Source organism: Coregonus lavaretus, assembly GCF_964263955.1.
Source record: "Coregonus lavaretus genome assembly, chromosome: 6".
In the NCBI taxonomy this organism is placed as follows: Eukaryota; Metazoa; Chordata; class Actinopteri; order Salmoniformes; family Salmonidae; genus Coregonus; species Coregonus lavaretus.
In genome coordinates, this window is record NC_139993.1 from 7,978,011 (window position 1) to 8,050,099 (window position 72,089).

General features: G+C 43.5%; 3 protein-coding genes across 4 annotated transcripts; all 3 read left to right on the top strand.

Annotated features, from left to right (window-relative positions):
* Positions 1 to 4,963: 4,963 nt before the first annotated feature.
* Positions 4,964 to 21,621, top strand: commd1 (copper metabolism (Murr1) domain containing 1). The gene is made up of 3 exons (XM_084163463.1): positions 4,964 to 5,166; positions 5,700 to 5,987; positions 20,637 to 21,621. Exons 1-3 carry the CDS (start codon positions 4,993 to 4,995, stop codon positions 20,742 to 20,744), a joined length of 570 nt encoding a protein of 189 aa, XP_084019589.1. The 5' UTR covers positions 4,964 to 4,992; the 3' UTR covers positions 20,745 to 21,621.
* A 3,757-nt stretch (positions 21,622 to 25,378) lies between these two features.
* On the top strand, positions 25,379 to 38,662 carry LOC311131277 (N-acetyllactosaminide beta-1,3-N-acetylglucosaminyltransferase 2-like). Of its 2 annotated transcripts, XM_084164164.1 has the most exons (3): positions 25,379 to 25,800; positions 32,637 to 32,762; positions 35,204 to 38,662. In XM_084164164.1, the coding sequence occupies exon 3, from the start codon at positions 35,228 to 35,230 to the stop codon at positions 36,431 to 36,433; it is 1,206 nt and encodes a 401-aa protein (XP_084020290.1). In that variant the 5' UTR covers positions 25,379 to 25,800; positions 32,637 to 32,762; positions 35,204 to 35,227; the 3' UTR covers positions 36,434 to 38,662. The 2 variants fall into 2 exon arrangements, with proteins under 2 accessions (XP_084020290.1, XP_084020289.1); XM_084164163.1 differs by lacking the exon at positions 32,637 to 32,762 and having other exon boundaries at positions 25,389 to 25,800.
* Positions 38,663 to 39,316: 654 nt separating this feature from the next.
* On the top strand, positions 39,317 to 46,511 carry LOC311130358 (uncharacterized protein; the record flags this gene model as incomplete). The annotated part of the gene is made up of 8 exons (XM_084163083.1): positions 39,317 to 39,326; positions 39,478 to 40,710; positions 40,784 to 40,825; positions 40,970 to 41,070; positions 44,670 to 44,731; positions 44,939 to 45,105; positions 45,400 to 45,627; positions 45,884 to 46,511. The coding sequence occupies 8 exons, from the start codon at positions 39,317 to 39,319 to the stop codon at positions 46,267 to 46,269; spliced, it is 2,229 nt and encodes a 742-aa protein (XP_084019209.1). The 3' UTR covers positions 46,270 to 46,511.
* Positions 46,512 to 72,089: the final 25,578 nt, after the last annotated feature.

Genomic DNA, 72,089 nt, shown 5'->3' on the forward strand with positions numbered 1-72,089 from the left:
AATATTCTATTTAATGTAAAATAGTAATTAAAAAATACCTTGAGACATAAACTTGAATACATCACATTAAGCCTATATAACATATGGAACTAATTTATTTATTTTACACATTTTTCTCATCCATGGGCATCCTAAAGGTCTAGCTGGGGGAGGGGGAGGGGGGGGGGGGAGACAAGGCAGGCCCCTTAGGATTTACATAAATAATACTTTTAAATACAATAATATTTTAATGGGCATACTAAGGCCTACAAAAAAAGATTTAGGCAAGGATAACCCAAAGTGACAAAAAAGGTTGTGCAGACATTTCACTGAACTAGTAACATATAATTTACCAGAGTATATCATTTGACATGGATACACCTATCGAAGAGCGTCATCTATAATGTAAGGTTGTATTACTCCATGCTTCTATATTTTTATGTCATTTGAGTCTTTGTAAACAAACCATGTATACCTTCAACATATCACAGTGATTTCGAGAAGAGTTTTGGACCTATTGGTCTAGCCCAACTGTTCGGGTGTTGGACCGACAGTCTACGGACCCGGGTTGGAGTCCTGGTTGGAACACACTATCATGTCAATCTCCTGGGCTGTCAGTCTTTGCAAGCTCCATCTATGAATTTGTGAGTTATTACATTTATATCCGATGTAGCTTACTCTGTTCCAAACCTGTTCCAAACCAGGAACAGGTTCTGTATTCTGTTCCAAATCAGGAACAGGTTCTGTATTCTGTTCCAAACCTGTTCCAAACCAGGAACAAGTACTCTATTCTGTTCCAAACCATGAACAGGTTCTGTATTCTGTTCCAAACCAGGTAACTGGTTGGGCTTTATTGTGGTTTCCTCTAGACTAGAAGTATAGAGGTTGATTATAACCTATAAGAAATCTGCACATATTAAGAAGTGATTGTATGTTGAAATAAATCATTTTAAATTAAAAAATAACTTTATTTTAAATAATTGTTTAAAAGGTCACTGCTGTAGGTACAGTGTAACAATAATGAATAATTACAATAGTTTTGCAATGTAGACCTACTTACAGGAGCACTGTAATAAATTATGTCCACGGTTATTTTCCCCATTCGTCCTGTGAGAGGAAGTAGTACAATTCTTTTGACTCTCTTTGGCCCAGTCTACAGAATGACACAGCATCGCCTCTCCCGCCGAGGCTTATGGGAGTCTCTGCTCTCGGGGATACTGACAGACACATGACTCTGTGTCCGCATGTTTCCTTTGCTCTCATGTGGCATGTCAATCACAGACTCCCTTGATGGTGTTGGCCTGGGACTCATGGCAGAGGGCCTCTTGATGTTGACCCGGTCAGGTTGGCTGACAGCTGGTTGATAAACGATGGTGTGGCTTTGAGCTGGAGTCTCTTGCCGCTTGACTGCACTGACAAACATAATGTGCCTGGGCACCAGGTACCCAGCTTGCCTTAGCAGCTCCTCCAGCTCCAGATTACGGACGAGCCTGACCAAACCCCTACTGATCCGATATGTTTTCTGGCGATCAAAGGTCCTCACATCCTCGTGTTGGGTCACATAGACTTTATCCAACACCGAGTCAGGGTGAAGACTGATGATGATACGGTCCATATTGCTGTTATCATGGTGTCCTTTGTAGTTCTGCCTAACGTTTGCAGGCAGGTCATCTGCCCCTGGGGTATTCAGGTTGCCCACCTCATAGTACGGAAAGTTCTGGTTGGGGAGCAGTTGGTCACAGTTACCGTGACACTCGGGTCGGTTATCGAAGCGATGGAAGCCAAACTTCTTCCTTTTGGGGTTGCACAGCGCCAGTAGGTCACCGTTGTTGTTGAATGTGACGTAGTTATGGGAGAACCAGTGGAGCAGGTAAAGCCCATGCCTGGGCCAAGGCCTACCAAAGCCAGACGAGTTGAGGTGTCCCATTTCATTTAATGTTTTAATGTTAGCCATCGTTACACCTGAAATGATAGGAGGGAGGAGAGAGAGGAAGGAGGAGAGAGAGGAAAACAACATGTTTAGCATACTACTACTATAAACATTGTAAATAAGAATTTGTTCTTAACTGACTTGCCTAGTTAAATAAAGGTTAAATAAAAAAAAATACTACAGAGCCGGCTGCCTGGCCAAACTAAGCAATCGGGGGAGAAGGGCCTTGGTCAGGGAGGTGACCAAGAATGCGATGGTCACTCTGACAGAGCTCCAGAGTTCCTCTGTGGAGATGGGAGAACCTTCCAGATGGACAACAATCTCTGCAGCACTACACCAATCAGGCCTTTATGGTAGAGTGGCCAGACGGAAGCCACTCCTCAGTAAAAGGCACATGACAACCCACTTGGAGTTTGCCAAAAGGCACCTAAAGGACTCTCAGACCATGAGAAACAAGTTTCTCTGGTCTGATGAAACCAATATTGAACTCTTTGGCCTGAATGCCAAGCGTCACGTCTGGAGGAAACGTGGCACCATCCCTACGGTGAAGCATGGTGGTGGCAGCATCAAGCTGTGGGGATGTTTTTCAGCGGCAGGGACTGGGATACTAGTCAGGATCGAGGGAAAGATGAACGGAGCAAAGTACAGAGAGATCCTTGATGAAAACCTGCTCCAGAGCGCTCAGGACCTCAGACTGGGGCGAAGGTTCACCTTCCAACAGGACAACAACCCTAAGCATACAGCCAAGACAACGCATGAGTGGCTTCGGGACAAGTCTCTGAATGTCCTTGAGTGGCCCAGCCAGAGCCCGGACTTGAACCCGATCGAACATCTCTGGAGAGACCTGAAAATAGCTGTGCAGTGACGCTCCCCATCCAACCTGACAGAGCTTGAGAGGATCTGCAGAGAAGAATGGGAGAAACTCCCCAAATACAGGTGTGCCAAGCTTGTAGCGTCATAGAATAAGGCTGTAACGTAACAAAACTGGGAAAAAGTCAAGGGGTCTGAATACTTTCCGAACATCTCATTCCAAATTCATGGGTATTAATATGGAGTTGGTCCCCCCTGTGCTGCTATAACAGCCTCCACACTCTAGGTTACTGTGCGGCTGCTCGGCCATGGAAAAAAAAATTATGAAGCTCCCGACGAACAGTTCTTGTGCTGACGTTGCTTCCAGAGGTAGTTTGGAACTCGGTAGTGAGTGTTGCAACCGAGGACAGACGACTTTTACGCGCTACGCTCTTCATCACTTGGCGGTCTCGTTCTGTGAGCTTGTGTGGCCTACCACTTCTCAGCTGAGCCGTTGTTGCTCCTAGACGTTTCCACTTCACAATAACAGCACTTACAGTTGACCGGGGCAGCTCTAGTAGGGCAGAAATGTGACAAACTGACTTGTTGGAAAGGTGGCATCCTATGACGGTGCCACGTTGAAAGTCAATGAGCTCTTCAGTAAGGCCATTCTACTGCCAATATTTGTCTATGGAGAATGCATGGCTGTGTGCTCGATACACCTGTCAGAAACGTGTGTGGCTGAAATAGCCGAATCCACTTATTTGAAGGGGTGTCCACATGCTTTTGTATCTATAGTGTATTTCTATTTGAGAGTTCCACAACGTTGTACCCTACTGGATTGAATGGACTGAAGCCAAATACCTTTCTTTCCTGATCCTGCCACAATCTATAACGACCTAATACAACCGAACCACTCTACCGTCCACAAAGCTCAACCTATTCTAACCTCATTCTGCATCACAGGAGGCTGCTCAGGGGAGGACGGCTCATAATAATGGCCAGAACGGAGCGAATGGAATGGCATCAAATACCTGGAAACCATTTGTTTAAGGTATTTGATACCATTCCATTAATTCCGCTCCAGCCATTACCACGAGCCTGTCCTCCTCAATTAAGGTGCCATCAACCTCCTGTGTTCTGCATGTAATGCTGCTCTCAAACTTCATAGTAGTTTATGATCTGAGTTGAAGAAGTTGAGGTCAGTAGCTTGTGAACCTCTGTTTATATTCAAACACAAAAAAATATTTTGTCATTTGTTAAGATTATTGTTAGTACTGGCTGATATTGTAATTCACAAACTGTACAATAATAGGTGTTTGATGTTACAGATGCGATGCCAAATGGAGAAAACCACCTGCGGTGCCTGTTACCATGAATACACACGCGCGCACATACACAGACACACACACACACACACACACACACACACATACATACATACATACTTCCACAGTACCTTATTTATGAAATACTGTAGATCTGTTGTTGCAGCTTTCTTGTTGTGCCTATTCTGTGTCCTAGTGAGTGTTTTCCGGGTATTATCCTGGTAGGGCATAAGGCTGGGAGGCTGAAGATTGAAGAAATGAAACCAAAAGTAGCCAATTTATTGCATGGAATATTAGTGTGTGTATTGAACTAAAACTCATGAGGCATTTATAACTTATATTCTTCAAGAATAAATTACTATATATCATTCATTTAAATGGGTTAGTTCTGGATGGGAGATGCAGGTAAAGCTGCCATATATTAATTGTGTAATAGTACAGTAGTGTATACTTAGGACTAGCCTAATGCAATTGTCTTAAGCCTAATTTATACCGTACGTACACAATGCAAGAATGCATTTAGCTACACAAAATGTAGCAAACACGTGCAGTGACACAATTTGTAACGTGATGCTACTATGTTTTTCGTTCTCTCATTTCAGGACTTCCCCACTTTACTATTGATGTGAATAAATAAACATATAAGACTGATTTTGAGACTGTACAACAATTAACATACTTCCATTAGGCTATTGTAGTTATTTTGTTTCTGTTCTGTTTAGTTTGTCAAAGGTTTACAAAGAAATACTGTTTTCAACTATGGTATATTTTGAATTATATAAGACTACTTATTTTCAACCTCACGTCGCTTTCAACGATGATTTGTTTTTGTGTGTGTGTGTGTGTGTGTGTGTGTGTGTGTGTGTTGGGGGGGGGGGGGGGGGGGGGTTCTTGGATATGTAGGCCAATCAAACCAATGAGCGGATATACACATGACAGGAGTAACGTGACTTGTGGGGCTGGAACATGGCGGATGTCGAAACAACGAAATCTTTGAACGGTTTGCTGATTGGAATAGCACAAATAGTGTATTATAATAATGCTGAAATAACAGAGGAACTTTTGAAAAATGAACTTTATCCAGACTTAACACAGGAGGAGTTTCGCGCGATGCATGAAAAGATGAAAGGTCTTTTAAAGGTACTGTCAACTTCTGCATTTTGACATCATTCTCAGCTGAGTCCTCTTGTGTTGATTGATTTGAGAAATGTAACTAGCTACATGACTATAGGGATAGGCTGTAGGTAGCAAACAGTTGCATGTTTCAAATGCTCAACCTAGTCCTGCAGCCCATATGCTTGATACCTGTTTCTCTATTGTCTTTATTTGCTGTCTGTAAAATCTTACTAAAACAAACTTTTCAGCTCAATCAGTTAATTTAATTTGTACTATACAAAAGGCCTTGTAAATAAATAGCTAGGATAGGGTGTTTGGATTCATTCATGTTGACAACAGTGGTTTTCAATGAGTTTGTCTGCCCTACAGGCTGAGATTTACCTTTCACTAGATGGCAGCACTAGAACACTTGTGTAAACACATATTTCCCTCCAATGTCCTTGGTGTGGAGGTGACATTGTTTCTACATTTCTATCTTGACCAGAACAAGATAATACAACTGGAAAAACGTCAACCTCTTTGTTAGACTAACAAATCTTTGATTCTCCCCCTCTCAGTCCATCGCCACTGCTAACATGGACCAGGCCCAGCTGGAAGCCTACCTGACTGCCCAGACCAGGAAGCAGGGCACGGGGGGTGTGAGCGCCGAGCAGGCGGCCGCCCTCTCCCGGTTCTGGAAAAGCCACCGGGCCCGGGTGATGGAGAGCCTGCTGGGCCAGAGCCGCTGGGAGCCTGGCCTGAAGGGCCTCACCTGGAGGGTGGACCTCCAGACCTCAGCCAGCAGAGGGGGGGCCGCCAGCAGTCCCGTGGCCCTGGTGGAGCTGGAACTGGGCAGGGCTGGAGAGGTGACAAGGGAAAGGGGGGGAAGAGGCCCACACTCTAAAATACCAGTCACACTGACTGTACAAGCACATTACATGGCTACCTGCAATTAGACCAAAGTTATATGTTTTGATTCCCCAATTGTGCTTTCAGACATAGTAACTTATGGAAATCAACAGGATTTCTCCTCCGGACTTGTTCCTTAATGGGCCCCAGGTGGGCGGAGTTTGCACATTTTGAATTTAAACTATCTAATTAGTCCTAAATTGAAATCTCCACCTACCCGGGCCACCGAGTCATGCATAGTTGAACCTCTAGGAAATGTAATGTCAATATAATGTAGGACTATGCAAACTATATGGAAGCTGTAGAGCACGTCGTTCAGAACACATCAGTGACTTTCTTCTCACCTTCCTCTTTCCTGCTTTAGCAGTATATTTATTACTTTGTCATAGTTCCACATTTTTGTGTCTGTACCAGTGCTACATATACTAGTCTGCCTCTCACCTGTTCGTCCTCAACCTAACACATAGCTGTGTCCCAAATGACACCCCATTCCCTATGTATTCCCTATATAGTGCACTATTTTTGACCCTATGAGCCCTGGTCAAAGTAGTGCACTATATAGGAAATAGAGTGGCTTTTGGGACGCATCCATAATTGAGGGTTGGGACTATACTGGAATTTCAATAGTATCACCCTTTTATCACAATACATCAAAGCATCCTGGTATGGCTTTTTAATGGCACACATTTTTTGTTGTTGTTGCAAAAGTGGTGTTCATTTGGTCAGGCCAAAAGCCTAGCCCTGTGTGTGCCTTTTTTTGTTTTTCCCCGGCCTCTATCATGTTATCGGCCAGCGTTGTTGTGGAGAGTTGGCATCTCTGTGGCTCTGCTGAGATGGCGACTTGGCTCTAGCTTCAATCCCTTTAGTCTGGTATTAGCTGGTGACACTACAGTGTCTTCTCTTCTAGGTATTAGTAGCAGGGAGAGTTCCAGGGAAAAAAAACATTTCACAATTATGGGTGATAAAAGCATTGTCTTACGCCAGATACACAATGCAACAATATCGCCTGCTGGTCAGTTGACAGACAAGCGTTGCGTAGGAGTGTCAGAAGACAATGGTCCAAAACATGGTAATGGGCAATTCCCTGGTAACAGTGATGCTGAGACTCAGATTTTTCACACACAAACCGTCATTCTAGTAGCCCTTGTGCACAGAGTTTTATGGTTTGTTTAACTTAGCAATCATTGGTTTTTGTTTGACATACATTTTAAAGTCAAACATCTATGTCAAACAAAAACCAATGATTGCTAAGTTAAACAAACCATAAAACTCTGTGCACAAGGGCTACTAGAATGATGGTTTGTGTGTGAAAAATCTGAGTCTCAGCATCACTGTTACTGTGGAATTGCCCTAATGTAAGGTAAAACATTGTTAGAATGTGAAGACGAGTAGAGCTAGTACTACAGTCAGTGAGACTACATTGCAGTGTCCAGTAGGCAGATCAGTCCCAGGGAAAATGATTATTGTATCAATTTGTAAAAGAAAATTACATTGTAAGTGTAGAGCTTTTTCTGCCCCTACTACAGCTTTTTCTTTCAACCACCACACTATATTTAGTTGATTATTATATCCATGATTGATTCTCATACTTTTTATAGTGCACTGTGTTGTAATCTACATCATCCATGTCAATGAATCCATATATTTTTGTCCCTACCATTAATAGTCCTTTATAGCCAGTAAAGGTAACCGGTCTATAGGCTCATACTCCCATATCAAGATCATTCTAAATGCTTTAGGTTAGGATGCTGTGGGATTTCATTTAATTTAATCTCTACGATTTGAATGGTTTAAATGACTTAGGCCCATCTATAACCTATGTATCTATAAGCTATATATAAAATGATGCCAAATGTTGATTGGCTTTGGTTTGGTCATACAGTACCAGTCAACATTTTGGACACACCTACTTGTTCCATGGTTTTTCTTTATTTGTACTATTTCCTACATTGTAGAATAATAGTGAAGACATCAACACTATGAAATAACACATGGAATCATGTAGTAACCAGAAAAGTGTTAAACAAATCAAAATATATTTTATATTTGAGATTCTTCAAAGTAGCCACCCCTTGCCTTGATGACAGCTTTGCACACTCTTGGCATTCTCTCAACCAGCTTCATGAGGTAGTCACCTGGAATGCATTTCAATGAACAGGTGTGCCTTGTTAATTTGTGGAATTTCTTTCCTTAATGCGTTTGAGCCAATCAGCTATGTTGTGATAAGGTAGGGGTGATATACAGAAGATGGCCCTATTTGGTAAAAGACCAAGTCCATATTATGGCAAGAACAGCTCAAATAAGCAAAGAGAAACAACAGTCCATCATTACTTTAAGACATGAAGGTCAGTCAATCCGGAAAATTTCAAGAACTTTGAAAGTTTCTTCAAGTGCAGTCGCAGAAACTATCAAGTGCTGGCTCTCATGAGGACCGCCACAGTAAAGGAAGACCCAGAGTTACCTCTGCTGCAGAGGATAAGTTCATTAGAGTTAACGGCTCAGATTGCAGCCCAAATAAATGTTTCACAGAATTCAAGTAACAGACACACCTCAACATCAACTGTTCAGAGGAGACTGCGTGAATCAGGCCTTCATGGTCGAATTGCTGCAAAGAAACCACTACTAAAGGACAACAATAATAAGAAGAGACTTGCTTGGGCCAAGAAACACGAGCAATGGACATTCGACCGGTGGAAATCTGTCCTTTGGTCTGAGTCCAAATTTGAGATTTTTGGTTCCAACCGCCGTGGCCTTGTGAGACGCAGAGTAGGTGAACGGATGATCTCTGCATGTGTGGTTCCCACCGTGAAGCATGGAGGAGGAGGTGTGCGGGTGCTTTGCTGGTGACACTGTGATTGATTTAAAATTCAAGGCATACTTAACCAGCATGTCTACCACAGCATTCTGCAGCGATACGCAATCCCATCTGGTTTGCGCTTAGTGGGACTATAATTTGTTTTTCAACAGGACAATGACCCAAAACACACCTCCAGGCTGTGTAATGGCTATTTGACTAAGGAGAGTGATGGAGTGCTGCATCAGATGACCTGGCCTCCACAATCACCTGACCTCAACCCAGTTGAGATGGTTTGGGATGAGTTGGACCGCAGAGTGAAGGAAAAGCAGCCAACAAGTGCTCAGCATATGTGGGAACTCCTTCAAGACTGTTGGAAAAAACTGTTGGTTGAGAGAATGCCAAGAGTGTGCAAAGCTGTCATCAAGGCAAAGGGTGGCTACTTTGAAGAATATAAAATATATTTTGATTTGTTTAACACTTTTTTTGGTCACTACATGATTCCATATGTGTTATTTCATAGTTTTGATGTCTTCACTATTATTCTACAATGTAGAAAATAGTTAAAAAATAAAGAAAAATCCTTGAATGAGTAGGTGTGTCTAAACTTTTGACTGGTACTGTTGAAGGAAGGAAAAATATTAAAGTCGCTATGGACGCCGCGGCCCAGATGTCCACGTGGATAATCCATAGAGCGTCTGAGAGGGGGAAAGTATTTTGAAGGGTGCGTCCCAAATGGCACCCTATTCCCTATAGGGCATCACTTTTGACCAGAGGGAATAGGGTGCCATTTGGGACACACACCAAGTCAACTGACAGACCCCAGCTGAAGCCACCCCCACAGAGGTTTCAGGTCTGAAATTTCGTCAGCCGGTGATTGTCAAGCAAATAAATGTTGGTCTCACGGTAATTGACCGTTAATTAACATAAACACAATTAGCATTTCCTGGCTTCCACACACAGCCTACAAGCCATTTTAAAAAGTCTAATAAATCCATGTAATATAGCCTACACCTTCACAATAAATACAATTTTTATTTTAGGTCTAAAGAAGCATGATATTAATAAAATGTAGTCTATTTCAGAAGAAAATAATTGCATACTCTGAGGTGTCCTTATGTTAGGTCCTGATGTGGCTATGCCAAATGGCTGTGGGCTACACTAGTTCATTTAACAGACAAGATTTGCTTATAATTCCATTGCATTATTTTATAGTAAGAAGAATACAATTGAACAAAACTGAATAGAATATAAATATTTTCTCCAAACAATTTTAGGGAGTGTGCACATGCGGCTATTCTGTGTTGAGCGGTTAACAAATAAATAGGTACTCCTATATGCTTAATTTAGAGTTATTCATGTAACTTTAGTGCTGCGTTGTGCCCTTCTCCCTGAGTGTGCTGCGCAATCCAAAGCGTTTTTCATTCACACCGCTCTCCGTCACGTGATCGGGTCTTTCTCACAGGCTAGAAGTGAAGACAGACACATCGGGGATGCAACTGCGCGCGTCCTTATCCAATTCCAAGTTGCATATTGAAGATATTGGAAGAACTGTCCACGTACTTTTCGTCAGCCAACAAGATGAGTAGGCCTAACGAACAGCAAAAGTACTAGCCTATGTCAATCTACTATCCCCCATAGTACAAAAGTCGACCTATTCTGTGCGAGAAATAAATATTCCAAACATAGTCTGGGACAGTTGTGGGATGCGATAGATCCCAAATTAATACAACCACTAGCATCAAAAAACCTTTTTTTATGCAATGTGGCTGACGCAACAGATCAGAACGTTTAGCTTAAAATGTTGATAAACTATTAGGCTATTTCTTCACATTATAAGCGCAGCAATGCGCACATGGTAGTAGGCTATAAGCGCAAATGTTCCATTAGCGGAAAACACTATTATCAAAAGTGACCGCAAATGCAATTATCCATGTAATGCTTTTATTATAAAGGTGCATTTTTATGGTGAAAGTTATCTTCCCCAAACTTGAAACTCACGTGTTGCTTATGTATGCCAGTTAGGCTCTACACCCCTTGTAAAGCAGATTAATGTGCTTAATTTTAAGAAGTTATTTGGCCATTTTAGCTGTGATACAAACCTTATTATAGGCCTATGGGCTAGGCTACATGAGGTGTGCGACTATGATTCGAACAAGTCGCAAAACAAAGGAATTGTTTCTTATGCTGGACATCATTCACAAGTGATAATATATAATTCACAAGTGATAGGCTAATATTTTCACCCATCAGACTATTCTTGATTTAATCTTGTCTTTACATATACTACACAATATGTTTGACATTTGTTTTGATTTAGAATGGAGCATTATTATGCATCTGTATCGAAAAAGGGGCAGCGGGAAATGCGCTTAAATAGCGAATGGAGGACGCTTTTCCCCGTGGTTTGTTTTCATGCCAGCCAGGTAGGCTATATGCCTGTTGTAAATATAAGCAATGTGCTTAATATTAGGAAAGTTGAGAAATAAATATAGTAGGCCTAGCCTATAGAAAGCTGATGGGATCCTCCTCTTTTTATTAGCGGCAATCACTCTGTTTTCTCCCGCAATTGCGTAGCCTATAGAAATGTTGCGCAACATGAGCTAAGTAAGAAAAGGGAATTTTTAAAAAAAAAATAATTAGCTCATGGGCTCTCATGAAGTGTTTGATTAGATTTTCGAATACATTTGCATTGATGTCAGAGTGATTAGAGGGACAATAGAGTGCTGAGTACCAGGCAGTTAGCACGTTTGGTAGGCTACTAATGAGCAGCAACAGCATCAGAGCTTGGAGAAGCCTAATTACCGTGACTAAACGGTCATGTGGAATTTGACTGCCTTCATGACTTGTGACCGAATACGGTCACCACAACAGCCCTAGGATCTGCTTGCCCCGCCCCTTTCCTCATCTTAATCACCAACGGCCAAAGCACCAAACTGGCTCTATTCCACCTGTTGGATGTCTTCTTATCTGCATGACTGAGCTACATCCATCCTATGGTTGGTGGGTTAGTTTGTCCTGCTAATGCTTCTATAGTCTTGACTCTCTAGAGTCAACTGCTTGAAAAGGCTATACAGAACTTTTGCTTCTGAGGGTGCTCTTGAGCCAAAAGGGCTCCCCCAGAAATATTGCCCAGAAATGACCTAATTTAACAGGAAAATATATATGAACTATACAGAATACAATCAAGACAATATTTAAAATGGCTTCTTGTTCCTTTTGCATGTCTCATCTTCTAATAGACCGGAGTGGCCCATTTTCATTCAACACACAGGCCTATTTACTCTGAATCGGAAGCTCCCTGTAGACTTGAGCTAAAATGGAGTATAGCTTCCGCTCCCACATATTTAAATAAACTTGGTATAGCCTAATAATGGGCTGGGTGGTGTCTGCTCCGTTCCCAATGGAGCTTCAGCTTTTATCTGGGATCAAAAAGATCTTCTATTCTGACGCAATCACATCCTTGCTGTAACCACAGCCATTGTGCCTTTTCATGGATACTATAGCAGATTCAAAGACGATTTTATGAAGACATCATTTTTACTAGGGTGAATAGAAGTGGTCTGTTGACATTTTTATTTTTATTTGGCAGTGGGAGAGACTGTCTTACAATAACATGTGGTAAATCAATAACTTCACTTTGTAATCTAGTAGCACAATTACAGCATGCAAGCTAGAGGCCAACGGACCGTTGGTAGTCTGTGTGCAGTAAGATTAACAAGGTGACATCTGTAAAACAAACCGTTGCACGAGTCTACAGAACCAAATTGGTTCTGTAACAGTTCGCAATCATTTGCCCAGTGATTATGTGGCTAAAAAAGCGGAACATGTCCAGCCTATGTCCTACCCACACATACTATCCTCAGCAACTGACCGTTTATCAGGTGCTGTGAAATAGTAAACTAATTCTGTTAGTTTTAGGAAAATCCCCTGAAGTCGTTGTTCAATGGATCTATTTACTTAGCTGAGGGACGTTAAGTAAATAGCACCACTAAGCACCACTGATGGCTGTGCTCTCCCATTTGAGGATGACCACAGTACATGCATGTACATTCTATTGAATTCTCAGAGCTCCAGTACTAAACCGGCTCTTTGTGCTGTATGTGGGTAATGTATGAGGGTGTAGTTTCCACATTCTTACATTTCATATAGCACAGGTTCCTGTGCTGTAGGCACGAAATGTTATGAAACATTTCAAAATGGAGGTGCTACAGGATCTCATCCAATAAGAACACGTATTTGTTTTTCCTGTTGTAAAACGTTTTGTCCTACTGGACACCATTAAACAAGGCCATCCAGGTGTTGCTCTTGACTTTTCATCTGGATGACAGCCTAAGTCTTAGTTCTCCTACTGTAAGTGCATTACATTTGACAGACAGTGCTTTGCACCAGTGATCCGTGGAGTCGAGAGGAGCTCCTAGTTGACGTTTGATGATTTACAAAACAAGCTTGGGTCGTTTGTCTCTGTCGTTAGGCGTTGCCTTTACCCACAGCGACCCAAACCAACCTCCTTAACCTTGTGAAGTCAAAGACATAATGCACTAACGATATCAGCCGTCAGGCAGAAAGAATGTTGATTGAATCCCTATGACCAAATTGTTTTTGACCAAAGTGTCAAAAGGGAAGGTTTGTTCTGTGTGTGTGCCAATTCAAGAGTTAGGAAAGTGAAGAAATATGATAGGTATGAGGCATTCCAATTCCTGCCTATAGATGATAGCTGGCATGTAACATTAGGTGTCTTTAATTGGAGGGTGGAGAGTCAAAAGACATTGAAAGTAGACGAGGGTGATTGCTTATTACACATTATCTCCCTGTCCTATTGTCTCAGTATGCTGGTTTATTACTGTTCTTACATGTCAATGTGTTTACCTATATGTCAATCAATGGCAAACACAGAAGGCATGACCATTTCTTCTCTCCACACAGGAGATTTCTCAGAGGACTGCACAGTGAAGTCTTAAATGACATTTTTCCGCTTGTCTTCTCTCCCATCATTCTTCTGTTTGTTGTCTCTCGATAACAGTAACGGGAGCATACTTGTATTCCCAGGGTATCCAGCCTGGTCTCATAGACTAGACGTAACATAGTAAATGTAAATCCAGCCCACTCAAATTAGTATATGTTACGTTTGGTATGGTTACATAAGACAGATGTTTACTTAAGGTTGGGCGTAAAACGTGAACGTCTAGCAAGTCAAAGGTCACAGACAACTTTAGCATTTTAGCAAATTAGCAATTTTTCAACTACTTACTACTTTTTAGCTACTTTGCAACTAGCATGTTAGCTTACCCTAACCCTAACATTAACCCTTACCCTTTAACCTCTTAAGGATCGGACCCTTTTTTTCAATTTTCACCTAAAATGACATACCCAAATCAACTACCTGTAGCTCAGGACCTGAAGCAAGGATATGCATATTCTTGATACCATTTGAAAATAAACACTTTGAAGTTTGTGGAAATGTGAAATTAATGTAGGAGAATATAACACATTAGATCTGGTAAAAGATAATACAAATAAAAAAAACATGTGTTTTCTATAAAAAAAATTGTTCCATCATCTTTGAAATGCAAGAGAAATGCCACAATATAATATTGCAGTTTAGGCGCAAAATAGATTTTGGCCACTAGATGGCAGCAGTGTCTGTGCAAAGTTTCAGATTTATAATAATAATAATAATAATATGCCATTTAGCAGACGCTTTTATCCAAAGCGACTTACAGTCATGTGCGCATACATTTTTACGTATGGGTGGTCCCGGGGATCGAACCCACTATCCTGGCGTTACAAGCGCCATGCTCTACCAATTGAGCTACAGAGGACCACCCATACGAAGCATTGCAATACTGGACTATTTTGTATCAAGTCTGCCCAAATGTGCCGAATTGGTCAATTGATAAATTTTCAAGTACATAACTATAGAGAACATACAAAGATAATATGGAAATACAAAATGTAAGTTTACACACTCCCAGGAATGTCATACATGATGGATCATTAGCTTATACACTAACTTTCACACATCTAGATGGCCGGGCGGGGTGGGTGTGGAGCCAGAGACCGCAGGAGTTCAAACTGTAGAACCCAGTTCCTACATTTGAATATAAAAATGGATTTTATCAAACAAACTATGCTGCATTTTATCTCTGGGACCCTTAGGATGACAAAGCAGAGCAAGATTACTGAATATAAGTACATTATTTACCTTCAGAGGTGAATGTATCAAACCAGTTGCCGTGATAAGTTTTTTGTTGTTGTGCACTCCTCAAACAATAGCATGGTATTTTTTCACTGTAATAGCTACTGTAAATTGGAAAGGGCAGTTAGATTAACAAGAATTTAAGCTTTCTGCCCATATAAGACATGTCTATGTCCTGGAAATGTTGCTGTTACTTACAACAGTCATGCTAATCACATTAGCGCACGTCAGCTCAACCGTCCCGTATATGGGACACTGATCTCGTAGAGGTTAACCTAACTCCTAAACTTAACCCTAGCTAACGTTAGTCAGCTAGCTACTGTTCGCCACCTTGCTAGAATATCTTAAACATATCATACGTTTTGCAAATTCGTAACATATTGTATGTTTGCAAATTTGTAACATATTGTACGTTTTCTAATTCGTTACATAATGCGAATTGTAATTCGTAACATATCATATTAAATGGTTGATGGACATCCACAAATGACTACATACCATACGAAACGTAACATATCATACCAAATGTACAGTGAGGGAAAAAAGTATTTGATCCCCTGCTGATTTTGTACGTTTGCCCACTGACAAAGAAATGATCGGTCTATAATTTTAATGGTAGGTTTATTTGAACAGTGAGAGACAGAATAACAACAACAAAAATCCAGAAAAACGCAATTGATTTGCATTTTAATGAGGGAAATAAGTATTTGACCCCCTCTCAATCAGAAAGATTTCTTGCTCCCAGGTGTCTTTTATACAGGTAACGAGTTGAGATTAGGAGCACACTCTTAAAGGGAGTGCTCCTAATCTCAGTTTGTTACCTGTATAAAAGACACCTGTCCACAGAAGCAATCAATCAATCAGATTCCAAACTCTCCACCATGGCCAAGACCAAAGAGCTCTCCAAGGATGTCAGGGACAAGATTGTAGACCTACACAAGGCTGGAATGGGCTACAAGACCATCGGCAAGCAGCTTGGTGAGAAGGTGACAACAGTTGGTGCGATTATTTGCAAATGGAAGAAACACAAAAGAACTGTCAATCTCCCTCGGCCTGGGGCTCCATGCAAGATCTCACCTTGTGGAGTTGCAATGATCATGAGAACGGTGAGGAATCAGCCCAGAACTACACAGGAGGATCTTGTCAATGATCTCAAGGCAGCTGGGACCATAGTCACCAAGAAAACAATTGGTAACACACTACGCCGTGAAGGACTGAAATCCTGCAGCGTCCACAGGGTCCCCCTGCTCAAGAAAGCACATATACAGGACTGTCTGAAGTTTGCCAATTAACATCTGAATGATTCAGAGGAGAACTGGGTGAAATTGTTGTGGTCAGATGAGACCAAAATCGAGCTCTTTGGCATCAACTCAACTCGCCGTGTTTGGAGGAGGAGGAATGCTGCCTATGACCCCAAGAACACCATCCCCACCGTCAAACATGGAGGTGGAAACATTATGCTTTGGGGGTGTTTTTCTGCTAAGGGGACATGACAACTTCACCGCATCAAAGCGACGATGGACGGGGCCATGTATCGTCAAATCTTGGGTGAGAACCTTTCCTCAGCCAGGGCATTGAAAATGGGTTGTGGATGGGTATTCCAGCATGACAATGACCCAAAACACATGGCCAAGGCAACAAAGGAGTGGCTCAAGAAGAAGCACATTAAGGTCCTGGAATGGCCTAGCCAGTCTCCAGACCTTAATCTCATAGAAAATCTGTGGAGGGAGCTGAAGGTTTGAGTTGCCAAACGTCAGCCTCGAAACCTTAATGACTTGGAGAAGATCTGCAAAGACGAGTGGAACAAAATCCCTCCTGAGATGTGTGCAAACCTGGTGGCCAACTACAAGAAACGTCTGACCTCTGTGATTGCCAACAAGGGTTTTGCCACCAAGTACTAAGTCATGTTTTGCAGAGGTGTCAAATACTTATTTCTCTCATTAAAATGCAAATCAATTTATAACATTTTTGACATGCGTTTTTCTGGATTTCTTTGTTGTTATTCTGTCACTCACTGTTCAAATAAACCTACCATTAAAATTATAGACTGATCATGTCTTTGTCAGTGGGCAAACGTACAAAATCAGAAGGGGATCAAATACTTTTTTCCCTCACTGTAGTGTCTCGGATTTACATACAGAATAATACGAAATGCTCTGAGACCAGGTTGGGGTATCATATCTCACGATAAGCCCCGGCTCTATTTTTGGCTAGCTCTCTCATCTCATGTCTTGTTATTGTTTTTCCAGTAAACAAATGCATTAGCGTGCCGTGCGATCCTGGGCGTGGGCCATTGAGTGTATTCGATTAGATCTCTAATATATGATGACAGATCCGGTTCACTCAGGTGCCTCAAATACTGAAGAGAGGAATGGATGTAGCAACAGTGAGTCAGCATTCTAACTCTGTGTGCATCCCAAATGGCACTGTATTCCCTATATAGTGCACTACTTTTGATCAGAGCCTATGGCCCTCAAAAGTAGTGCCCTAAATGGAATAGATTGCCATGACTTGAGACGCAGCCCAACTTGTGAAACTACTGTATTCAGACCTAAGGAGTGATTGGTGGGTATTGGTTATGCACACAATGGTGATGAAAGATAGATTGGATAGGCTTATAGTTGTCTTTCGGTTGACCTGTCTGACCTGTAGTGTGTCTAAAATTACAGTTTGTATTCAGTGTCTTCTATGTGTCCTTTTGTATTACACATTTTACAGTCGCCCGTTAGCAAACCATTCTCGGTTAATTGTGCCAGGTATGCTGTGTAGGCCTATATAGCATATCATTTAGTTTATTTTGCTGTTAGCAGTGTGTTGGTTAAACATAAACACATGCATACTGTTAATGCTCCCTCAAAGAGAACTTCAAAACACTTTTAGAGTGCATCGATGGTCTGCAACGTAGTTCTTTCTCAATGCATTTTTCCCTCCACACCTGGCTAGCATAACAGCACATACTTAACCAAACAGAATAAACACTTGTATCATTCAACATACAGTATAAGGAATGTCTTCACTAGTAACCAAACAGGACCTACCTGAATTTTTCCAATAAGAAACGCCTGTTTTTGTTGCAAAACGTTCGCTACTTTGTGCGCTAATGAATATACACCCCTGGTTACCTGTGTTTTGTCATGTCCAGCCGAACGGGCATGTGGCACTGTGTGGATGTGGGTCACTGTGGGGTTCAAGCACATTTGAGAACGTGTACAGGTGATGTCAGCTGCCGGTGCTACTGGTGTAAGCAGTCGCTCTGGTGTCTGAGGCAGTTGGGGCTGGCCTGCTTCATTGCCAATAGCACTGCTGGGGCTCCCATTTCCCTCAGATCTGTGACAGTCTGCCACTCCCCTGGTACTGAAAATGAGGCCAGCAGAGCAGCACGCCCTTGAAGACAAGACACCACGTAGTTGAAGTCTCTACTGTGCTGTTGTATGAGAGGAGTTATTGATAAATTCAGTTGCTGTCACTATGGTGAATTTGCTACCCTTTTTCACCTGAGAGTAAGGAAGATTAGGATTGAGGTGTGCCTCATACGGTACTTAGTTGACAATTTAGTAGGCTAAACAAGTTGGTTAACAGTAAATTGATGGTATTAAAGCTAATGAGGAGCACTTATACAGTAACTGTTTTGCAGCCTAATAAAAGTAAATTATTATAGGTGTTCAGGGCGTTTAGTGTTCATTCAGCCTATGCAAGATTACACAGAGTAACTTCATCTTAACTTGATCTATCAAGTCCTAATCACTAAGCCACAATGTTTGTGTTTTATAGACTTGAGTGACAGTTGAACAATGCGCCTGGCATTCCATTAAGCTGAGGTGGACAGACCGGTTCAAGAGGGTCTTCTCTCTCGCCAACCGAAATGAACACTGAATCGTCCCGGGCAACAGACATGCTTCAAACAAACAAACGACGGTGGAAAGAAATAGGGCAGCGGTAGCCAGTAACCAGGCAACGGTTCTTTAAGAGAGGTTATAGGGCCATTGTGTGGTGATGTCCACTCTCGGGAACAATCAGACTAACAATGACATGGACAGATGGAGGGGCTCGTGTCCTATTGCGGCCACCAAGGGACGTTCATTCATTTTTCAGTGGCATGTAATGAAGACGCTACACATCATAGAAATTGAGGAGTTGATAGGCCAATCACCCGGTCTGCACATGGTCTGTGTACACTGCGACTCATTTGAAAATATACTCGGACTCAAATATCCCAAAATGTTTTGCATGTCAGCGTTCAACTTTTCATGATGTATAACTTTCGAAATACAGAAATACAGCCGGTATGATGCATTTTGCATTATATGATACAAGTTATATATTTTGAAAACTTGATTGGGGACATGCAAACCATTTTGGGACTATATCAACAATAGATTAATGAAACATACCAAAATATAGTTTTTTTTGGGTGGAGTTTTCCTTTAAGGGCAGGTGCTATAGTTGCTCTCCTGCCTTTACTTCACTGTTCTGTGATCAGCTTCTATATTTATTCTAGTCGTAACTGACCATTGTGTTAAACATGATGCCACATAACATCATGTTAAGATTCAAAAGTAGCTCTCCAAGGGGTATGGATGCCCTTGGACAGTCAACTGTTTTTTTAGAGGTCTTCTCCTCCTTTTCCCTCATTTCTCCCTATCCCCTGTTCCTGTCGTCATCTCTCTTTGATGGCACGCTGGTTAAAGGTCACATTCTCACTAGGGATATTGGAGGCTATTTTTGAAATGCCTCAGAGAGGGTAAGAGAGAACGAAAGTGAGAGTTTCAAGGGACACTGTTATAAATGGGGAAAACTCAAATGACTGTGCTACGGGCAACTGTTGCCTTTTATTTTTGTCAGTAAGTGTTGCTACATGTACCTCTAGGTCATCTTACCGCACTTACAACAATCTTCTGAAATCATTCATCTTTGTCCACTGTGTTATTTTCTTGGTATCATGTTGAAAAGAACTGTCTTGAATAAGCATTAATAAACTATTTACAAATGAGTTTCATCATTTATAAACCTTTATAAAAATAATAATGTAGAAGCATTTATAATGGCTTATTCATGAATGTTTATTTCCATTAGTCCTTTTTAGTTTGTTGTCAGTTGGAAAAAGAAAGAACAAGTGTTTGTTCCTAACTGAATGTGTCTAGACCACATCCTGGTCCTAGCATCCTCTTTCTGTTCAGTGTTCTGACCCCATTTTCCCACATACCTCTTCCTGTAGCACAAAGTGTTGAATAAGCTTTCAAAAGGCTCAACGGAGGTCAAAAACTGGCTTAGATCTCAGGTCCCATCTTTAGCACCACTGCAAAACAAAGTCTAGTTCTTACAGCTCTATGATGTCATTCAGTGGATGTTTATAGGAGTTTCCTAATCTGACCTTTGCTCCCACTTTATATGGCTGAGAGCCCGGACCTTAAAATAGGACTTGTTGTGAACTGCTCCTTCTGCAGTTAAGGTTCACGATGTTTCTGATGTCACGTCAGTTGAGCTACAGCCCTCAAATGAAGTAGGCTCTACTGCCTGTTGTCTTGGTCTTAATAACATTTTACATTTCCCTTCTCCTCCATTCCTTCCTTCCCCCATCCCTTTTCCTCTTTGCCGTTCTCGTTTTTCTTCCAGGACTCAGACTTTGTGTGTCTGGAGTTTGACGAGGCGAAGGTGAACCAGGTGCTGAAGAAGATGGCTGAGATCCAGGAGAGCATCGACACCATCGTACACCGCAGCTAGGGTCTAAATGTGTGTGTGTAATAGAAAGAGAGGAAGGCTCCCATTCTGTAGAATAAATTGTGGTTTCCTGTCTTTTCCTGTCATTTCCTGTCATTTCCCTTCATTCTATGACTTGGACAGGAAACATTAGCCTGCCGTACAGCAGACAGGACAAATATGCCTTATGTATCTTTATACCTTATTTACTGTACACACTGGCTAGAAATTGAACTGACAAGATTTCCTATTCTACATGACAGACAAGCCTATCTGTTCTACATGCAAAATAATTATCTGAAATATGTTGTATGGTTGCACCCTCCTGGACAGGCCTACGTGCTGTCCCAATTGGCCCAATGTCTTAAATATCCTTATTTTCTTGTCTCGTTTATTTTGGATTGATTGGAAAGACTTTTCATTGTTGAAAAGCAAAATTATGGAAATGTCTCTGGTCATTTATCTAGGACATTTGACTGATTGATAATAAAGATAAGAAGCCTTTACTAGAGGAATGTGTAGTTAAATGCAGTAAGTCTGCTAATATGCGCTATTTCTAACTGGATAATTGATAGCTTCAACATTCAAAGTAGTAGTTTTAAGGGTAATACAAAATAAGTAAATGGTGCACATTCATGTTATAAATGTATTGTTTAGTTTGTCGTTATCTTGATAATTCAGTCAATTTATCGTGATATGGATTTTTGTCCATATCGCCCTGCTCTAATGGAGGTCCATGTAATCGTTTTACCCCCATTTGCAGAATGGGATATCAGGCTACCTAGCTAAACACTTTGGACCAGGTGTTAAAATGTTTTATTAAACTGTGATAAGGTGTATCAAAGACTGCTTTTCATTTTGTCTTTGTAATTAATAAAACAAAGTTAAAGGACCTCATTACTACTTTCTGCGTCGTCCGCATTCCAAGAACCATGGGTCACCTCAGTATCTTGTCCTCCTCGAATATTCCTGTTCAAAGTCTGGACGGTAGCTATAGCGTTACTGTTTGACAACCATGCCGACTTGCACGGACTGGCACTGTTGCCTCGGAAGTGGGGAGTGGAGGAGGGGCGGCTGGCTTCCTGACAGGGTGGAGAGAATGGCGCTCGAAGGCTTTGATAAGGTGAGGAAAGTTGATTCATACACACCCTTGACAGGGAGCTGACTTGGTCTGAGAGAACAGATACACCCTCGTACACAAGTACACACCCTCCTTGTAAAGTGATAGGAGGAAGATTTCGGCCCTTGGGGAATCTTTAATATGGTTGTATTGACATGATGATTGTGGTCACAAGGGGGCAGTGATGAGACCAACGGGTTGGGAAGATTTGGTGGTTTACTCATCTGCCGTGAGCTGAGCTGACCCGTAGGCCCTATAACCCACGTCTTCTGGTGTACATTCACACCCTCACGCCGTCAACTACAGTAAGTAACAAAAATCAGCTCCTTAAACCAGTCATCATCAACTCCGTAACCCAAGTCAACTACGTAATCCAGGCACTGTCAACTACGTAACCCGAAGAGAAACCCAACACCCTAGCCAAACACCTCAGCCTGGAGGTGTCAGCCTTACATTAAACGGGATGTGGATTAGACAGCTACAGGTCATACTGTAACATCTACAACTCAAAGGCATTATTGACGTCACATCTACAACTCAAAGGCATTATTGACCAATCCCAGTTTGTAATGTAACAACGGCATCTGTACCGTTGAGTCACATGGACAGTGTCCAACGTTTACTGGAGTTCAAGACATATTTTTTTGTAACAATTTAACAAGGAGTGAGCTTTGGTTAAGGACTAGCGCAGGGGCATGTGATGGTTTAGGCTTGAAAGTGCTCGCGGACGAAAGCATGACTCTGTAGACTCCCCGCTTAAATCCCTGGGTGCCTCCCAAATTACATCCTATTTCCTATATAGTGCACTACATTTGAATAGGGTCCATAGGGCTCTGGTAAAAAGTAATACACTGTGTAGGGAATAGGGTGCAATTGGGACTGAAACCCAGAGACAATCAATTAGCAGTTATAAATAAATCAGCCTGAGTTATAGTTGTAATTATGGCGTCGGTCCATGATTACAACAGGAGATAAAGCAATTGACTTTCCAGCTAACCCAATTATACCAGCCTGTAGTCATTATTTTGTGTTTGAGTCTGCCTTGTATTTAGAGACAAGCAGCAAGGGTTCTGCCTCCCATGAGCGTTCCTCGTCTTTCATTGTGTTAGTGTTTGTGTATGTTAGATGGGGTCCACTGCAGATAAAGTGGAGGACACCATGGTAACAGTGGTTGTGTTGTGGTTACTTAGAGCGCACCAATCTCATATGGCTTTCACTCTGTCCAACTCCGATTAGTAAACAAAATGTGACAGCGTGAAATCTTATGCATTTGGGTCTTTTTGACACCTGAACAACATGGATAACACACACATCTCGATCCAGCTGGCACCTAAGCACAAATGATTTCCTTGGACAGGCCCAGGAGTGGACAAGATGATGCATTGTCACTCCTCATTTGAGTGCTTAATACCACACACTACCAGTTATGAACGAGCGTGAAAACTGTACTACAGAGTCCTGACAAATGCAGGTGGGGTGGTGACACTCGAAGTTGAATCAAGTTAATACCTAAATGAGCAAGACTGTGTGTGTGTGTGTGTGTGTGTGTGTGTGTGTGTGTGTACAGCAACCAGAGTTTACTATTGAACTGGGAAATTAGGAACTTTGAGAGGCTTGAAATGGATTTAATTACATTGTCACTTCCTTTTAGAGTCTTAATGGTGTTGGGTTGACTGGAGAACACAGGGCTTTTGCCATTCTCAAGTAAAGAAAAAGCTCACACACCTCAACTTCCCCCTTCCCTGAAGGATGAAACGACCAGTGTGACACTGCTGGGAAAGTTATGTTAAAGTGGACTTACTATAAGATTATTGTAAAAAGGAAGTTGAGGTGTGTGAGGCGGAGATAGTGTACCAGAAACGCCTGTATCCTGAATCACCAGCCAAAACCTCTCCATAAGAGGTTTTACTTTCTAAAACATTTCATCCAACATTACATCCTACTATATTTCATTGAGGTCTGCAGACAATTTTGTTTAGTCATTATTTTGAAAACTACATCTTACTGTAAAGAGCATAGAATGTTGTATATGAAAGCCTATCACTTACAGTATACAATGAGTGTACAAAACATTACGAACATCTGCTCTTTCCATGACATGGACTGACCAGGTGAATCCAGGGTGAAAGCTATGATCCCTTATTGATGTCACCTGTTAAATCCATTCAATCAGTGGAGATGAAGGGGAGGAGACAGATTAAAGAAGGATTTTTAAGACTTGAGACATGGATTGTGTATGTGTGCCATTCAGAGGGTAAATGGGCAAGACAAAAGATTTAAGTGCCTTTGAACGGGTTTTGGTAGTGGAACCAGGTGCACCGGTTTGAGTGTGTCAAGAACTGCAACGCTGCTGGGTTTTTCATGCTCAACAGTTTCCTGTGTGTATCAAGAATGGTCCAACACCCAAAGGACATCCAGCCAATTTGACACAACTGTGGGAAGCATTGAAGTCAACGTGGGCCAGCATCCCTGTGGGACACTTTCGATACCTTTGTAGAGTCCATGCCCCGACGAATTGAGGCTGTTCTGAGGGCAAAGGGGGGTGCAACTCCACATTAAGAAAGTGCCCTTAATGTTTTGTACACATTGTATATATTCTGTATCTACCCATCTCAAACAAGCTCATAAAATAGATGGTAATCACAGTGGAGCATTTGGTTCTGTAAAGGCAAAACAGAAACGTAGGTTGACGTTTATTGTCATGAATCTTGCCCTGGAGGCAGAACTGAGCGATTTCCGCTAGCTGCGCCAACTGCAAAGTACAAATTGGCCTAGTTGGGTCGCCAATTATTATTATATATTCTTTTTTTTTAAGAAGAAAAAATAATTAAGAGTACAGATTATTGTATGGGACAATATACAAACGTTTTTGAGAAAGATAATTTGACAAATAAAATGTTCTTGAGTAAATGTATTTATTGGTTTCTTTTCATTTTGATAAGTGTTGAAAATGTAATGAATTGAAGGTTATTTGTTGATGTAAAAATAGAATTGTACTGATAAGGTTGTGTCATTAGATTTGGGGTGGGGTGGGGTCACGAGAAATTATTGTTAAAAATGAAATCCCCAGAAATTGTGGTGTAAAAAATGATGTCCGGCTGAAAAAGTTTGAATACCACTGCATTAGGGTTATAGGTGTGGTTAAGGTTAAGGTTAGGGTTAGGTTTAAAATCAGATTTTATGACTTTGTGGCTGTGCCAGCTATAGTGACCACTATGCAGAGCTGCCTCCAGGGCAAGATTCATGACAATGAATGCCAACCTGCAGGGTGACATGAAGATGTGGGTTAGTCATTGTCAGTGATCCACTGTAACAAACAACACTAACTGAAAACATATTTGAAGCCATGTATCCTATGCATTCAACTGAATTCGCTCATTTCATTCTGTCTCTGTATACTTGTGTAGGGGGGAAAATGAAAGTTCTCCAGCTTGGTTTTACAATATGAGAAGTCTAATCACATGGTCTCCCAAAATATTCAGTACAGTATACAAACAAAGGAGGCACGCGCCCCAAATTAATATCAAAGAGCTACGTCACATAATCCAAGGAGGAGTCGTGCCCCTCAAACGTTACGCTAAGAAAAAAATACTAATATCATTTTTTCTCCCACTGATCTGAACGCAGGCTGGAATTTTCCTTGTCCTGAAAATGCGGAGGGTGTGAGTAGAAGTCGAGATCACAGAGGAACAGACCCAGAGCGTTACCAGGCGTATTCTTTCTCTCTCTTTTTGGCAAGGCATTGACTTTCACTTTACACAGGACTTCTACTATGATCTATGAAATATTAAACTAACATGGATTGCTTATAGTGAGCATAGGCGCCTCACTCTAAAGTTACGCTTCTTGTAACTATCTGCGGGCAAAGGTTATAATATTCATATAGACGCGTTTTGTAGGCTACAGTATAGGCCGTGCGCCAAGATGTGGACTCCTTGGATTGGAAACTTTGCTATTCAGGTAAAGTATAGCAACCAGTTTTAGAGAATACATGCTGTTTAACCATTTTGGTTAGCATATTATAACTTAGAAGACCATTCATTGCGTTTGAGTCCTGCGGCTATAGCAGAAATTATATTATATTATAATATTGCAACGCCAACATAGCTACGTATGCCAGATAGAAAAACATATGAATGTTATTAAGTTTGCTTCCATCAGTTTTGCTCCTATAAATACTAGTATTTCATCAATGTTAGATTATATAATAATGAATAATCATTACTATACTAGGGAAAAAGATGACAGTGACTTAGTTAATCACCTGTAATGAACATAGTAACTGTTGATAATTACTTCATAATGGGTCGTTCCATGTCATTTCATCAAACTATGACACCCACCATCTCATATTGTTCTGAAATTGTTTCTGTAGTTAGAAACAGATAAGATTATCATTCCTGCAACACTATTTTGTTGAAATATAGTTTGATCTCTGAGAAATTAAGCTAATTGATTGCACCCAAATGGGCCCTTTTAATTCATAGGATTCATATAATATTCAATAAATATAGTACCTAACATTTGAAAACAGTTAACATTTGAAACTGGCCAACAAAAACAAAGCATGGCTTGCTGTCATACCTTGTCAACAGACTATTTACTGAGTAAGGAAATCAATGTCATTTTGTAATTTGGGTGAACTATCCCCTTTAGAAAGCTGTTTAAACAATAACACGTGGCACGTACAGTATATATACATTTACATTAAGACATCTAAGCCTTTAAAGTGTACAAAACATTACGGACACCTGCTCTTTCCATGACACAGACTGATCAGGTGAATCCAGGTGAAAGAAAGCTATGATCACTTATTGATGTCACTTGTTAAATCCACTTCAATCAGTGTAGATGAAGGGGAAGAGACAGGTTAAAGAAGGATTTTTAAGCCTTGAAACAATTGAGACATGGATTGTGTATGTGTGCCATTCAGATGGTGAATGGGCAAGACAAAATATTGAAGTGCCTTTGAATGGGATATGGTAGTAGGTGCCAGACGCACCGGTTTGTGTCAAGAACTGCAACCCTGCTGGGTTTTTTCACATTCAACAGTTTCCCGTGTGTATCAAGAATGGTCCACCACCCAAAGGACATCTAGCCAACTTGTCACAACTGTGGGAAGCATTTTTTTTATTTTTTTATTTCACCTTTATTTAACCAGGTAAGCCAGTTGAGAACAGGTTCTCATTTACAACTGCGACCTGGCCAAGATAAAGCAAAGCAGTGCAATAAAAACAACACAGAGTTACATATGGGGTAAAAAACATAAAGTCAAAAATACAACAGAAAATATATATACAGTGTGTGCAAATGTAGCAAGCATTGAGTCAACATGGGCCAGTGTCCCTGTGGAATGCTTTCAAGACCTTGTAGAGCTGTTCTGAGGGAAAAAGGGGGTGCAACTCAATATTAGGAAGGTGTTCCTAATGTTTTGTACACTTAGTGTGTGACCAGTATAGGCTACATAATAGTGGCTCAGTCTGTGTTTTCATTGAGAACCTGATTCCTAGCAGTTGCTCATCTAATAGCATGCATTAGGAAGAGGGGGAGAGAGGGGCAATCATTTCTGGAGATATGGAACACTAGGCAGAACCATTGACTGAAACAGGTTTTGGGGCCTAATGGATCCCAAAGGGAAATTCACCATAGCAACCAAATGGTTAAGTAGGGATACTGTCTAAATCCTTTGTCTGTTGCATATTCTTCACTGACAGGCTTTTAAAGCTGTAAGTAATGGTTCAGAGGGAGACACGTGGACATGTGCTGGGGAGGCCACACACACACACACACACACACACACACACACACACACACACACACACACACACACACACACACACACACACACACACACACACACACACACACACACACACACACACACACACACACACACACACACACACACACACACACACACACACACACACTGTACACTCCATCCATCTCAAACCTGTTGCTTTGTTGCTCCATATATAGGCCTATGACTAGTCTCTTTTCTCAGACGCTGTGAAAAGAGACTATCTTATTAGTAAATCAATGTTTTCCTTTGTATTTGCTGAGGGAACATTGAGAGGCACTCTATTCTCCATTATCTCCATGAATGACACTCCAGAGCCAACAAAAGAGACTCCTTGTGGGCTTCTTCAACCAGACTAGAGCTCCATAGTAACCATGAAAATCTACATCATTCACATGTGTATATTTCTCCCCTGTCATACCTAATGTCCTTCGAGTTAACAGTTAGCATGCTCATTCACTTGTTGTCACTTTGGTCCCCTATTCCTAGCACGCAATGACTACATGAAGCTTGTGACTCTACAAACTTGCTAATGGTAAGAGGTTAGCATGTTTTGGGGGCATGACCTTTGTGCATCTGTAACTTTCTCTCTCATTATTATTCACGATTCACGATTATCCGTAATCATGGTAGCATCCACATGAATGTAGAAGTGTTCAGAAACATATTCTAGTCTAATTTACAATAAAAGTGACTCCAAAATGACACAATACATTATTTACCATTCATTTCTATTGGGCACAACATAATCTGAAACACAAAACCCCCCGGAAAATACACCAAACAAGTTTGTAGAGTCACAAGCTTGATGTAGTCGTGTGCTAGGATTTTGATTAGATTTATTAGGATACCCACTAGCCGACGCCAATGGCGACAGCTAGTCTTACTGGGGTCCGACATATAACGAAAAATACATTACAGACAAAATAGTTTACAATTTTCATACATTTAAAAACATTAACATGTAGTGTGTATGTGCATCTATCAGTTACACATACATGTCAGTACATACACACAACAAGTAGGTCACATGGGGAGAGGCGTTGTGCTGTGAGGTGTTGCTGTGATGAGGTGATGTCGAAGGAGTCAGGCGCAGGAGGGTAAATCACAGAATAACAGGCTTTATTCCGCAAAAACAGAGTTACGCAGAAATGCGTCAAAGACTCTAGTGTACAAAACAGGCGCACTGGAAAATACAAGACACACAGGGAAATATCCCGGCGATACAAAATACACAGCGCTCCACAATAAACAATCACACACAAAGACAAGGGGGCAGAGGGAACACTTATACAGGTACTGATGAGGGGATATGAACCAGGTGTGTGTAATAAACAAGACAAAACAAATGGAATGATGAGATGAGGAGCGGCAGTGGCTAGAAGGCCGGTGACGACGAACGCCGAAGCCTGCCCGAACAAGGAGAGGTGGCAGCTTCGGAGGAAGTCGTGACAGTTGCTTTATTTTTATTTTTTTTAAACCAGGTTTGCTGTTCACTTGCGCAATATAAGATGGAAGGGAGTTCCATGCTACAGTATAGAGCCAAATAAACAATTTAACTTCACTGTCCAAATAAATACTTAGGGGAGTGGATGTATTTCTATCCTAATGTCCTTCAAGTTAGCACTTCTCACTTTCTTATCGGTGCCTGGCCTGTTTAGTCCTGTTGATACCACACTGTTGAGTCACCTGTGCTTCAGTGAACACGTCTGTCTGATGTTTAATTATGGGCCCCCTCTCAAATACAGAACTTTATGTGTCTGTCTGTCTGTCTGTCTGTCTGTCTGTCTGTATGTCTGTCTGTGTGGCCTCTCCAGCATGTGCCCACGTGTCTCCCTCTCAACCATTACTTAAAGCTTAATGAATGACCATATGAAGTAAACTAATGATAGACTATGTAACTATTTAGTAGACTATGATGTGGTCGTTTATTATTTTATGTTAAATAGTATTTACTTCATCAGTTTACTTCATTGAGTCCAATATCACTACTTAATAACAGTTATATATTTTAAAAAATATATACATATATCAAATATAAAATGGCTGCAGTCAGTCAGTGAATGAAATGTCAGTGTTACCCACATCTACATTGTAGGCCTACTACTCCCACCAACAGTATTGAACAGTGACAAACTCTATCCATGGCTTGCATATCCCATGTTTGACTACCGATGTGAGTGTTTGCGTAGTTAGATTGCGCAGAGGAAAAGTGTAACTTGCTGCACTCTGTACTGCTAGGCTGCATTCCAAATGGCACCCTGTTCCCTATATAGTCCACTACTTTTGACCAGGCCCCATAGAGCTCTGGTCAAAGTAGTACATTATAAATGGAATAGAGTGCCATTTGGGACGCACCCTAATCTGCTACTGCAGGTTCGTGGCTCGGCATTCAAAGCTCAACTTTTCTGGTTAGATTTGACACCTTGTGGGTATCATGCTGCTACTGACACACACACACACACACACACACACACACACACACACACACACACACACACACACACACACACACACACACACACACACACACACACACACACACACACATAGCAATATTTTGAATTACTGTAGCCTAGCTCTCTGTCTAGTTTTGTTAAAGAGCCAATCAGCAACCGTCAGTTCCTAAAAGTAAAAGATTCTTCACAAGTAAGAAACTCTGAGGTCAAAGGTGCAGGATTCCATTGCTTTCAGTAGATGATCTACAGTGACGGTTCGAGTAGACAATCTACAGCAAATAGTGACATCCAGGGGGGGGGGGGGGTAGAACGATTACTTTATCCTATCCCAGGTATTCCTTAAAGAGGTGGGGTTTCAAATGTCTCCGGAAGGTGGTGAGTGACACCGCTGTCCTGGCGTCGTGAGGGAGCTTGTTCCACCATTGGGGTGCCAGAGCAGCGAACAGTTTTGACTGGGCTGAGCGGGAACTATGCTTCCGCAGAGGTAGGGGGTCCAGCAGGCCAGAGGTGGATGAACGCAGTGCCCTCGTTTGGGTGTAGGGACTGATCAGAGCCTGAAGGTACGGAGGTGCCGTTCCCCTCACAGCTCCGTAGGCAAGCACCATGGTCTTGTAGCAGATGCGAGCTTCAACTGGAAGCCAGTGGAGTGTGCGGAGGAGCGGGGTGACGTGAGAGAACTTGGGAAGGTTGAACACCAGACGGGCTGCGGCATTCTGGATGAGTTGTAGGGGTTTAATGGCACAGGCAGGGAGCCCAGCCAACAGCGAGTTGCAGTAATCCAGACGGGAGATGACAAGTGCCTGGATTAGGACCCTGTGCCGCTTCCTGTGTAAGGCAGGGTCGTACTCTCCGAATGTTGTAGAGCATGAACCTACAGGATCGGGTCACCGCCTTGATGTTAGCGGAGAACGACAAGGTGTTGTCCAGGGTCACGCCAAGGCTCTTCGCACTCTGGGAGGAGGACACAACAGAGTTGTCAACCATGATGGTGAGATCATGGAACAGGCAGTCCTTCCCCGGGAGGAAGAGCAGCTCCGTCTTGCCGAGGTTCAGCTTGAGGTGGTGATCCGTCATCCATACTGATATGTCTGCCAGACATGCAGAGATGCGATTCGCCACCTGGTTATCAGAAGGGGGAAAGGAGAAGATTAGTTGTGTGTCGTCAGCGTAGCAATGATAGGAGAGGCCATGTGAGGATATGACAGAGCCAAGTGACTTGGTGTATAGCGAGAATAGGAGAGGGCCTAGAACTGAGCCCTGGGGGACACCAGTGGTGAGAGCACGTGGTGCGGAGACAGCTTCTCGCCACGCCACTTGGTAGGAGCGACCGGTCAGGTAGGACGCAATCCAAGAGTGAGCCGCGCCGGAGATGCCCAGCTCGGAGAGGGTGGAGAGGAGGATCTGATGGTTCACAGTATCAAAGGCAGCAGACAGGTCTAGAAGGACAAGAGCAGAGGAGAGAGAGTTAGCTTTAGCAGTGCGGAGAGCCTCTGTGACACAGAGAAGAGCAGTCTCAGTTGAATGACCAGTCTTGAAACCTGACTGGTTTGGATCAAGAAGGTCATTCTGAGAGAGATAGCAAGAGAGTTGGCTAAAGACGGCACGCTCAATAGTTTTGGAGAGAAAAGAAAGAAGGGATACTGGTCTGTAGTTGTTGACATCAGAGGGATCGAGTGTTGGTTTTTTGAGAAGGGGTGCAACTCTCGCTCTCTTGAAGACAGAAGGGACATAGCCAGCGGTCAAGGATGAGTTGATCAGCGAGGTGAGGTAAGGGAGAAGGTCACCGGAGATGGTCTGGAGAAGAGAGGAGGGGATAGGGTCAAGCGGGCAGGTTGTTGGGCGGCCTGCCGTCACAAGTCGCAAGATTTTATCTGGAGAGAGAGGGGAGAAAGAAGTCAAAGCATAGGGTAGGGCAGTGTGAGCAGGACCAGCAGTGTCATTTGACTTAACAAACAAGGATCGGATGTCGGGGGGGGGGGGGGGGGGGGGGGGATTCAGCAGGGAGCAGAATGTGGCAAAGAGCTTCCTAGGGTTAGAGGCGGATGCTTGGAATTTAGAGTGGTAGAAAGTGGCCTTAGCTGCAGAAACAGATGAAGAAAATGTAGAGAGGAGGGAGTGAAAAGATGCCAGGTCAGCAGGGAGTCTAGTTTTCTTCCATTTCCGCTCAGCTGCCCGGAGCTCTGTTCTGTGAGCTCGCAATGAGTCATCAAGCCACGGAGCTGGAGGGGAGGACCGAGCCGGCCGGGAGGATAGGGGACATAGAGAGTCAAAGGATGCAGAAAGAGAGGAGGGTTGAGGAGGCAGAATTAGGAGATTGGAGGGAGAAGGATTGAGCAGAGGGAAGAGATGATAGGATGGAAGAGGAGAGAGTAGCGGGATATAAGTATGTCTAATTGCAATTTGGTTTGCGCAAGCCCTATAATAACCCCTTGAGAAAAAAAGCCTGCCCTTACGGAAGAAAAACAGCAGCGTTGTTGACATGCTGTGTGCTTGTGTTTGTGTGTTTTTTGTGGTTTGTTTCCGGGTGGCTGCTGCAGGAACACCAGTCCTGTTCCAGCTCCCCTTTCTGGGCCCTTCTCCCATGCAGGAGACCCACATGGGCTAAGAAGGTCTGGGTCGGGACCACATGCACAGCCTGACCAGTAATTTCCTTCTACTCACAGGTAATATGTTAGATATCATTTTTATACAGTGGGAGGAACTAACAGTGGTTACAATGGCTCAGTGGGTTGGATCATGGTGCTTGAAACACAGAGTTGTACAGTGGGGGAAAAAAGTATTTAGTCAGCCACCAATTGTGCAAGTTCTCCCACTTAAAAAGATGAGAGAGGCCTGTAATTTTCATCATAGGTACACGTCAACTATGACAGACAAATTGAGAGAAAAAAATCCAGAAAATCACATTGTAGGATTTTTAATGAATTTATTTGCAAATTATGGTGGAAAATAAGTATTTGGTCACCTACAAACAAGCAAGATTTCTGTCTCTCACAGACCTGTAACTTCTTCTTTAAGAGGCTCCTCTGTCCTCCACTCGTTACATGAATTAATGGCACCTGTTTGAACTTGTTATCAGTATAAAAGACACCTGTCCACAACCTCAAACAGTCACACTCCAAACTCCACTATGGCCAAGACCAAAGAGCTGTCAAAGGACACCAGAAACAGAATTGTACACCTGCACCAGGCTGGGAAGACTGAATCTGCAATAGGTAAGCAGCTTGGTTTGAAGAAATCAACTGTGGGAGCAATTATTAGGAAATGGAAGACATACAAGACCACTGATAATCTCCCTCGATCTGGGACTCCACGCAAGATCTCACCCCGTGGGGTCAAAATGATCACAAGAACGGTGAGCAAAAATCCCAGAACCACACGGGGGGGACCTAGTGAATGACCTGCAGAGAGCTGGGACCAAAGTAACAAAGCCTACCATCAGTAACACACTACGCCGCCAGGGACTCAAATCCTGCAGTGCCAGACGTGTCCCCCTGCTTAAGCCAGTACATGTCCAGGCCCGTCTGAAGTTTGCTAGAGTGCATTTGGATGATCCAGAAGAGGATTGGGAGAATGTCATATGGTCAGATTAAACCAAAATATAACTTTTTGGTAAAAACTCAACTTGTCGTGTTTGGAGGACAAAGAATGCTGAGTTGCATCCAAAGAACACCATACCTACTGTGAAGCATGGGGGTGGAAACATCATGCTTTGGGGCTGTTTTTCTGCAAAGGGACCAGGACGACTGATCCATGTAAAGGAAAGAATGAATGGGGCCATGTATCGTGAGATTTTGAGTGAAAACCTCCTTCCATCAGCAAGGGCATTGAAGATGAAACGTGGCTGGGTCTTTCAGCATGACAATGATCCCAAACACACCGCCCGGGCAACGAAGGAGTGGCTTCGTAAGAAGCATTTCAAGGTCCTGGAGTGGCCTAGCCAGTCTCCAGATCTCAACACCATAGAAAATATTTGGAGGGAGTTGAAAGTCTGTGTTGCCCAGCGACAGCCCCAATACATCACTGCTCTAGAGGAGATCTGCATGGAGGAATGGGCCAAAATACCAGCAACAGTGTGTGAAAACCTTGTGAAGATTTACAGAAAACGTTTGACCTGTGTCATTGCCAACAAAGGGTATATAACAAAGTATTGAGAAACTTTTGTTATTGACCAAATACTTATTTTCCACCATAATTTGCAAATAAATTCATTAAAAATCCTACAATGTGATTTTCTGGATTTTTCCCCCTCATTTTGTCTGTCATAGTTGACGTGTACCTATGATGAAAATTACAGGCCTCTCTCATCTTTTTAAGTGGGAGAACTTGCACAATTGGTGGCTGACTAAATACTTTTTTCCCCCACTGTATGTTCACTCTCACTTCCAAATTGGAAATATATAAGGATACATGTGTTATCATTTTTATGATTAATCACAGCATTTGCTGCTTCTATCCAAGGCTCTGTTTGTTTTGTTAGACCCATGTAGCTAATTTTACACTCGGTTAACATTGCACAACCATAGAGATTCCTTACATGCCAGTGCCCCGAGGCTCAAGAAAGCTCTCAGTGAAATTAATGATGCACATGGAAATGTGTGGCTCTTTTGTGTGGGGAGGCCAGTTTAGCCTGAGATTACACTGACACACTGCCACCCGTAATTGATGTCATGAGGAGAGCTCCTCGAATTGGGACTGCATGATGATGCTAGTCTGGGCATTGTAGAAAGAAAGGGAGGAAGAGAAGGAAATAAAGAAGGGATAAAGAAAAATGTGCACAGGTTATTCCTCGAGGATTAGGGGATGAAAAGCGGGCTGGTATGCGGCTGCTGCTGGGTCCAGCTCGGACACAAACAACGCACTGACCAAGAAGGCCCTCTAACCTGCTTACCTTCAAACATTTCTCCTTAAGTCTACTGCCTCAAAACCTTAGGCCACCAGCTGCGACCCATAACTACCTTTCACCATGTTTCTGAATGGGCCCATGCCTCCTTGGCTTGTTGTAAGTCTGCCGAACTCGTTATTGTCGCTTCATACTCTGTACATTGTAGGTCTGTAACTTCTGGGTTTGGTCACTTCCTGTTTGTCTCTACTACTTCCTGTCCAGGTCCGGAGACTGCGGAGAGCCAAGATGCACGGCTGCCGGAAGAAAACCAGGGTGCTGTGTGTGATGATGATGCTCAACGTCTTCGTCTTCATCCTAGTGGGCGTGTCTCAGAACCTAGGCCAGGACAAGGGGGACCAGCGGAAGCTGCGCATTCCCTCCAAGAGGTTCTGGAGGAAGCAGATGACCAGTGAGATCTTCTGGAATAAGGAGCAGCAGAGGCTGGACTACATCTACAACCCCATCCTCATGTCGGGTTTGACCAATGACTCCCTCCTGGAGCTACCTGATTGGCTCAACGACACCAGGCCCCCGGACCCCTGCCAACCGGACTACAGTGTTACCACCCAGGTGAAGGACTACAACTCCCTGCCACCCCGCTTCCAGGACTTCCTGCTGCACATGCGCTGCCGCTCGTATCCGATGATCATCGACCAGCCACGCGTGTGCGAGAGCAAACCCTACCTCCTGTTGGCCGTCAAGTCCCTGGCGCCCCATTTCGACCGTCGGCAGGCCATCCGGGAGTCGTGGGGGCGGGTGGGCGTTCTGGCCAATCGGACTGTAGGCACGGTCTTCCTCCTTGGCAATGCCGCGGCAGTCGACCACTTCCCCAACCTGTCTGGGATGCTCAGCCATGAGGCCGGACTTTACGGGGACCTCCTCCAGTGGGACTACCGAGACTCCTTCTTCAACCTCACCCTAAAAGAGGTGCTCTTCCTGGACTGGTTCAGCCAGCGTTGCCCTGATGCCCGCTTTATCTTCAAGGGCGATGACGACGTATTCGTCAACACCTGGAGGATCTTAGACTTCCTCCAGAATCTTCCAGAGATCAGGGCAAGGGATCTGTTCATAGGGGACGTAATCACCAACGCCGGCCCGCACCGGGACCGGAAGCTCAAGTACTTCATCCCAGAGAGTGTGTTCGTGGGGCCCTACCCGCCCTACGCTGGGGGAGGAGGGTTCCTGTACTCTGGGGAACTGGCACTGCAGTTGCACAACATCTCCCAGCAGGTGGCGCTGTATCCTATTGATGATGTCTACACAGGGATGTGTCTCCAGAAGCTGGGCTTGGTCCCGGAGAAGCACAAGGGCTTCAGGACTTTTGACATTGACGAGAAATACAGGGGCAACCCGTGCGCGTATAAGAGCTTAATGCTCGTGCACAGCAGGACGCCGCAGGAGATGATCAAAATCTGGGCCTGGCTCAGCAATCCGGAATTGGACTGTCAGTGAGACATCTACAGCATCCCACATTACACCCTATTCTCTACATAGTGCACTATTTTTGACCAGAGACCTATGGGCCCTGGTCAAAAGTAGTGTACTATATAGGGAATAGGGTGCCATTTGGCATGCAACCAATGGGTATTTGAGAAATGTGTTTGATGTGATCTAAGTGCTTTCATTGGTTTTTGTGGAATTCGCAAAATGCTCGAGGTTCGGTAGCAATGCTGCGTTCACGTGCTAGTCAGAACTCTGAAATGTATGACTTGCTAACTAGTTGTAGTTATACACGTGCCGCGTTTAACCAGTTAGCAAGTCGAACATTTTCGAGTTTCCTAGTTTCAGCTTCAATAGAATCAGCTGATATAACCCAAGCATTCCAAAGTTCCATGAGCAACCATTCATTGACACTTTTCAAGACAGTGTTCGGCAAATGTAGTATCATTAATAGAAATGTACTACTACTGTATGTAATATACAGGCAGTATTGCAAGCGAGGTCCTTCATTTGCAAGAAATGTAATTTGTCACAATAACAGTAATATGTGAAAATGAACTACGATTTGGGGGGGAAAATCCATATAACTTTTAATAGTAAAAAGACAGTTCTCTGCAAAATGGCTGTTTTTCCAGACTGTGACGCCAATACACAGGGTGGTGTATTGCTGTAAGCTTTCTCAATGGATCTGACGTTCCTTTGCACTTGATTCTAGAAACAAACTATTTATGATATTTGAAAGATTGCTGGTTTATTATAACTCTTAAAGCTGGAATCCGTAGCGGTGAAACGTCCGTTTGTGCGATATTACAACAACAAAGAAGTTACTTAAAACAACGAACACGTTTTTTTTCCTTCAGATATCATTGAACATCATCACACACGCGATAGAACAGCAGAGCACACTGAGTGTACAAAACATGAAGGACACCTTCCTAATATCGAGTTGCACCCTCCCTTTTACCCTCAGAACAACCTCAATTCGTCGGGGCATGGACTCTACAAGGTGTTGAAAGCGTTCCACAGGGATGCTGGCCAATGTTGACTCCAATGCTTCCCACAGTTGTGTCAAGTTGGCTCGATGTCCTTTGGGTGGTGGACCATTCTTGATACACAATGGGAAACTATTGAGCGTGAAAAACCCAGCAGCGTTGCAGTTCTTGACATAAACGGGTGCACCTGACACTTACTACCATACCCCGTTCAAAGGCACTTAAATATTTTGTCTTGCCCATTCACCCCCTGAATGGCACACAAACAATCCACGTCTCAATTGTCTCAAGGCTTAAAAATCCTTCTTTAACCTGTCTCCTCCCCTTCATCTACACTGATTGGAGTGGATTTAAGAAGTGACATCAATAAGGGATCATAGCTTTCACCTGGTCAGTCTGTCATGGAAAGAGCAGGCGTCCTTAATGTTTTGTACACTCAGTGTATGTAAATATTTTTTTTTTACCACACTTATCGAGCTCCTCTTCTCCGTTTCATAAACAAAACAAAAACAATAACAAATGTGCCTGGGGTGACCAGTGACTCTAAATATTTATTGAATAATCCAGAATTTTAAGGCGTTAGTAGTCCTGTGACCCAGTGTTTTTTTCTGCGGTAGTGAGATGTTATGTGTGTGCGGCAGGCCGCGTGCATGATAGAGAGAGAGTGTGAATGCTGCTCTTTCTGTATACCCACAACAGTGGAGGCTGGTGAGGGGAGGACGGCTCAATAATAATGGCTGGAATGGAGCGAATGGGATGGCATCAAACCATGTGTTTGATGTTTTTGATATCATTCCACTTATTCTGCTACAGCCATTACCACGAGCCCGTCCTCCCCCCGTCCTCCCCAATTAAGGTGCCACCAACCCCCTGTGACTCACAAGCCTATAATGGAATCAACTGGGTCTGTACTTTCAACTCCAACTCCATTTTCTGCCCTATGTTCATTTTGTTTTTATGTTTTCAGAAAGTGTCTTATGTGATGGATACCTGGAGTATTTCAATTCTTTATGACAGTGAATAAGAAACTATTCAAACATCAAACCTTGGAATCACTCTTGTGCTTCAAAGTTGGTCTGAATCATAAAGGACTCATTAAAGCTACCATACCTTGATAAGCTTTGCTAAACTATTGCTCTACTTTTATTAATAGTAGCTTTAGGCTACTTAAAGTGCACAAAAATAAGTATCTGTTCACTACTGTATACAAAACATCAAACGTTTAGAATAAACATCTTTACTATTGGATAATTAATAATTGATGGAAGTGTCTTTCATGTAAATATATTTTTATTTATAAAGTACTTGGTAAGATAAAGGTATAACATATAATACTTGTGTTGATCCTGAGAAGTAGAGCTGCAGAAGACAAGTTATCTTACCTACAACAGTGTAGCAGTGACACCTAGTGGATACAACCCATATAGACCAGAAGCACACGAATATCAAGGCGTGCTAATTAGCTAATTGGCAATATATTTCACCTGTTTACGTTCACTTTTGGCAGAAACGGAAAGAAACACAGCAGGGAATAATTGACAATAGCTGGGACAGTGTAGGAAGCAGACCTGTTTGCTAAATACTGGAAAAAGTCAAAACAACGTGACACTAAAATGTCACGAAATCATTCTAAGTTACTATTTGTACGTGCACTACTACTTGCATATGGTTTATTTACTGCAAACTGTGACCTGTCCTGGGTAAGTTGATCACTGACTTCCTTCTACAAGCATTTTCCCTACATTTTGCTGGAGATTGTAGGTAGATTTGAAGATGTTGACTATAACATTCTTGGTTTAATGCTATCTCAACGTTTTTATTGCATCCTTAGACAAATAGGAATGATCCTTACAACCCTCCGGGTAAGACACATATTTATTATGTAGCCACTGGGCCCTGTACTATGCTCTTTGGTGAATTCTTTCAACAGAACATTACTACGTTTGTGTGCGCATGCGTGCGTAACTGTGAATCTGCATGCGTGTGTGTCTTGTTTAGGCCTATAACTCTGACATTTGGACATCATTGGATTGTCCTCCACACTCTCTGTCCACCTCTTCTCAGATGACCACCACCATGGTAATGAGGGCAACGCCTTCTTCGCGCTGCGGAGCTGCCACCAGGTGATGCGCGGCGAGAGTGGCGAGTTCTTCTCCCCGGACTACCTGTGCTCCAACCCACCGCTCTGGTGCAACTGGACCATCCAGGTAGACCCTGGTAAACGCGTGCTCCTCCACCTAGAGGACCTCACCCAGTCAGACGCATGCAGTGGGAAGCTGGACCAGATCCACCTGGATGAGCCCCTGGGGGTTGCAGGGGGTCACAGGATACTGGAGAAGTGTTGGCGTGAGGCCAAGTACACGTCCCTCTCCAACATCCTCCACGTGGTTCAGCTGATCAGAGGCAAACCCAGTCCGCCCCACAGGGGCTTCTATGGGAGATACGAGGCATTTGTACCACCAGTCACGTACAATGCTTATGGTGATACCACCGAAGAAGACAGGAAGCTGATGGCTGAACCAAAAGCGAAAGAACTGGAACCTTTTCCCCCTCCGAGAAGTTTCACCCAGTTTCTTCCCATGAAGGGGGGTGAATCTACAGAGGCCGTTTTACTGGAGCGGCCCACACTGCCAGCTCAGACCAACCCGGAGGTGGTGTTTGACTATTTCGACAAACTCACTTCCTCCTCTGCGTCCAATGAGCTTCCACCATGGGAAGCAGAGGAGCCAATGGTCAGACAGGGGACCTTCAAGTTTCCTCGTGTTCAGAGAGAGGAAGAAGATTGGAACAGAGGAGTCTCAGAGGGGACTGAAGCAGACGAGAGCCACCTGACAGAGGAAGACTGGGAAGTGGGTAACTTTAGTGGAGATGTGGTGGACCATGAGTCCCATCTGCCGTTGACTCCCACTCCCCCCATGGTGGTCACTCGTCAGGGGACATCATGGTCAGGGAGGGGTGCCACTCAGACCCACACAGCTCACCCTGGAAGTGACCCCTCCACACACCAGCCCCCTGTTTTGAATCCCAAACCCTCGCCACGCACTCCGTCTGCAATGCGAAGGAACGTGGATGCCCAAACTCAAACTTCAAATACCATCCCTCCTACGGAGTCCAACATCGTGTCACACACAACAGACATGGATGACCAAGGTGTGCAGTCTGGCAATAAGGAATTGCTGAAAATGACCATGGATGAGTCTACAGCACCCAGTGACACCCATACAACCATTGAGACCCAGGATCCCTTCGACCATCTCCCAAACATGGTTGAACCGTTCTTCGACAGCAGACATTATGGTAGGTAGTCTGCAATTTCATTTGCATCCTTTGTTGTCTGGTTCATGAAAACTCTTGCATGTTGACTTTGCAGAGAAAGCCAGAAATCACACCGAAGTACCACACTTACCAGAAGGTGAGTTTTAGTATTTTTTTCAAGAGTGTAGTTTTAATACAATTCAAAGGCTATAACAAAATGTGCAAGTCACTCGCCTTTGTACAATAGTTATAGAGCTGTGTATGAGTATTAAAGGAGATGCCTACTTTCTGTGTTTCTCAGACCACCTATTTGAGGTGGCTGTTGAAGTCAACTTCCTCGTGGCGCCAGAGGAGAATTGGGACCATCTTGTGAGATCACTGTTGATCTCAGTGAAGTCTCTGGTGAGTTATCTCATGAACAATAGAGCCCCTCAGTGGAGGTGTCATAATACCCATAAAACTTAGTGGTCAGACAGGGAAATGGTTCCAATTGTTTTTCCACCATTCATTTTTCCCATAGGGGATTTTAAAGAAAGGGCTGTGTTTCATGTAGGCTTACACTGGCGTGAGTTTTGATAACCATTTAAATATCTCTCGGACAAAATGACTTTTATCAATATATTAGTCTATTTACTCTGATTCTAAAATGCTAATTAGCATCAAAGTAGACATCATGCAAAACTACAAATCCCTGCAAGCTCCTGCACGTAATCTCTAGCTGACACCTTTGCTAACAGGTATTGTATCAATTTAAAACTTGCACAAGAAAGTTCACAGAATTGTCCATTTAAAGAAATGTAGCCAATGTATTAATTACTACATTTAGCTAACATTAGATAGTTAATCCAGAGACTTTTGCCTTGATTCGGCAGTCTCATCCAGATCATGGCATTTGTAGTTCTTAATGATGGCCACATTAGTAGCTAATTAGCATTTCATTTTGGGGGGGTAAATACAAGCGAAATATAGAGAGATTTACACGGTTAGCACAACGTCACGCCAGGGTAAGCCTAAAATCCCCAATGGGAAAAATGATTGGACCATTTCCCTGTTTGACCGCTAGGCTTTATGGGATTTATGACTGACTGTGGTACTCTAGAACTTTCTTCATAAATGGATGTCATCTTACAGTGCCTTCAGAAAGTATTCATTCCCCTTGACTTATTCCACATTTTGTTGTTACAGAATGGAATCAATTGAATTTTTTCCTCACCCATCTACACACAATACCCCATAATGACAAAGTGAAAACATGTTTTTAGAAATGTTTGCTAATTTACAGAAATATCTAATCTACATAAGTATTCCCACACCTGAGTCCGTACTTTGTAGGAGCACCTTTGGCAGCAATTACAGCTGTGAGTCTTTCTGGGTACATCTCTAAGAGCATTCCACACCTGGATTGTGCAACATTTGCCCATTTACTATTTTCAGAATTCTTCAAGCTGTCAGATTGGTTGTTGATCAATGCTAGACTATCATTTTCAGGTCTTGCCATAGATTTTCAAGTAGATGTACGTCAAAACTGTAACTCGGCCACTCAGGGACATTCACTGTCTAATTGGTAAACAACTCCAGTGTAGATTTGGCCTTGTGTTTTAGGTTATTGTCCTGCTGAAAGGTTACATCTCACAGTGTCTTGTGGAAAAGACTGAACCAGGTTTTCCTCTAGGATTTAGCCTTTTTATTCTGGAAAAACTCCCCTTAACCATTACAAGCATTCCTATAACATTATGCAGCCACCACTATGCTTGAAAATATGGAGATTGGTACTCAGTCATGTTGTATTGGATTTGCCCCAAACATAAAACTTTGTATTCAGGACAAAGTGAATTGCTTTTCCACATTTTCTGCAGTATTACTTTCGTGAATGTTGCAAACAGGATGCATGTTTTGGAATATTTTGATTCTGTACAGGCTTCCTTTTCACTCTGTCAGTTAGGTTAGTATTGTGTAGTAACTATACTGAACAAAAATATAAACGCAACATGTGAAGTGTTGGTCCCATGTTTCATGAGCTGAAATAAAAGATCCCAGAAATGTTCCATATGCACAAAAAGCTTATTTCTCTCAAATGGTGTGCACAAATGTGTTTACATCCCTGCTAGTGAGCATTTATCCTTTGCCATGATAATCCATCCACCTGACAGGTGTGGCTTATCAAGAAGATGATTAACGACATGATCATTACACAGGTGCACCTTGTGCTGGGGACAAAAGTCCACACTAATATGTGCAGTTTTGTCACACAACACAATATCACAGATGTCTGAAGTTTTGAGGGAGCGTGCAATTGGCATGCTGACTGCAGGAATGTCCACCAGAGCTGTTGCCTGAGAATGTTCATTTTGGCAGTATGTCCAACAGGCCTCACAACCGCAGACCATGTGTAACCACACCAGCCCAGGACCTCCACATCTGGCTTCTTCACCTGCGGGATCGTCTGGGACCAGTCAACCGGACAGCTGACGAAACTGTGGGTTTGCACAACCGAAGTTTCTGACAGTTTGTGCAGAAATTCTGTCTCAGGGAAGCTCAGCTGTGTGCTCGTCGTCCTCGCCAGGGTCTTGACCTGACTGCAATTTGGCGTCATAACTGATTTAAGTAGGTAAATGCTTACCTTCACTGGCACGCTGAACAAGTGTGCTCTTCACGGATGAATCCCGGTTTCAACTGTACCAGGCAGATGTCATGTGGGTGAGCGGTTTGCTAATGTCAACGTTGTGAACAGAGTGCCCCATGGTGGGGTTATGGTATTGTCAGGCATAAGCTACGGACAACAAACACAATTGCATTTTATCTATGTTAATTTGAATGCACAGAGATACCGTAACGAGATCCTGAGGCCCATTGTCGTGCCATTCATCCGCCGCCATCGCCTCATGTTTCAGCATAATGCACTGTCACAAGTATCTGTACACAATTCCTGGAAGCTGAAAATGTCCCAGTTCTTCCATGGCCTGCATACTTACCAGACATGTCACCCATTGAGCATGTGTGGGATGCTCTGGATCGACGTGTACGGCAGCGTGTTCCAGTTCCCACCAATGTTCAGCAACTTCGCACAGCCATTTGAAGAGGAGTGGGACAACATTCCACAGGACACAATCAACAGCCTGATCAACTTATGCAAAGGAGATGTCACGCTGCATGAGGTAAATGGTGGTCACCAGATACTGACTTGGTTTCTGATCCACTCCCCTACCTTTCTTTTTAAGGTATCTGTGACCAACAGATGCAGATCTGTTTTTCAGTCATGTGAAATCCATAGATTAGGGCCTAATGAATTTATTTCAATTGACTGATTTCCATACACAGTATGAACTAACTGTTTTAAAGTCCCCATTGGCCTCATGGTGAAATCCCTGAGCTGTTTCCTTCCTCTCTGGCAACTGAGTTAGGAAGGACACCTGTATATTTGCAGTGACTGGGTGTATAGATATACCATCCAAAGTGTAATTAATTACTTCACCATGCTCAAAGGGATATTAAGCTTTTTTAAATGTTTACCCATCTACCAATAGGTGCCCTTTGCATTGGAAAACCTCCCTGGTCTTTGTGGTTGAATCTGTGTTTGAAACTCACTGCTCGACTGAGGGACCTTACAGATAATTGTATGTGTGGGGTACAGAGATGAGGTACTCATTCAAAACTCATGTTAAACACTATTGCGCACAGTGAGTGCATGCAACGTATTAAGCACATTTTACTCCTGAACTTATTTAAGCTTGCCATAATAAAGGGGTTGAATACTTCTTGACTCAAGATATTTCAGCTTTTCATTTTTTATTTGTAAACATTTCAAAATACATAATTCCACTGACATTATGGGGTATTGTGTGTAGGCCAGTGATGGCAAAATCTCAATTTCATCCATTTAAAATTCCGGCTGTAACAAATCAAAATGTGGAATAAGACTGGAAATGGCTTTTGGTTATTTACCATTAGATTGGACTGGTGCAGTTGTGATTTGGAACTGCAATTATTCATTTGTTTTTCAGATCAATGAGCAGTTAGAAATTGTCCACACACCCAAAACCCTATCCTCCAAAAGAATAAAAAGGTTGGTTTGCTACGTTTTATAACCAAGAGCTCCAAATGTTTTTCTTGACTGCAAACAAATGCTTGTATTTAAAATGTGTTTTTACTCCATAAAAGGGATTGTGTTGGCACTGTAGATAATAGTTGAGAAAAAAAAACGTTTACTGAATTAGGCTACAACTGATGGATTGAATGCCTTTTTAACAGAGTTTTGTTGTTGTATCAACAGGTTGAGTGCAGGAGTGCTTTGCATCCTCTGGCTGCATATTGGGGGTGGGCCAGAAGGGGTGAAGGTTCACAGGACCTTGCACCTGGCCCTGCAGGAGCTGTTAGAGAGGGTGGTTAGCCCCAGGGGCAGCTCAACACGGGGTGTCATCGTCTCTGTTTCCACCGCTGGTAGGTCTCAATAAAGTTCCCTCCAAACAAATATAAATCTGTAGCTTGTTCTTTTGCACTGTACTCTGCTCTTTACTAATGGCACGAAAGGTTACTGCGGAAGTTTAAGATATTGTGTTGTATAGATATAGTATAGCCTGCAACTAGGTGTCCTGAATTTCATTGTCTTGGGGCTCAAGGAGGTGAAAAATGTATTTGTTTGACATTAAATAATTGATTTCTACTGATTTATTTTAATATTAAATCATTCCAGTAAGCAACCTTACTTTTGCACCCTGTGTGTGTCTGTCTCAGATGTAAACGAGTGTGTGACCCATCTGGTGCTGTGTGACATCAATGCTGAGTGTGTGAACCGCTTTGGTTCCTACGCATGCCGCTGCCACTCCGGGTTCGAGGACATGTCTAGGCTGGGCTCAGGAGGAACCATATGCGTGGACACCAAGGTCGCTGGTACGGACCGCCGCAATGAGTCGACGATTACGGTGGATCAGCATAGTCCTGAGCAGCAGCACCGTAACACTGGTACTCCATAGATTTTGGTAGAATTATTGTGAATTGTTCTCTGAAGTACAAGGAAAACATACAGTATGACATTGGTTAGTTCAAAATCAGTGGCACTGAAGTTGACAAGTTAGACAACGTTCCTGATTTAACCCCTGAAAATTGGTTTGTTTGGTAACCCTAACAGAATGTTGGACATAAAAGTGCATGGTTATAAAGGTGACTTTGCACTAGGTAAATTGGGTACTTCTAATCCTTGCCTAACTTTTGACCTTAGGCTGTACTTCGGCGCGGTCCAGCGGGATGATCAAAGGCATCTACGTGGTGTGCTTCCTGCTCAGCTTCCTCATCCTGCTGCTCCTCTGTACCGTGGGCGTGCTGTACCACCGCCACCACCGGGGGACCTTCCTGGTCCACTGTCGGAGCAGCAGCCTCGGGAGCGTCCCCCCCATCCCCCCTCCTGACTACAAAAACAACGAATGCAACGACAACAGTTCCATCCGCACTGACTCAGAGCTGCCCCCTCCGCCCCCACCCATACGGCGCCCTAAGGAGGGCTGGTCTCACCCCAAGGACTGCTGTCCCTCGGTGGACCTGCTGCGCTTCAGCCCCCTGCTGCCTCTTGATGGGTACATGGAGCCAGGGGAGGGTGTCAAGATTTGAAGATTGCTTTGAGGTTGTCCTGAATGTGCAATGAGAAGAGCATTGAGACCCTGTTCTGGGCAGGTTGACTTCACTGTTTCATGAGTTCATTATTTTTCTGTAGATATCTTTGCCATTCCTTTATTGATTAAATGTCTTCACTGTTATTACCTTTTAGTATGGCATTATCTTTGTGTAGTTTGGAAATGTTATTTGACGTATTCTTTGGATCATTGTATCGAGTAGATTTCAGTAATTGTATTTTTTTGTGCGCAACTGTCCATGTTTGGGAAGATTGTCTATGCCCTCCACACAAGGGGATTCATTGCATCTTTCCGCCCAAAACAGATTCACTTCAATTAAATAAATGTTCACTTGGCTCTACATTCCTTTTAATCTTTTTTTTATATTGAAATGGAGAAGTACAATTACTGTGACAAAGTAAGCTACTTTGTTTCATATGAGGCAGTTGGACTACAGGCATATCAGCTGTTTAGAATTATGTCTCAAACTAATTTCTTTACTGGTAAGGGGACAAGGCTACAGAAAGCAGACCATAATAAATACATAAAAAATACGCATATCACAGCGCACCTGTGCACTGACGAAAGGCACCGCGCTGTTACGCGATGGCGTGCTTTTCCCACAAGGTGGCAGCGCGTGATAGGAAGTGTCTGAAAAAGATCCGTTTTCGACTGGGTATACAGTATACAAAGTTTGTTTTCCTCTGTGGTTCTTAAACAATATATGTAAAAAACCCAAGGGTATCCTGAAAACATACAGGAGCAAAAGCAAGCCCCCATGACCCCCACCGTCGGAGAATAGATGAAGAAACGGTAAGAATGAGCCATTGTGCCTCTGAAAGATGATGAAATTCTAGACCCCTGCGCACCTAATCTGTGGCTCGAGCTCAGAAATGTTAATCCCCAGTCTCTGTCGAAAAATTTTGGTGGTAGATTGTATTTTGTCGTTGAAATGTCACGGTGTCAAACAGTACCCTTTTCATTTGTTCCACTGCCAAAATGCTATGCAAGGAAATTGCATAATGATAAAGTTCGCTGACTGAATTTCATTAGGCTATAGACCTACCTGCTCTGCTCAGAGGCCTAACCAGTTAACCGAGCCAAATTATTCATATTTCAGAAATGACATAGCATACGCCTGTAGGAATATTTCAAATGGTGTAGCTAGGCCTACTAAAATTCCTTGCACGATTCACCAATGTCCACAGTAAAAAAGAAAGAATGAGGCATACCTTTCACTCAAAAGTGCTTTGATTCTAATTGGAGTGTAAAACAATGCCACTTGCCTGGCTGAGAAGTTTGACATTCTCCTTTACTCATGTCACTGCCCTAATAAAGACAAACCAATTAATACAATATGGCTGATAACAAGAGAAAACTGCTCTTTTGAAGGAAACAAATATCATATGCATTTGAATGGTAGAGAAGCTAACTCAAGATACGGGTGGGCAGACAGGTCCCTATGTGAGTTGTTGCCATTGGATGGGGAGCAGAGTTTGCATCTTATGCAGGCGGGAAGTGCGTTTAACAGGCTAATCTTTGGCCGGCCAGGCGGGGTGGGGAGACAGGGTGGTCCACCTAGTCCAAACCACATTAATAGGCTTACACCACCTAATCCAAGGCAGTGTGCTGTCACATGGGAAGTCTGCTGACCTTACTTTATTTTATTGCAGGGCACTTGCTCTTCAGCCCTTTTGTGCTCAAACCCGCTCAAACCCTGTTTTCTTTTCAGGAGTAAATGTCCCTTTATAAAATTCTCGGTGCCTTTCCTTCATGTCCGTGTTCAAGGGCTGGACATGAAATGAGACTGTCACTGTGATGTGTAGACTAGATTTACCACCACAGTAGTCCTCCAGCCCTGAGGCAGTACAATTTGAACAAACTGCCTTGAGCCGTTCTATCGGAATCGCTGTCAGTTTCCTTAGGGCTATGACACATTGACAGTTATGTACAGCCTAACAGCTAGCCTAAATGTAAACTAGTAGGCTGTATATGATAAAATGTTGGTTGGAATGGGATTCAAGCTTGATAATGGATATGGGGGCCTCATCTGAGGCTTTGATCCAACATATTGTGTGTGTGTGTGTGTACTTAATGTGTGTGTTTTAGTGTTGTCTGTGGTGGTCTGGTAGGTGGGCGACAGACAGATCACTCCTCCAGATGTACTCTCAGCATCTGCTCTTCCACTGCTGCCTCCCTCCCTCGCCCCACGCTGGTCTCCCCCCCCCCCCCCGTGAATCAGATGCCAGGGCCCCTGAACCTGGGCCTTCTTTGTTGCTGCTCTGAATGCCTCTCATGTCCGCTAGGTAGAATTGGCAAGGACAGCGGGCTCTGGGCAGCGATCCACAGGGCAGTGGGGAGAGGTGACGCCTCCGGCCGCTCACAGTGGGCCCTCTGGCGGAGCCGGGGGTCGAGGGCACCCCTCCCTGTGGTTGGCCTTGCCTGGTCCCCCCCATGCCGTCCACCGAGTCACGCTGAGCTCACCTGCCTGCCATGCAGCGTCATCTGGCCATAATCCCCCCATCCTCTCCATCTCCCTACCTTCCTCTGCTCAGATGCATTGTAACAGTGGGTGTGAGACTGTTCTGTTAAGAATGGGGGCGTGGCCATCTCGTCTCTATGTGGTGTTTATGCTCAGGTATGTATTTTCTGTTGCTTGGCTTTAGGTGGTTCTGGCTGCTCTGAGGCATTTCACAAAAAGGTGTTAAGAGGTCCCAGATATTACATGTATTCACCAACGAGCTTGACCCTCAGGGGGCACAAACAGAAGGGTTTGTATCTTGATGACAGTGATGATATCTGCAGTGGTATATTTTACAGGCCTAGACTACGGTATATAGTAGGGGTATACGCTACATGCAAACGCCTGTATATTGTACTGGTTACGATTTGGGCCGATGTTACGGTGCTATGTTTCTGTCCGATGCTCACTGGTATCTGTAAGGCTGAATGTCAGGGCCATTACTCTTAAAGGTAGCCATGGGGAGACTCAAACTGGGAGCCATGTAACTACATATGTGTGGGTTGCATCCAAGCCTCTTGCAATACAGTGGCACTGCCTCCAACACATTAAAGCTAATGCTTACGGGCTTAAAGGATGACCTAACGCCAGTAGCCAATGCTACCTGCTAGATCACTCCGCTAGCTTAAGCCACAAGTGTCTTTATGTGCTGTTACATTGTTGTATGGTATTTACAGATTTTCTCGATCGCTTGAGCACATTTGTCCAAACAGAATTCACTTTTTCAAAACAATTAACACGCAGCCCCAAACTGAAACATGTTGGCCAAAATGACACATTTCATTTGCTAAATGCATTAAGACTCTCAAAACATTAAATACATGACAATACATTACCTCCATTAAAACATACAACTTGTTATCTAATGAAAAGTTATTTCAATCAATCGTTACACAATGTCCCAATAAATACTAACTACAACTATCAATATATCCTAACATGGTTATCCCACTTTGATACTATAATTATAGTATGCACTATAAAAGGCAAGTAAACATATTATCACAGCATGGGCTGTATTCTTTTTTCCTAAAATGATTTTACTAAAGATGACCAATGCAGAAAGAATGTCACTCAAGAGCATGAATATCCAGAAACAAAAGGCTTTATTTGACCTTTTTCCATTTTAACTAAGAGCTGAACTACACTACTCAAAGGTGTGTGGACACCCCTTCAAATTAGTGGATTTGGCTATTTCAACCACACCCGTTGTTGACAGTTGTATAAAATCGAGCACACAGCCATTCAATCTCCATAGACAAACATTGGCAGTAGAATGGCCCGTACTGAAGAGCTCAGTGACTTTCAACGTGCCACCGTCATAGGATGTCACCTTGCCAACAAGTCAGTTCGTCTAATTTCTGCCCTGCTAGAGCTTCCCCGGTCAACTGTATGTGCTGTTATTGTGAAGTGGAGACGTCTAGGAGCAATAACGGCTCAGCTGCAAAGTGATAGGCCACACAAGCTCACAGAACGGGACAGCAGAGTGGTGAAGCACGTAGCGCGTAAAAATCTGACGGACGAAGTTTGGCGGATGCCAGGAGAACGCTACCTGCCCGAATGCATAGTGCCAACTGTAAAGTTTGGTGGAGGAGGTATAATGGTCTGGGGCTGTTTTTCATGGTTCAGGCTCCTTAGTTCCAGTGAAGGGAAATCTTAACGCAGCATACAATGACATTAACTACAGCATACAATGACATTCTAGACGATTCTGTGCTTCCAACTTTGTGGCAACAGTTTGGGGAAGGCCCTTTCCTGTTTCAGCATGACAATGCCCCTGTGCACAAAGCGAGGTCCATACAGAAATTGTTTGTCAAGATCGGTGTGGAAGAACTTGACTGGCCTGCACAGAGCCCTGACTTGACTGGCCTGCACAGAGCCCTGACTTCAGCCCTGACTTCAACCCCACCTTTGGGATGAATTGGAATGCCGACTGCGAGCCAGGCCTAATCGCCCAACATCAATGCCTGACCTCACTAATGCTCTTGTGGCTGAATGGAAGCAAGTCCCTGCAGCAACGTTCCAACATCTAGTGGAAAGCCTTGCCAGAAGAGTGGAGGCTGTTATAGCAGCAAAGGGGGGGACCAACTCCATATTAATGCCCATGATTTTGGAATGAGGTGTTTGACGAGCAGGTGTCCATGTAGTGTATCTTCCTCTATTGGCCCCTCTACCTCTCCTTTGTCCTTGCCCTCGGCCTCTTACTTGGTCCATTCTTGCAAACAGCAACTCAGAGGTCACCTCTTTTATGCATGATTAAGGACTGATTGCTGATTGAACAATTGTGCAAATAAGTTTTGCACATGTGCAGAAGAGGTTCACATTCATGGGAGTAATTTGTGTAATCTTTGACCAAATGTTTTAATTTTGTTTGACATGATTTACTCAACTGACTTTTGCGTCTTTTGTAGGGAGTTGTGTTTACTCTGCAAAAATGTGCCTAGCATTTGCATTATGTGTGAAAGCAATGAGAAATGACTTACAGTTTTGCAAAAAATAATACTGTTGCGCTCATTAGGTTACGATGGAGATCAAGTGGACCCCAGTTTCATTAAAAGTGTCTTAGCAATCGAGAAAAACTGTAATAGTATTTTTTGTGTGTGGTAGTGTAGAGGTTTGTCATTGGCATTACACATTTGGATGTTTTATTACCATATAGGCCTACTACTATACAGATTGAATGGGAATAAGATTCTGGTCAACAGATGCAGCAATGTAATGCAGGGATCTGTAGGCCTAGGCTAATCATACTGGTGCAAGTCTAATGCAGAAAATGCAATAAATCATTAACAGCCAGACAGAGCAGTTGTCATAGTAATTATTTATAATTTCATATTTTAAAGTACATTTTTGTGTACGCCTCTACACAGTATGGAGGTTTCGGGTCAAAATTGGACTCACCTTTTTTGTCCCTCATCAGTTTGCATCCTTGGTATTGTTTCACATCTGTATTTGTATTCAATTTATAAATAAATAAAGTGGGATTTATGTATCTTTATAATTAGATTAAACTTTCCTTTTTAAGTTGAAGACTTGGCATTATACCTCCTAGCTAGTGATATTCCATTCAGGTGCAGACTTTGTGATTTGGAGGCCCCAGGCAGAGGCCAGTCTGAATATGCCATGAACACAACCAGTCATGATGTTTTGATCTGAATGTCAAACAAATCACTTCAAAAACTGGATACATGGGCTACACAAACACGTCCTCTCAATAACGATGGCAGTATTATCAGCAGCACCTGTCTTTTTACTAAAGAAATGTGTTAACTTTGACATTTTTCTGTTGAAATTAAATCTTCTTTCTTTTTCTTTTCTCTGCCCCGCTCTGAGAAGCGCCTCATTGCTGCAGCTTAATTTCAATGAAAGTCACGTTTGCAATAATATCGCGTGAAACAATGAACGGGAACTCTGTCAGGGTGGTATAGTCCATTATTATGAACCAGTCCGTGGGTGATTAATGACACTTGTTTCTACTATTATGAGAAAAACTTTGATTATAATAATATTGTTATGATATGTATGTATATTATGTATGGAAATAAATTATGGGATCTATTATTAATAATGATCCAGCTGTATGGATTAATTTACTTTTCTGGAGGCCTTTTTTGTCGACAATGTGTCATTAACCTGGGCACAGTGGCCAGGCAACCCCCCCCCCCCCCCCATTTCCTTGATTCCACTGATTCCATTGCTTTGTCGATGTGGACAGGGACCGTTTTTACCTGTCACCAAATGGTGTCTCACCATAGCACATCACTGCATTTCCCGTGTTATTTATTAAGTCAATGAGCCTGGTTTACACACTAGTGTTCAGGAATCCAGACAGAGACTGATGATGTGTTTTTGGACACTTTTTGGGGGGCAGTTAGCCTACCTGTATACGTTCAGGGAAGGCTTTGTTTTACTGCTGAGTCAGATAGTACTCCTCTGTGATGTTGTCTTTTCCAGTCTGGGTGACTCCCTCACAGTGAGGCAGTTAGATGCCATGTACAGACGGGGTTAGGTGGAACACTACGTGCCTCTCTCCGTCTCCGTGGGGGTCTGACGCCTGTCTTTGTGCTCTGGGCCACAGTGACAGTGGACTTCTGTAACTCTCTGTTTGTGGTGGAGCCAGTGATCTGCTCCGTTAGGTGCACAAGGGAGCACCGCCACAAAGATGGAGTGACTTTACCCATCCGGTGTGTCAAGAGACTAGTTAATGAACCTCTGCTTACACTGTAGCTGCAAGCCTCAGCTTGGGTGGTCAACATGTCTGCCCTCTGACTCCCACATTGCTGTTTCATCATGGATTGTCATTGAACATAAACGTACCGTAGTAGGGCAATGTTCAGCCATCTTGTCAAAGCAGAACCTGCCCCCCAGCAACAGTTATTTTGGGATTTTGCAGTTTTATTAACTGTGAGCACAAGTATCGATGCCACCTTTGCTGCTGCTCCATAGCCTGTCTAATTTACAACATACTGTAGGCCTATTGATGCTATAATACATCTCTCTTTCCTTCTCTCTCTGACCTCAGTGAGCATACTGCTGAATAGAGGGCCTTACTCCCCTCTGTTGCGGGGCAGAGCTGGACGGGGACTAATATGACAGGAGGGGTATGTGTGTGTTCCAGAGTACGTCTGCATGTTCATAGGGAAACGGCCATATTGCCTGTCCTGAGAGAGAGCTGCCGTTGGAGAAAACCGCTGACCTTGCATCTCCTAAACAGGATGAGTCCAGTGATAATCCCATAGATTTTTATTAACCTGATATGAGTGTTGTGTTGCTATTATATCAGAGGCAGGAGGGAGTTTTTTCCCCTTTCTTCTCATGGCACATTGTATTGGAATTGGCCTCTGCAATTTATTTTTCTATTAGCCAAGTCCTCTGAAGTGTGATTGGGCTGTGAGCCAGTGGTAACTGGTCAGGCCGGTGGAGAGGGGACTGGCCGGGCTGATAAGGCTACAGTCTGTCCAATACTCTACACAGCACAGTGACTCTGGCTACGGATGGACCGCTTTTAGAACTGTGATTGAATCTAGATATGAGGAACTGGACTGACCACCCATACCCCCTAGAGACAAGCTCCACCATACACAACCAGGGGCGACTTCCTGTTCCAGCTCTCTATAAACGTACATTACCTCACCTTGGCTGAGTTAGAAATGCATCAACAAAACAGTCTTCATTTTTCCTAAGCTATGATGTGCTGTGTATACACAGCTGATCAACTGCAGCCATCAAAAGCATTTGAATTGCTGTAAGTAGGGCAGATGGCTGTGGTATTTTGTGTCTTCACTAATCCAGGCTGGATATTTACTGGTAACATTTCATAAAATGGCTCCAGGCCATTGATGAGAAGGATGTGACAGAAGGGTTTTGGAGCACGGTGGGGGGGGCTCTAACCAGTGGACCCCTCACCACCACTAACTCTATCCCCTTTAACAGTGATGACCCCCCCCCCCCCCCTCCCTGGCACTTGGACCAGCTGTGGATCAATACAGGGACATCTGTTGGTGTCTCAGCATTTGTGCCCCATGGCTCACCTACTACGGAACATACCCTGTAACTGAAGCAATACAGGCATAGTGTTCTCAGTAACTACTGTAACTCTGTGGGGTTTATAGTGATAAGTGGAAATTGAATCTTATTCCCAACCCGTCATTGAATTGGCTAGATCTTCGTTTTCCATTTCCAAAATATTGCAGAACCAATTTCAAGCTACGACTTGATATCTCTTGATACAGTAGTTTGTTTGACGTCGGTCTGTTTCCCTTGAAATGAATGAAGAGATAAGTTAGACAAAAAAAACAAAGCCAGGTCTCAGGGGTACTTGAGGACCAGCTTTTAGACCCATTGCCAGATTGAAACGATGACATACTGTAGGTCTACCAGTATGTGTGAAGCTGCAGCAAGATAAATGAGTCTATAGGGGGCAGTGCGCAGCCTTTTCCGACTACACCCTCTTCTCTCTCCTCCCAGTGCAGGGCTTTAATCATTCTTTGGATACAACAATAGGAGAAACATTTATAGTCATATCCCAGTAATGAAGGAGGTGTCTCGTTGTCCTCTTTCATTTAACACATTGTCACAACCCAGAGCCCTAATCTCGCTCTCTGACGGACAGTTGCATCCTGGGAAAGAGGCGCATGTCATTGTTTGAGTGAGTCAAATCTGTTAAGCCCTTATTCTTCTGAGTGGTATTTGCATATTCGGAAGTATTCCTTTAGTGGCGGGCCAAATCCTCCTTATGTGTGATGTGATGCATTTTTTTGTATCATTTGTGAAGTATCTACATGCACTATTAGCGCTGCATAATACCTCTGCATAATACCGCTGTATAATCTCAGAGATAAGATGGGTTTTCTAAAGTGTAGCATTACGCCGGGATGAAACACAGCAATTTCAAGCAGACTCAAAGGGGCTCAAATGTCAACGGAAATGTCAAGTGCTTTCGCAACGGCCGAATACCGGAATACCTTTTTTTTATCACCATCACCACCATCACTATTCCTTGGGGGGCAAATTCCTCGCTAGGCCCGGACTCTGTAATGTGTGATAACACCAGCTCCCTCTGTCACACCTGGCCTCCCCTCCCCCTCTCTCACGCCTCCTCTGATTATAACCAGGATGGCTTTCCTAATTCCAATGGAGTTTCTCTGGCTCAGAGAGACTCCGTTCGTTATCTACGCTTTTGCGTTCAGCGCGGCGAGGTACATGGCACAGTCTGGCATGCGCTCCACCGCGGGTCTGTCTGTGTCCGCGTCAGGCAGTGCAGCCCCTCAGGAGTCCCTTCTGCGTATCGGGGCCTGGAACGGCCACGATAAGATTGTTTAGTTCAGGTGGTAACCTGCTACAGATAGAATAGAGTAATGGAGCTATACTACTATGAAGACGTACTACAGCAACCCTACGAGTGAGCCTACCATCTGTCTATGTACCTATACATGTACAGTATGCATGTATGCACAACGTAGACTGTCATTCAGAACCGTACTCTTTGTACTGTACCACATTCATGAGACACAACCGTTCCATCGGCTCGCTTCTCCCTCCTCTGGTTCGTTCCAATGTCATATCAGAGACGGAAGAGATTTTCAGAGTCACTTTGCATCTGTTCTGTGGCTGTGTTTGTCTATTTGTTTTGTTCTTCCCTGCTGTGTATCTAAGCGTTGATTTCTGCCGGCGAGGGACACATGAAAAGAGCCATGGCACGAACGGAAAACAAGCCCTCAGAGACGGGGAGGATGAAATGAAAACACAAGGAAAGGAAACAAGGCCCAGGAATAAGCTGTGATTAAACCGCAAACAATCAGTCAGGCAGGGACGAGTTGGAGAGAACACAAACACAACAATGCAAGCAAATAAAACGGGGAATGCCACGTGTTTATGAAAATCTTGGCGAGGACAAATTACACCAACTGCCGATTTAACAGAGTGGTGTGCTTCTAAAGAAAAAAGAGAAGGAAAAATGAGTTTTGTTGGAAATGGGAACTATTTATTTGACAAAGAGATGTAATTGGATATCATTGTAGGAAATGGACGCCTCTGTCTGTGAGTGTTAACATGCTGTAGCTGCACCAGAAAACAATACACCAACAATCCTAAATCTGTTTTCGCTCGGGATTGCTTTAAAAGCCTGACCTGTAACATTTCAGCAAAACAAATCTTCTTGCATCATCTCAAACAGTCAGCACTCTTTTGGCACTTGGGTCTTATTGGCCTTGAAGCTAATCTCTCACTCTCTACATCCTACAGTAGAGAGCTTGGTCAAATCTCTTCAAGTGGAACGATGGTGGTGTTTCCATACAATTGACTGCACTTCTGAAGTCCTGACACAAGGTCTCTTATGACAGATGAGGGCTTTTTAATGGTCTCCATGTGAACGCACTGGACTGGTTCCTCTTAATTAGTACTTTGTCTCTGGTTAGAAGTGACCTTTTCTATTTCACCCTCCTCTTTTTTAACTTTTACTCTGTCTCTGTCTCTCTCTCCTTGGTTATGCGTGGCTTTGCCTCTATACCATACTGTATAGTCAGCCATTTTGACAACGCCATTTCAGCAAGATGGCCCTTTCTGAATCACTAATGATACCACACTGTTTCGTTCCAGAATTGGCCCCTTTGAATTCCTGGACACTTTATGGCACAACCTAAAACCACAAACGCATCCAAAAAGCACAACCAGCAGTGTCCCCCAGTCATCCTGCTCTCTCTCCCAGGCGCTACCATGGTTTCTCTGGCATGTCTGGAGAGCGGCTGCAGCCATCGCCTCCTCCATTTGGAGAATCAGAGATGACCTTTTCATGAATAAAGTCAAAGAGGATTAAGGCAGAAGAGGCCTTTCCAACGTCGGGCGAGGGGAGCGGCAGATGCAACCTCCTCTGAACGTGGCTAGAGTGTTGATGCCTCCGCCGCCTGAAGGCCATGCTTACGAGGGCTGAGTGTGTGTGTGTGTCTGTGTATTTAAATGTTGTGCAAAAAAAGAAGACCTGGCTCTCAGTGGAACAATAGGGGGAAATAAAACAGTCAGAGAACCTGTGTCATCTTGAGATGCAAAAAAATATATATTTTCAAAATAGCAGCTAATCCCTTATTAAAGATATACATTGAATTATTACATTTACATTACATTTACATTTACGTCATTTAGCAGACGCTCTTATCCAGAGCGACTTACAAATAGGTACCCCAGTCATTCATCTGTTCCATTTGAGGCGATAGCATCGCAACCTAATATCCTTATCTGATTTATTTGCCGCTCCTATCTAATCCATAGGTTACAAGGTGTACGAACATGGGGTGTATTTCGTTAAGTAAAAAATCTGCCCATCACACACTCAGGATTATAGCAATTGTGGTTACCCTACCTTTCTTCACAGCTGAAATAGAGCCAGGATCAGGGCTGTGTATTGACCCCCCTGCCTTTGATCAATCTGAACTGAATCTTATTTCTTCATTAGCATTAATACATTTGGCGGATATTGGTCTTTGATATCAGACAAACTAATGATAACTGATCCCTTTAAATGTTGATTCTTCCCCTCCATTGTCCTCAAATCGCCACCTGCTCTCATTGCGTTTTTTTTGTGTTATTGGGCACACATCGCTTTGTACTATGTGATGCAGTATACCTAAAAGCTTTGTCAAAGCTGGTTTTGGATCAGTCTGGATCTCAATCGTAACAGAAACCTTTTGGGGTCCTCTATGGCAGTAGATAAAGTGGGCACCTGTTCTGTTGTATTAATTTGACAGAGTCATCGTTGCCTTAAACCGAGTCAGAAGCGCAGGCCTCCCCGGTGGAGTCAAAGGTTGGGCTGCTGCTAATCTGTGCAACATTAGGAGAGTAATCCTCAGGGTTAAAGCTTGACTGTTGAACAGTTCCCTTCTTCCCCTTTTGTCTTTGTGGTAAGTGATCTTGGAAGATTTTGAGGGATGCCCCTGATCCACAGAGGTAGCATTAATCATGGGAAAGGAATTCTTCCACTGCTACTACAGAATTGTGGTTGTGGTTTCTTAGTTCTTTGTGTTGTGGTTTCCACTGCTATAGGCTACAGAATTGTGGTTTTTTTTGTTTGGCGGATATTGACATCTTTTCACCTCTAAACCACCTCTCTGGACTCGGACTGATAAGAAAATGATGTTCCACAAACCACTTGGAGGAAGGAGTGGGAAGAAAGAATGAGAAATATATAGATAAATCCTCCTTTTTCCTCGACCTATACCAGCTAAACCACCCGCTACTCTACAAAGAGAAATTCCCAGGCTTAGGGAATGAAAGAGCCCTTCAACACAGTGGGTTTTGTCTCTCCTTGTGCAAATGGAGAGAAGCAGGGCATGTCAGATTGACGTGGCACTTCTTGTCATTCAACACAAGTTTTTGGCTTAATCCCCCTTCTGAATCCACTTCTTGACTTCAGTGTCCGTTGGTTTTATTTCTGCAGTCTTCATATTTCTAAATGTCTGTTTTCAGTAAACAGAAGTAGTGTAAGAAGTGGATACAGAAGAAATGCAGCTTTTTGTTCTGTGTGTGTCAGAGTCTGTGTGTGTGTGCTTGCTTATACAGTTCCTGTGTTAAGTGCTTAAAAATCACCCCAATACCCACGCACATCAGTATAGGAACGCTTTACAAAGCCCTGTGTAATCTTCCTTTTTGGTGGGTCCTTAGTTTCATCTGCAGGGGATTACTGTACAGCTTTTTTGGGAATCCGCAAAAGAGGAGGGATGTACAAAATGGCGGAAAAAGGAAAACAAATTGTATTGTAATCTCTCGAGAGAAAAGGACGCTTGAGTGAGGGAGTCCCCTGGACCCTCCATCTTTTTTTCCCTTCCTGAAAATCCCATAATCCTTCATGTTTGATGTCTCAAAGCTAATGGCGTTTATTAGGACGGCCCAAAAGGCGCTTTGTCCCAGGCATGGTTGCCGTTGAGGTTTTGAATGACATTGCGGAGAGAGAGCGGGTAACTTTAGCTTAATCTGGGCTTATCCGGCCCCGACGCACACACAGGTGTGTGGCCCTTAAGCCCAGGGGAGGCAGGCCTTCTTCTGCAACCCACAACCAAAGATCAATCCAGCTCCTCAGGCCAGAGACATCCAGAGGAACATACACACCGCACCTTTAACCCAAGAGGCTTTATCCTCCTCATGGATTGAAGTGCTCATTATCACATTTTAATTAAATTACAGCCCGTGCTCTTTCTCGATATCTCTCTCTTTCTTTTATAAAGAAGACCCGGACCGAACTTAAACTTGCATGAATCAGTTTTTGTCTTGTGAGTGTTTTCAGGCCTATAGCTTTCCTTTAAGCTTCTTCATCATGACATTGCAGTGGACGATGACTTTTACCCTCTTTACATAAGGCTCCTTAAAGAAACGTCTTTGGCTGTGTTTGTCCGTTACATTACACCACGCATTGTCTTTGAGCTTTTTATACTTCATTTGCTGTATGTGGTAAATTGGTCACAGCTATAACCATTTCAGCACTAATTGTATAATTTAAGATATCATATGTGTTGTCACACATTTTAAACTATTTGTGGCATTGGAGAACAGCAACACATCAAACTTGGATGACGTTGCTGCTATGCACACTGTGTCCGTTTTGGAAAATGTAGGCCTGTAACATACATCAACGTGTGGCAGAGGAGTGCTGACGCTCTTATTGGATTTGGAAGCCACTCCTTCAATAAAAATAATGAATTTCCCATAATTCAATAGCAGATATAAAGGCCACCGGCCCAGTGATCCATAAACACTACGATGATGAGGTCATCTTCTCCAGAGGCCGCCATATGCTATATAAGCTTACGTGTGGAGAGTATTAACTAATTAAATACAGCAATGAAATAATAGTAGAATATATTTACAATTCAAATGTGTTTTCAATAATGAACGATATACATTATTTAAGGGCGATAGGACATGGCAAGCATTGTAATCAATTTGCACTGTGTACAATTTGAAGAGAATAATCCTAAATATGTACTCTCAAAAATATGTATTTATGTAAATCTTACCCACCAAAGCATTAAGGTGACTTTATTTTAGGTCATACATTTTCTGTCAAGGATGTAACCTTCAGGGGTCGACTTTCAAACCCCTCCCATGCACATGGTGAAGGGGTGGGATCCAAACAAAGAGGAACAATAATATCTTTCATACCAAATAAATATTCTGCATTTTCTCTTGAAACTCCTTACCCAAGTTTAGGGTTCCTCATCTGCCTTTAGCACTGGTATTGAGTTTGAATCCCATATGGTCCAATATCAGGTGTATTGACAAATTAACTACAATTGAACATCCTCTTTCGTGGTTTCATTTTCCTCAAGGGCGACCTGTCCACTTAGCCACTGTATACTCCATATCAGTGCCTTCTTAGATAGAAGACAGACTTTGAATGATTATCCATTAAGAATAATGTCTAAATAATCCAGGACTAGACTCAATCTGGCTCTGGGAAACCGACCCCATATGATACTTGTTCTATTGGATCTCTCATTTGTCTCCCTAGCCCCCAAGTAACTTTCCCTCACTGCCCCATCTCAGTAAATTATGAGTCGTCACTGGACAGGACGATAGCTGGACCACCTCCATTCATGACATTCTCTCTTGACATTTTGTCACCTCTAACATAATGATTTTGGGTGACCAACAGGGGGCATTAGCCAGCAGCTTTAAAATGGATGCTTTGATATCCCTAAACTGTTGATGTAAGCCTCTCATATCAGTGACAGAGGGAGATGAGCAGCATTCGCTGCTATTTATGATACATTTTGGTCAATTACCTTTCTCCTCCCCATCCTATTATTAATGTGCACTAGTATCTTATTGCTGATGTCGGTGTGTGTGTGTGTGTGTGTGTGTGTGTGTGTGTGTGTGTGTGTGTGTGTGTGTGTGTGTGTGCAGGCCTATAGCGTGTGTATGTGCATACGTATATGTGCATTTTTATGTGCGTAGCTACACGTTTTCGTTTTAGGAAGCCAGAGCGTAGTAGACGTTTGTATGGCATAACAAGATTACACTGCAGAATCCTAGCTCCCAGGGAAAGAGCGCCACATCACCCTCAGCCTTTTTCTCTTGCCGTCTGTCTCTCCTTCACCAGGCTTAGACGCGCTGATCTCAGATACAACCATCCTCTAATCCAAGCCTTGATAAGGCTTCAAAGCAACATGTCATTAATAGTGTGTTTGACATTATCCGTGCAAATACACTGGTTTGAACATACACTGTATGACCCCTCATTATGAGGACGCATATGTTCTCATAAGCCACATTATTCCATTGAAGTGTTAGCTCTTTAGACTAAGCATGCCTGCAGGGCAATACTCAGTGTTTATTACTGTTAAATGAATGTGATGATATTTTCAAGGAGTTAGAATGTCAGTGCCTTAATCAGAAATAACACGTTGCAGTGACGTTAACCCAGGTTACTGCAATAGAAAAAGTGCTCTCTACATTGAGGCGGCAGGTAGCTTAGTGGGTAAGAGCGTTGTGCCACTAACCGAAAGGTCGCTGGTTCTAATCCCTGAGCCGACTAGGTGAAAAATCTGTCGATGTGCCCTTGAGCAAGGCACTTAACCCTAATTGCTCCTGTAAGTCGCTCTGGATAAGAGCGTCTGCTAAATGACTAAAAATGTAATTGACTCTGAACAAACTGCAATAAAGCACATACAGGACAGTATTCAATCAACTTTATTGGCAATCTTTGCAACGTTACTCCATAAAAAGAGTACTGTATGTTCGGTATGGTCCAGGATGTTGAGACGGCCAGCACAAAGAACATCTGTCAGCCTCTGTCAGCCCCTCCCTCTAGAGCGGCCCCAGGGCCCTCTGTGTATCAAACAGGCCCAGTGAGGGTCGCCCCTGCCATGTGCTTCTCATGTGCCATGGTAATTGTGGCCCATTGTCATCAACCGGACTCCTGCGCCTTTCCCTTTTGATGTGACTACACTAATTTATCCTCTCCCCCCCCCCCCCCCCATCTCTCTCTCCATCCATGTATGGCCTCAGTGTTTCTCTGAGCAGCCTTTGATAGTGGCGCAATAGCTTTAATTGTTTTGTACTTTTCTGCGGCCGCTCCTCGTAGGTGGGCTCAATAAACTATACGGACACCAAAGCCTAGACCCCCATGCAATGTCAGGACCCCCTGCTCTGAGAAAATGAGTAATTAGCGGACCGTTGTTTAAATTGATGGATGGCGACCCTATCTCGATTCTCGTCACTTTTTTGAAGATATTGGACGTCTCGCGACTTGTCGGCGGTCATCGCAGCTGGAAATCAAAGTAGGAGCTTTTTCACATGCTGCTGGTCCCAGTAGCGCCTTTGATTTCGTAAATTGTCTCATTAAAGATGAGGCTGGAATCACCGTGGAGACCTGGCCCGAGTGGGAATTTGCCCTCGGTGCTGAAGGGCTGTTAGCACATCGGAGCGGCAGATTCCCAAGGCTTTTGGCTTGGGCAATTAGGCCTGGGAGTCAGGGATGCAAAGGCATGCGCAAGAGAAGGGAGGGAGGGGAGAGTCCAGGTGAGCCTCCTCCTCGTGATCACTGGCATGTTAGAATTAGTTTAATTGGGGCTCTGTTTGATTTTCACCGACGACAACCCTCCCCCCACACACACTCAGATGCACTCACACAGACAGACGCACCCAACTCCACCCCCTAACTTAATGGCAGAATGGTGACTTGTCAAAGTTGACAGCGACCTCAATGTCAGAGGGAGGGGAATGGGGAGAGGGGGTAGTGAAATACCCTTTGAAGTGTGGCACCCACTCACTTTTGCCCTGCCTACTTTTGAGCGCGGCATTTTCTTGTCTTTTTCTGGAAGAAACGTTTGAAAACAAATTGACACCTGGCCTTTGGGTCTTCTCCTCTGCGACCACGAGGCATTTTGCTAATGTCACCTGCTGCAGATGACTTCAATGGGATTATCGCATTCTCTTCTTGAGGACGTGGTTTGACATGTGTGGTTACCTGAACTTTTTTCCCCAGGTCGTCAAGACTTTACATTAACTTTTAACTCTCTTCCAATGATGTGTTCATCCTGAGGTGTCTGCTTGCTTGGTATTATCGCCAGCCCTTCAATAGTCCTAATTGGGACGGTTGGTTGTCATAAGGTAATGATAAAAAGGAGAGAGAGAGAGAACCCCAACTCATTTCCATCAACTCATTTCCATCGGTGTGTCATGCTTTCTGGAAATTCACATTTAAACAGGCCAATTAGGGCCGGCAGACCTCCCCGGTCATCACACGCCGGTCGGGCCTCGGCACAAACAAACACACCAAGGACCCTATTATCCTCCTTCCCTCTCAAAGGCAGTCAAGCAATTTCTCTCCTTAAGTAGTGCATTTTAAGAAGCTGTACTATCTAATATTCTGTCGCTCTCTCCCACTCTCACCCACTCTTGTCTTTCTCAGCGTTCTAGAGGCAGGTTTCGGCTTTTTGCCCTTCCTCCCTCCTCCCTCCTCCCCCACCCTCCCTCCCTCCTCCTTCTCTCTGTTGAGGAATCTGGCCTAAATGAAAGCACATAGTTTGTGCGAGGGACTCATCGGGGCCTGGGCATCAGGGTGTTTCGTGCCGCCCCGTCAGTTGATGTTCCTGAATTGGTTTGAAGGGAGATCAAAGGATCCCTCCAAATGGAGAGCCTGCTGTCAGAGAGAGAGACTGCTCCCTCGACCGAACCGGGGCTCTGCTGATCAAGCCGTCACATGCGCCTCCCTTTTCCCTCAGCCCTGGCAGGGAGCACTGCAGAAACTACGGGGACAAACATGCGAACGCTTTTTGTTTTACACTTTGACCTCTCCTGGTGTGTTGACGTCTGTTTTTCTTTTTCTTCACCCAGTTAATTTCTCCCCACATTGTGTCTCTTTGCGTTATTTTGGGGGTTGTTGCCAAAGCTCATTTGGTACATTGTTGACTGTTCTATTGCATAGAGCTCCGTTCATTTCAGGTCTCTATATTGAGGGACTCAGTCTTCCCTCGTGTGACATTACAAATTACATTCCCTCTGTAAAACAGTTTGTTCCTCATGAAAAGTGTGCGTCATGAATGCACAACCACCCCCCACCATTTGCCTCCATGTTGTCTACCCCCAGCCCCAGCCCCCCTGTAACCCCTCCAGCCTCATCCCACACCACCATCACCACCCCCACCACCGTCCCGCCGCCGTATCATCCGCACACACGCCGCATCATAATTAGGCCGTGTACCAAGTTCCCCGATAACATGTACAGTTTATTTTCCCGTCTTAATTCCTTATCAGATGCATTGATCGCGCCGCGTGTGCATTGATCTGGGGCCACTGTCTGGAGAGCAGCGATAAGCGGCGGCTTGTCTCCCTCTCCCCGTGCCTCACCCTCGGTGTTCACCGCGCCCCCGCGGGCCGGAGGGGGGAGCGGCGGCCCGGGATTAGCACCTTATTAGCTTCACAGGAGGCTTCGCATTTTTTAAAGCTGACACCTCGACAGCCGCGCTGAGGCTACGTTACCAATGGGAAACATGCACACCGGCTCGACTCCATGACAATACACGCTTCAAAAGGCTCAGAGGAATGAGAGGTTGGCTATTTTTCATAGCCTGTTTTTTTTCTCTTTAAAGATGTGCCATATATTTACATAGTGACACTTCAATGTGGACACAAACCTTTAGCACTACTGTCATTCTACCTGTTCTTAACCGCAAGCAAAACATGTAGTAGCAATTCAAATTCTAAATGCCTTAGATATAACCATTTGCACTTATTTTTGTTGTTGCAGGATTGTCGATGGCACAGTCACACACAGCGACAAGAAGACTGCTCGGGTAAGTGTCATTTCAGGCCTACTGTCCATAAAGCGCTTGTTTGCAATAAGCTTTACTCTTGTTTGCCATTAGTCTTAGACCCGGTGAGAACAGGTGATGTGTATGTTTGTGTTGAAAGGAAGTGGTGATAAGTGGGAATTAATGCACAAGCACTTCCCACACTATCTGTCACGCACACACACACACACACACACCCTCTATCTCTATCACACACACACACTCATGCACCAACACAAATGCACAATCACTCCTATCTGATCAGCGAAAGATGAACTAGTGTCATTCAGGCCCCCACAAGACAGAGGGGTTTGTTGACGGTTGGGTTTTCTCTCTCTTTATGCGTTGTAACCTGCCCTTCGTTAAGCCCAAGCTAGGCCTTAAAATGCATCCGTCGCTCCCCGAGGGGAGGGTTGCACCACCAGTGCCTCTGGGCTAATGGCCATGAGCGGCCAGCCCATTAGGCCCCTGTTATTGGGACTCCCTCATTAGCATCTGGGCCCATTGTGTGGCCAAACAATGGCAACAAACAAAACATTAACATGGAAATGGGCGAAATGTACCTAATTAGTTTTCTGTGCTTGTATTGTTAAGCGCTAAAAAGATAGAGCTAAATTGCTTTGGATTTCAACGAGGTTCCAAAGCCCCCCTCCTCCGCTGTGGTTTCTGGAAAGTCACAGAGAAAGAGAATGGTGTGTTTCAATCCCTACTGGCCAATGACTATTGTAAGGACAATGTAGCAACATGTCATAAAAGGAAAATTAAGTACATTTAAAGATGCACTATGCAGAAATCGGTCCGCCATTTCCTGGTTGCAAAAATTCTAATAGTTCGCCTAATTTCAGTTTATGTGACTTAACAAGCAAGTATAGTGTAGAGAATCATTGTACCATCTAAAAAAATATTGTATTTTCAGCTGCTTGAAGCTGGTGTACAAAACCGAAAGTAAGCATAAACAAAACTTAAGAACGGGAAGCATAGAAATAGTGCACATACAGTGAGGGGGAAAAGTATTTGATCCCCTGCTGATTTTGTACGTTTGCCCACTGACAAAGACATGATCAGTCTATAATTTTAATGGTAGGTTTATTTGAACAGTGAGAGACAGAATAACAACAACAAAATCCAGAAAAACGCATGTCAAAAATGTTATAAATTGATTTGCATTTTAATGAGGGAAATAAGTATTTGACCCCTCTGCAAAACATGACTTAGTACTTGGTGGCAAAACCCTTGTTGGCAATCACAGAGGTCAGACGTTTCTTGTAGTTGGCCACCAGGTTTGCACACATCTCAGGAGGGATTTTGTCCCACTCCTCTTTGCAGATCTTCTCCAAGTCATTAAGGTTTCGAGGCTGACGTTTGGCAACTCGAACCTTCAGCTCCCTCCACAGATTTTCTATGAGATTAAGGTCTGGAGACTGGCTAGGCCACTCCAGGACCTTAATGTGCTTCTTCTTGAGCCACTCCTTTGTTGCCTTAGCCATGTGTTTTGGGTCATTGTCATGCTGGAATACCCAATCACGATCCATTTTCAATGCCCTGGCTGAGGGAAGGAGGTTCTCACCCAAGATTTGATGGTACATGGCCCGTCCATCATCCCTTTGATGCGGTGAAGTTGTCCTGTCCCCTTAGCAGAAAAACACCCCCAAAGCATAATGTTTCCACCTCCATGTTTGAAGGTGGGGATGGTGTTCTTGGGGTCATAGGCAGCATTCCTCCTCCTTCAAACACGGCGAGTTGAGTTGATGCCAAAGAGCTCGATTTTGGTCTCATCTGAACACAACACTTTCACCCAGTTCTCCTCTGAATCATTCAGATGTTCATTGGAAAACTTCAGACGTGCATGTATATGTGCTTTCTTGAGCAGGGGGACCTTGCGGGCGCTGCAGGATTTCAGTCCTTCACGGCATAGTGTGTTACCAATTGTTTTCTTGGTGACTATGGTCCCAGCTGCCTTGAGATAATTGACAAGATCCTCCCGTGTAGTTCTAGGCTGATTCCTCACCGTTCTCATGATCATTGCAACTCCACAAGGTGAGATCTTGCATGGTGCCCCAGGCCGAGGGAGATTGACAGTGTTTTTGTGTTTCTTCCATTTGCGAATAATCGCACCAACTGTTGTCACCTTCTCACCAAGCTGCTTGGTGATGGTCTTGTAGCCCATTCCAGCCTTGTGTAGGTCTACAATCTTGTCCCTGACATCCTTGGAGAGCTCTTTGGTCTTGGCCATGGTGGAGAGTTTGGAATCTGATTGATTGATTGCTTCTGTGGACAGGTGTATTTTATATAGGTAACAAGCTGAGATTAGGAGCACTCCCTTTAAGAGTGTGCTCCTAATCTCAGCTCGTTACCTGTATAAAAGACACCTGGGAGCCAGAAATCTTTCTGATTGAGAGGGGGTCAAATACTTATTTCCCTCATTAAAATGCAAATCAATTTATAACATTTTTGACATGGATTTTGTTGTTGTTATTCTGTCTCTCACTGTTCAAATAAACCTACCATTAAAATTATAGACTGATCATTTCTTTGTCAGTGGGCAAACATACAAAATCAGTAGGGGATCAAATACTTTTTTCCCTCACTGTAGAACAGATACAGTGGGGGAAAAAAGTATTTAGTCAGCCACCAATTGTGCAAGTTCTCCCACTTAAAAAGATGAGAGAGGCCTGTAATTTTCATCATAGGTACACGTCAACTATGACAGACAAAATGAGAAAAATAAATCCAGAAAATCACATTGTAGGATTTTTAATGAATTTATTTGCAAATTATGGTGGAAAATAAGTATTTGGTCAATAACAAAAGTTTCTCAATACTTTGTTATATACCCTTTGTTGGCAATGACACAGGTCAAACGTTTTCTATAAGTCTTCACAAGGTTTTCACACACTGTTGCTGGTATTTTGGCCCATTCCTCCATGCAGATTTCCTCTAGAGCAGTGATGTTTTGGGGCTGTCGCTGGGCAACACGGACTTTCAACTCCCTCCAAAGATTTTCTATGGGGTTGAGATCTGGAGACTGGCTAGGCCACTCCAGGACCTTGAAATGCTTCTTACGAAGCCACTCCTTCGTTGCCCGGGCGGTGTGTTTGGGATCATTGTCATGCTGAAAGACCCAGCCACGTTTCATCTTCAATGCCCTTGCTGATGGAAGGAGGTTTTCACTCAAAATCTCACAATACATGGCCCCATTCATTCTTTCAGTCGTCCTGGTCCCTTTGCAGAAAAACAGCCCCAAAGCATGATGTTTCCACCCCCATGCTTCACAGTAGGTATGGTGTTCTTTGGATGCAACTCAGCATTCTTTGTCCTCCAAACACGACGAGTTGAGTTTTTACCAAAAAGTTATATTTTGGTTTCATCTGACCATATGACATTCTCCCAATCCTCTTCTGGATCATCCAAATCCACTCTAGCAAACTTCAGACGGGCCTGGACATGTACTGGCTTAAGCAGGGGGACACGTCTGGCACTGCAGGATTTGAGTCCCTGGCGGCGTAGTGTGTTACTAATGGTAGGCTTTGTTACTTTGGTCCCAGCTCTCTGCAGGTCATTCACTAGGTCCCCCCGTGTGGTTCTGGGATTTTTGCTCACCGTTCTTGTGATCATTTTGACCCCACGGGGTGAGATCTTGCGTGGAGCCCCAGATCTAGGGAGATTATCAGTGGTCTTGTATGTCTTCAATTTCCAAATAATTGCTCCCACAGTTGATTTCTTCAAACCAAGCTGCTTACGTATTGCAGATTCAGTCTTCCCAGCCTGGTGCAGGTCTACAATTTTGTTTCTGGTGTCCTTTGACAGCTCTTTGGTCTTGGCCATAGTGGAGTTTGGAGTGTGACTGTTTGAGGTTGTGGACAGGTGTCTTTTATACTGATAACAAGTTCAAACAGGTGCCATTAATACAGGTAACGAGTGGAGGACAGAGGAGCCTCTTAAAGAAGAAGTTACAGGTCTGTGAGAGCCAGAAATCTTGCTTGTTTGTAGGTGACCAAATACTTATTTTCCACCATAATTTGCAAATAAATTCATTAAAAATCCTACAATGTGATTTTCTGGATTTTTTTTCCTCAATTTGTCTGTCATAGTTGACGTGTACCTATGATGAAAATAATAGGCCTCTCTCATCTTTTTAAGTGGGAGATTTGGTGGCTGACTAAATACTTTTTTCCCCCACTGTATACCGCTTCTCAGACTTACTTTCAGTGAGAATGACAGATCTATAACACACATTTCCATGTGAATTTGGTTGAGTCGCCCAATAAGTTACATATTGCAGCTTTAAATTACCGATAAGTGTTAGGCCTATATATATGTGAAAATATTTCTTATACATAGTATTTGCATGGCTATTAATCACATCACATCTAAATGTTAGGTCTTACTGGCAAGATTAACAGAAGGACTGTTTACCAATATAATATAATGCTCCTGTGTATTATGTTCCTAAAGTTTTGTTTTTAGTGTGCATTCATTCGTCTGTGCTTTATACAATTGTCTTTGTCATTGTCTTTGTTCATGTGAAGTTCTTGGGATGTTTGACGAAGAGAACTTTCTGTCAGCAGTTGCTATTTTGTGGAACACCTTAATAAGAGTATGGTATGTCAAGAGTGCCTCTCTCAACAGCAGTCCTTGTGCTGAATGAACAACCTTTTGGTTTGTGGAATGAATGACCTCCTTCCTCCCAAACGCACCCTGGGCATGTTTATTGAATTTCTTGTCGGCCATCTTTGTTTACCTCATTAAGGCAAAGTGGGAATTCCTCGACTTACACAGAAAGGGATTAACGACACTTCGCCCGTGACCAAACCAAACCTGTGGTACAGAAGAACGACCAATCTTCATAACCATGACCAGCCCTGTTTAACATTCAGCTTGGAGACTTGGCCCGTTTCCCCAATCATGTTTTATTTTTACCATCTCGCTCTCGTTTTCCATTTTCGTGATTAGTGTTGTTCTGACTGGCACTGTCCGTGATAATATTCCCTCAGTACAACAAAAAAATGTGGCTGTAATGAGAGAGAGCAAAGAAAATTATTTCTCATGAGCTCTATTTTTGACGTTGTCTCCGTCCTCCTTCCCATTGAAGTAGAGACGCATTGACTGACAGTGTCAGCTTGTTAATTAGTCGTTATTGGTTGTCCTCAACGAGCTCTTTGACTGGGGAGCCCTCACCAGTGACCTCGGTAACCCCTGCCCATTCTACGTCAGACTCCAACATGGTGGATGCTCATCATTAACCGCTCATCAATCACCGTTAACACACTGCTCTGCCAAGCTGCCTGCCACTACACAGCCGGCATCCACACTCTGCTCTTTTTGTTAGTGCAGTCTGCTCCATGGGCCAGTTTTTTTGACCAGTTTATACTCTTGGATTGGGCCAGTTTTGGACCAGTTTATGCTCTTGTATTGGGCCAGTTTTGGACCAGTTTATACTCTTGGATTGGGTCAGTTTTGGACCAGTTTATACTCTTGGATTGGGTCAGTTTTGGACCACCAACTACTACAGTCCTATGGAACTGGATGACATCTGCAGTTACCATAAATGCCAAAAGTATTTTTCGGATTCTGACTTTCTGGACAACACCTAAGGTACGTCTAAAAAAGGGTAGAACTTTATTTTAGTTTTACTATCCTTTTAAGTGTCTTGGATTGGACCAATTAGGACTTGGCTTTCCTGTTATCATCACCTACTAGCCACCTGGATTATTCTATTGATTGTTCTGGAACTTTTGCATCACTTCCTGCGGATCCAGCAGATCCAGCTGATGATGTCTTTAACTCTTCCTCCCATCATCCTAGAATCCTGGACCCTTGTGACCAGTCAACCCCCTTTTCACCCAATCAACAGATTATCATATCAGTAACATCTGCATGGTCTTCATGGTCCCCTCTGAATGATATTCAATACCTCCAATTGAAGACTGCGCATTTCATTACAAGAGGCACCCCTGAGTGATATGATTCACGCCTGTTCCTGTGTAGACACTGGACATGCTTAACCCCCACAGATTGCTCCACTACTCTGTGGTGTTTGCATCTTTAGGCCTCCAGAGGGCTTTAAACAAATGCCATTTGTTTGAGTGGCCTCTGACACCCGAGCACTTGAGCCAGAGGTTTATCTCCTATGCCGATGAGCAACTGACTGCCAGGGAAGGTTGCAGTGTATATTATGGTTTTAGATTAAAGAGCAGTAAAGCCCAGGAACACGGCCTAATCCCGCTCCTCGGTGCAGCTCATGGAGCAGTCGTGTTGACCGTGACCTTTTTGGAAAGGGAGGATTTGGTTGAAGATGCCCCCAAGATTGTGTGTGTGGGGGTATGGAGTCAGGACAGGCCGCCGGTTAATTGATTGAAAATGTAGAATATTTTTTAGCTGTCAAATCCCTGCAGACTCAAGATCGAAGTCACTCGCTCTCTCGCTCTCTCTCGCTCTCTCTCTCTTTCTGTCTCTCTCTGTCTCTCTCTTTGTGCTCTAAATAAGGACAAATTGAGAATTAATTAGCCAGCTTTTTTTGTTGCTGTTTATTGTCACTGTTGATGGAGTTATATTTATATCTACTGTAGTTCTCTGTTCCCTGAGATACACAGCCCAATTCTATGCAAGGTCTTAGGGCCTTGAATGTTTCTTTGTGGGGTTTTAGGGCTAAAGGAGGAGGATAAACAGCTTTCCCGTCCCCAGGAGGAATGGGTATCCCCATGCCCCTGGAGGCAAGAGAATGGGGCTTGGGGAGAACCCCCCTCCGCCCTCCATTGGTGATTGTTCCTATGCTAAGGGCCAGGGCTGTTGTTATGTTGTAGGTTGCAGTAGGGCCTGATAACTGCCTGTGTCACACTGCAGCTCGCCTCATTAGTCACGCACCCTAGCCCCAACGTGATTTACTATCAAAACACATTGGTGTGTGTGTGTCTGTGTCTGTGTGTGAGTTATTAATGTTCATCCTTAAAACAAAACAATTGCAGCTGCTTTAAGGTGGTTTAAAACATAGTAGAACAATTGGAATTGATTCAGTTC

Excerpts from the sequence above, each read along its gene's own strand:
- commd1 (XM_084163463.1), top strand. The coding sequence starts at position 4,993 with ATGGCGGATGTCGAAACAACGAAATCTTTGAACGGTTTGCTGATTGGA. Across the intron at positions 5,167-5,699 it reads AGATGAAAGGTCTTTTAAAG|TCCATCGCCACTGCTAACAT; the intron begins GTACTGTCAACT and ends TCCCCCTCTCAG. Across the intron at positions 5,988-20,636 it reads AACTGGGCAGGGCTGGAGAG|GACTCAGACTTTGTGTGTCT; the intron begins GTGACAAGGGAA and ends TTTTTCTTCCAG.
- LOC311131277 (XM_084164163.1), top strand. The coding sequence starts at position 25,765 with ATGTGGACTCCTTGGATTGGAAACTTTGCTATTCAG. Across the intron at positions 25,801-35,203 it reads TTGGAAACTTTGCTATTCAG|GTCCGGAGACTGCGGAGAGC; the intron begins GTAAAGTATAGC and ends CTTCCTGTCCAG.